This window comes from Glycine soja, chromosome 16 (assembly GCF_004193775.1).
Source record: "Glycine soja cultivar W05 chromosome 16, ASM419377v2, whole genome shotgun sequence".
Lineage (NCBI taxonomy): Eukaryota > Viridiplantae > Streptophyta > Magnoliopsida > Fabales > Fabaceae > Glycine > Glycine soja.
In genome coordinates this window covers 26748726-26820814 of record NC_041017.1, presented here as the reverse complement: position 1 = coordinate 26820814, position 72089 = coordinate 26748726, and the positions used below count along the sequence as shown (strand labels likewise).

Here is a 72089-nt window from a genome sequence, read left to right as displayed (position 1 = left end):
AATATAAATTAATTTTTAAAATAATTATTATAAGAATCAATAATCTTTTCTTTCTTTTGGCAGCTAATTTACAATAACTCAGTATCTATTAAACCAACTAAATTAAACTCACTTGATTATAAAAGTTAGTAATCATACAATACAGTATTATTTATGATTAAATAATAGTGTGAAAAAAAAACTTTTACAATATTAATGTACTTTGAGATAGTGGTTTGGGATAATATGTATGAAGTCTTGGTTAGAACCTTAATGGAACTATTGTACACAAAATTGTACTTTAATTAAATTCTTGTAAAATTAATAAAAGGTATAGATAAATTGAGAAGCATATAAAAAATAGGACATTTCCAACCTTAACTCCTGAGAGGTGAATTGCTCCAAAGCACATAGGGCAAGGTTCACAAGAAGCATATATTTCACAGTCTGAAAGTTCTATCTGGTTTAACTTTTCACAAGCCTGCAAAATGAAATCATTGAGTTTAAAATACAAATCCTAATAATTGCACAAATTATGTTTGCTGCACATAAAGCTGAAAAAAATGCAGAGTAATGTTCAATTAGTTCTGTTTTCATGGAATTTAAGATGTTATAAAGTTTGACTGAAACCATAGCTCCGAAGAGTAAGACAAAAAATTGATAAATTCTGGTGGTGAACTCGTCACAAAGATTAGATATTAAAATTTCAATTGGAGATTAAACTTAACATCATGATTTTACTATGGCAACTTATGCAGTGAATTAAATTAAGAACCTTGAGAAGGAAGTAAGCAGAGTTAAGGGTAAGATCGCTGCAATGATCAACATTTTCTGCAGAAAGATTGTCGGCAGAGCAAACCGTTCCGGACACAGAAACCACTGCAACATTGATTAGAAATGCCACAAACAGTGCGAATCCACTTTCCATGAGAAAGTATCTACATGCATCCTGCGTAATCAAGCAAATAAATCATCATATTAAGTTTATTTTATACTTTGTCAGTTATTAATGCTTTGTTTATCTTCTGAGTGGCTTACTTTGTCACTTATAATTTAGTCTAAAAATTAATGATGTATCGATTCTTTAAATAAAGACAGAAAAGTAATTAAGTTAAGGAAGAAGCATCCAGCCATTACAAAAACTAGCTCGTTTCCCCAAAGAAGCATCCAGCCATTACAAAAACTAGGATTGATATCAGCAGTTCTAACTTCCTTACCTGTGCAAACAGTAACACCCAAAAAATTATAAATTACTAAGGCTAAGAGAAACATATTTGAGGATAAGACAAAATTTAAATTCTCCTTTGCTAGTCCTTGACTGTTTAAAACTGACAAACATATCTTACCATAAAAAGAAAAATTGAAAGGAAATAAATGATTCAAAGAAAACTTAAACATTATCATGAGATTATAATATCTTAAATGAGATATATTATATATTCATAATTCTTAATCATTACAAAAAGCAAAATTACCCCAAATCTCTGCAGACCAAGAAATAAGAGGGTGCTGCAACCAGTTATTAGAACTCTTGCCCATACAGGGATGTGGAAGAGTATGTTCAAAGCAAAGGCTGTGCCAATCACTGTCACAATCAAGTTTAGATAAAATTAATGAGCATCAAAGTATATAGTCTGATTCAACTTATATATATAATCGTCAACCTTATGAAAAAGCCTTTAACAAAAAGTGTAATTATTTAAAAAAAAAAACAAGAAAGCAATTCCAAAGCTGCTAAGAATAGTACGTACTACCTTGTTATTTGCTTATGAATAATATTAGCAATTCCAAAGCTGCAGAATTCAAATCACAATAATTATTTCTCAATGAGAAAGTATATATCTCAATATGTCATAATCTTCACATATATTTTATATAACTATCCACTTCTCTCTCATTTTTCTACTCGCGTCAATGGCTCATTAGTTACATATCACAAGTACAATCTCAATTATCATACTAGGTGAGAACTTGTAAAACAATATATATGAATCATTCTGTTATATATATAATTAATTAATTATTAATCTGTGCTTTGGTCATTTATGTTCTCTGAAGCATCCAATCACACATGCATTTTGCAGTGTTCATTTAGGATCTTACCAGTGGTTACGCAGAGATTTGTAGCCAATGATTGAATTATAAGCACAAACACCAGTCCGATTAGTATTACCCACAGTAGCTGAATACAACACAACATATAATTTCAATTTTATAGCTTATATATATATATATATATATATATATATATATATATATATTATGTAAGCTAAGAAAACCTCATATCAATACATCTTTAATTTTGTGCCATAAAGGAAGACACATATATTACAGAGTGAGAGTTACTGTTTCTAGGATCAAGGTAAGCCAAGGAGACTAGAAAGCCAGGACCTACATGTGGAAGGAACCTTTTCCACCCAGGTTTCTGTATCATCATTAATGCATAAATGTTAAAAATGTACATATCAGATAGATGAAGCTAATTAATAAGAGTCACCCTATACATAAATGCACCAAAAGAATGTGACTCGAGAACTTATATCTAAACACAACTTAAATGAACTTCTTTAGAACAAAAGTTAATACATGAATAACTGATCTAAGTTTTGTATAAAAAAGTTAAAAATTAAGACAAAGAAGGAGAAGGACCTCATGATTTGAGGAGTCATCGTGATGAGATGGTGTAGGAAGGTTATTAGAGGGTGATCTACAACTTCTTTGGTGTTCAAACAAGTCAGTGTTCCATCTTCATGCCTCTTTCAAAGAGCTAGCTAACATCCACGTCAGTGTTCCAACTTCTTTGGCTTTCTCTTTTGGTTTTCACTTTCAGAACTGAAATTTATCAATCTCCAACACTGCCTTCATGCTCCAACCTTCTCTTTCAGAACTCAAAATCACTCTTGAAACATTAACACACTCAGGCAACCAGCACAATAAAGAACAAAAAATAATAACAGAACACATGAGCCTCAAAAACCTCAACTATAGCTGCCAACACAATCTCTGGCAAATAAAATCTGTAATGACAAAAAAATAGTGCAAAGAGAAAAGAAATAGAGGAAAAAAGAAAGAAAGATCATCAGTTTTTGGGAACCTTCATGAAGCGCCGCAGTCGCTATTTCCGACCTCCAAATGTGACGCTGCTGTGATTTCCAGCCTCCATATGCGACCCCACCATGATTTTTGGCCTCCATAGCGTCGTCGTTCACACTCTCAGAACGCTTCCCGTTACCCCCAAATGTGAAAGTGCAAACAACGCCATCTTTTGCCAGAGAGAGAAAGTGAGAGAGAGAAAAGTGAGATAGAAATTAAAGGTTTGTGCTGCCCGATAAAATAAGAGAGAGAGGGAGAGAAAAAAAACAAGAAAAAGTATAGCCATTCAAAGACGGTTGGGTAAAACCGTCTTTGTACCCGTCCTTAATCTTACAATATAATAACAATACTGCCATTTCATTATTTTCAAAGACGGGTTCTACCAACCGATGTTGTTAGCGCGTCGTAGTAAACAAGTTTTGTAGTAGTGTTATGTTAGTTGCATTTTTAGACAATTTCGGTTAGAGGTAAAAGCATATAGTCTTTGTCATGAAATAAATTTAAAGACATTAATTAATTATTTGATAGACTTCATGTGTGTGTGCAACTTCATTTCATTTAGATGTAAATGCATATAGTTTCCAGAAAAATAGAAATAACATTAAAAATTTAATATTAATTTTCATAAAATCGATGTTAGTAAAAATTTGATGACATTTTTATAAATAAAGTGTTTTTGTTAATTTCGATTTTATAAGAAATTTGTGTGTTTTCGTTAACATTAATTTTGATAAAACTGATCTTGTTATGATTTTCTTAACATTTATTTTTAATAAAGTCCATGTTATGAGAGTTAAGTTAACATGTTTTTTTTTAAAAAAACCTATGTTGTTCTTTTTATAATATTAAACCCAAATTCAGAATCCATTGTTCACATCTAAGAGAAAACCCAAAGGTCTAGCGAAAAATTGGAGCCCTAGTCAGTCTCCGTTGGCGGTATCTTGACATTTGAGTGTCGTCGCTGCTGTCTCCGTTGGCGGTATCTTGACATTTGAGTGTCGATGGTGTTGTTGCCAACGCCACCAGTATCTTCCCCAAACCTTTGGTTTGAAAACCTCTTTGTTGTCCTCTCCGGCATTTCCGCCGTCGCCGACGCTGATTTCTTCCCCAATCCCTCTCTTCTCTGTTATTGTTTGTCTCTCGACCTTGAGTTGCGTGAGCGTTAGCTGCAATCTTTGTCTAACAAGGTATGCAAAATTTTCTTTTGGCATTATGATTGCGAGCTTGTTTTTGACATTGTGATTTGTTGGATCGAGTGGCCTCATAATAATTAAGAAGGGGGGGTTGAATTAATTATTCATAAACCTTTACTAATTAAAAATTACTCTTCTAAGGTTTTTACTTATGTTGTTAAGAGAATATGGAGTAGAAGAGAAACTTAACAGAAAGTAAACAATCAGAGTAGGGAAGAAGAAAACAAACACACAAGAGTTTTTATACTGGTTCGGCAACAACCCGTGCCTACATCTAGTCCCCAAGCGACCTGCGGTCCTTGAAATTTCTTTCAACCTTGTAAAAATCATTTTACAAGCAAAGATCCACAAGGGATGTACCTTCCCTTGTTCTCTTTGAACCTAATGGATGTACCCTCCACTAGAACTGATCCACAAGAGATGTACCCTCTCTTGTTCTCAGTCAAACCCAAGTAGATGTACCCTCTACTTGTACCACAAAGGATGTACCCTCCAATGTGTTAAGACAAAGATCTCAGGCGGTTAAACCTTTGATACTTTGTAAATGGGGATACAAAAGAATTCTCAGACGGTTAGTCCTTTGAAGACTTTTGTATAAGGGAATGAGAAGAATCAAAAGAATTCTCAGACTGTGTCATTTTGAATTCTTTGACAAGGGAGAAGGGAGACACAAAAGAATTCAGGTGGTTAGTCTTTTGTTCTTTTGGAAAAGGGAGAAGAGAGACACAAAAAGAATTCAGGTGGTTAGTCCTTGGCGAATTCTTTTTGGCAAAGGGAGAAGAGAATGAAAAGATGAACAACACAAGTTTTCAAGGTTTGGAAAACCAGAAAACTTCAGAAAGCTTTTTGGTACAAAGAATAAGAAGAAGTTCAAAGAGATTCAAGGCTTGTAAAGGATTGATCAAATGAATGTGAAAAGTATTTTGAAAAGCAAATCAAAGCCTTGCTTTTATAGACTCTTCATGTCTGGCCAAGAAGACCATTTAGAAGAGTTATAACTTTTAGAAAAACTTAAAACCAATTTGAAAAAGTCAAAACCTTTTTGAAGAGTTACATCTTTTGATTTATTCAGAAACAAACACTGGTAATCGATTACCAAATTAGTGTAATCGATTACACAAAGCTTTTGTGTGAAAGGATGTGACTCTTCACATTTGAATTTGAATTTCAACGTTCAAAGGCACTGGTAATCGATTACCAAAACATTGTAATCGATTACAACTTTTTGAAATTAATTGGAACGTTGTAAATTCAATTTGAAAACTTTTTCAAAACAATTTTTCTATTGGTAATCGATTACAACAATCTGGTATCGATTATCAGAGAGTAAAAACTCTTTGGTAAAAGGTTTTGTCAAAAACTCATGTGCTGTTCAAAGTTTTGAAAAACTTTTTAATACTTATCTTGATTGAGTCTTCTCTTCATTCTTGAATCTTGAGTCTTGAACCTTGAATCTTGATTCTTGTCTTTAGACTTTCTTCTTGAGTCTTGAATTCTTCTTGATTCTTATCTTGAACTCTTGAATTGTTCTTGATTCACTTGAGTTGTTCTTTGATTGATCTTTGAGCTTTTTGTCATCACTTTTGTCATCATCTTTTGTTATCATCATTGTTATCATCAAAACACCTTTGAATCACCTTTGATTCACCATGAAGCTTTGCTTCTACATGATTCACAATACTTGTTTTTTGTTCACCATATAGCTCAAATTTATGTTTTTTTTCCTAGAAGAAGCCTTGTTTTGGCCTTATTGTTCGGTCCTTGGATTCTCCGAAGGGTATTATTGCATTAGAGTTTAGGGGCACTAACCTGATCAACAACAACCACTGAAGTAGTGCACTTGTACCAGTAAGATTCCTTCCTAAGAATCTTCACCTGTTAATTGATGGGGATTACATTGTTGTCTTATCTTTCTTTTTTAACCAAAGTCTGCTATGAGACCAATTGCATGCAACTTTCTGATCATTGGAGATTCTAGATGCTTAAATTGTATTACATAATGTTTCATTGCTATTCACCAAGAGACTTGGCAATGTTGTAGCTAATAAGTAATAAGTTATCATTTACTTATCAATTATTGCAATAGATATCGGATTGGGGATTTGCCGCATCAAGCATATTTGATTTCTTTAGCTGATGTACAGGCTTAGACATTGAATTTCGATATTTAAAAAAGCCATGCACTTTCCTCAAAAGAAGAAAAGAAAAGAAACTACTACAGTTGAGTAAATAGGCATTTTTGGTCCCTAACTTTTGGCCCCTTTTGCAAATTAGTCCCTATCTTTTTGAAACGTAAAAAATAGTCCCTATCTTTGCATAAGTTTTGTAAAATAGTCCTTGCCATTAAATTTAAAAGTAACACCATTAGTGAGGTGCATTGTTGGTAATTTTAGTGCCACATAGACTATCCAACGTGGCAAATTGTCCCAAATTGTGACACGTAGACTGAACTTTGATGCAAAATTTAAAAAGTTGTCAAATATTTTCTTCTTCACTTACTTCTTCTTCCTCAAATTAGGGTTTCTAAAGCTTCTCTCCTCTCAAATTACAGGGAATAAAGCAAGTAAGGAACCTTCAGTCCTTTAACAAAAAATAATAAATACCCAAACCTCGGCGATTGGGTCTTATAAACCACTCTTCCATCAACACAAAAATCAGACCCTCGAGGCACCCCATCATCAGGAAATTTTGTTCTTTTTTCTTTTTGGTTTTTCAAGCAAATCGGTTATAAAAATTATGACTTTTTTGTATTTTTTCCCTAAAAATAAGCAGCTTCCAACTTGAGGTGGAAGATTCAGGAGTTGGGGCAGCGCTTCTGGACATGCTCCTCCCTAAGGTTCTTTCCTATGTAATCTTTTGTTGTATTCTAGGAAAAAATATTAAATTTACTTGAAAAAATGTTTAGTTTCATACACAATCTTTGTATTTTTCCTCGTAAGTATTTTCATGAGAAACAACCATATTTATATGATTAAAAATGTTGATTTCTTGTGTGATAATCCACTAAATCAAGCCTGGAGATGTGTATGATCAAAGGTTATGCATCCGTTTCAATTTTTCTAGTACAAGAATTTCCCTAAAAAACATAACTTGTAAAAATAGTTGTTTTCTTGTGATACCTAAAAATTCTTGTGATACCTACAAGAATTTCCCTGAATTGGATGAATTGCCTAATATGCTACACTGTAGGCATATTTATCAAATTTTCAGTGAAATTGTTTTCTTTTCATGATTGTTAGATATTAAAATAAAAAGTAGAGATTTTGAAAGTAAGACACAAATGCTAGGTGATGAAATGTAAAGAAAGATGTTAAGTAAATTCTTGTAAGTTCTCCTTTCTTTTAATGTATATTAAAGCATTATGGTTGAAATTCAAAGCATAACAACATAAATTTGGGTTTTTTTTTATTACTTGGTTGGATAAGTTCTTAGTCGTTCTCCGTAGGGTATGACAATTTGGGTTTGATTCATTCATAATGGTATGGTTAAATTGTTGCCTAGGCTGGTCCCTGATGGTTCAGTAGCCCAATCCACGTTTCAACCTATGAGAATAATTGGTTAGGCTGAATGCCCCTAATTTTCACCATTTTTAAATGCCAATAATAACAAGCCAGTAGTTGTTACTTGTTAAGATATATCAGTTGTAATGTTGCTTAATGTTATTATTCATTTTTTTTAACGACATTGAATATAATATAATAAACCTTTAGGTTTTAAATGTATCATCTTAAATTTTTTAATTAAAAAAAAAAGATATTATTTGATAAACCTTTATGTTTTAAATGTATTATCTTAATAAGAATTTAGTTTGTATGAGGGTAATTGTCCAATAGTAAATTTTAGTTTCACGCTACCCATAAATAGGTAGCGCTGTTGTTTCCATAAGAATTTTCTTAAAAATGAATGTAAAAATTTATACGAGATAAAAAAGAGTACAATTATATCATGTAACAAGTTCAATGTTTAATATAATTTACAAGCACTTTTTCTTTTCTTGTTTGCATCGTCATCACGACATACATTATTGGAGATTGTTAGTGACCATCATAGGTACGAATGTCTTTCATACTCTTTTCGGACTTTTATTTGTTATGAATGCTTTATAACTTGTATTATGTGATTGATAATTGTTTCTTTATATACAAGTTTTGATTATTATGAGTGAACCTTAGTTTCCCGTTTGAGATTGGATACAATGATTCTTCCAGACAATTTTGGATTAATCGATGTATTGAATTTTGAATTGTCTATTTGGACAGTTTGGGAAAAGTCTTTTTTTATAGTAGATTTATATGTATATGTTAAGTCTTTTTTTCTTAAATTTGATAAAATTTTGGTATAATACATTTCACTTTGTTCTCTAAGTGCATACTTGATTGGTGTGGAATTCATGTCACCACTTTCATGTCATGTACTTGGAGATCAATGCGAAATGCCGCAGAAATTTTGTCAAACATAAGAAAAGAGACTTAACCTTTATGTATTAATCTACTATAAAAAATGTCTTCCTAAATGGGATAGAGCCACACCTTTAATGAAAAAAGTGAGGTTTTCACGCATGAAATAACTTTGTGAGTATCATAGAATTATTAGTTAGATGGATCGATGTTGGATGAATGCAAGTTGTATGAGCCCTACGTATGAGGAAGGCATTGAAGAGTTCTTGCAATTTGTCTCCGAAAGAAGTCGACCGGATGCGGATGAAAATTATTTTTGTCCTTGTATAAAATGTTTGAATGGGAGATGACAACTACTAGACGACATACGGGAATATCTTTTGTGGGATGGGATTGAGAGGAATTATACGACATGGATATGACATGGTGAATTGACAGGCATATAGAGGGGGTCCCAAACTGATCTAATTGATGTAGAAATAGGAGATAGATTAGAGGATATGATTCATGATCTTGGACAAGAGTCTTTTCAGCAAGCACATGCCCCTATGTATGATACATTGGAAAGAGATTCCAAGAAGCCTTTGTATTCGGAGTGCAATAAATCTTTGACCCTGTTGCCAGCGGTGTTAAGTATGGTTAATGTCAAGGTCAGATATGGGTGGAGTGACAAAAGCTTCACTTCACTACTTTAGGTAGTGTCGGATATGCTTCCAGAGGAAAACACGTTACCAAAAAGTTACTATCAGGCGAAGAAGATATTGTTTTTGATGGGTATGGAATATCAAAAAATACATGCATGCCCTAATGATTGTATACTGTGCAGACACGAGTCTGAAGAAATGCACAAATGCCCCAGGTGTGGGGTATCACGATACAAAGTGAAGGATGATGACGAATGTAGAAGTGATAAAAGCACAACGGAAGGCTCCCTAGCGAAGGTGTTATGGTATCTTCCAATCATTTTGAGGTTCAAGTGTTTGTCTGCTAATGCAAATGACGCAAAAGACCTCACATGGCATGCTGATGGGAGAAATTGTGATGGAATGCTTCTCCATCCGGGTGATTTCTCCCAGTGGAAGAAGATTAATTGTCTGTATCTGGATTTCGGGAAAGAGACAATAAATCTTAGACTTGGACTTGCTACTGATGGAATGAATCCCTATGACAGTTTAAGCACTTAGCACCGTTTATGGTCTATTTTTCTAGTAATTTACAACTTGCCTCCTTGGTCGTGCATGAAAAAAAAATACATAATGTTATTTATGATGATATCGGGCCCAAGACAATTAGGAAATGATATCGATGTTTATCTCAGCCTCTTGATTGAAGACTTGACCAAGTTATGGGACAAAGGAGTTGTCATGTTTGATGAGTATTGAAATGAGAAATTCAAGTTGCACGTAATACTATTTTGTACCATTAATTACTTTCCAACATATGAGAATTTGAGTGGATACAATGTTAAGGGCCATCATGCATGCTTGATCTGTGAAGAAGACACAAGCTACGTACAACTGAAACATGAAAGAAAAATAGTATATACTCGACATCGATGTTTTCTGAAAGCTTATCACCCTTATCGGTGATTAAAAAAAGCTTTTAATGGAAGTCAAGAGCATGAAAGTGCACTAATATCGTTAACTGTTCAGTAGGTTCTTGAGCGCGTTGGGGACATTAATAATATCTTTGGAAAGACCTAAAAGAAGGAAAAAAAATTAAAACTTGCATATGGAAGAAGAGGTTGATATTATTTGATCTTCCATATTGGTTTGATCTAGATGTCAAACATTGTATTGATGTTACACATGTGGAGAAAAATGTGTGTGATAGTGTCATTGACATGCTTCTTAACATTCAAGGCAAGACAAAAGATGATTTGAATACTTGTCAAGATCTAGTTGAGATTGGTATATGAGATCAATTATATCTAAGGTCTGATGGTAAGAAAGTATACTTGCTTCTAGCTTGTCATACTTTGTCCAGAAATGAGAAGATAAGTTTTTGTCAGTGTCTGTCATGTCAAAGTTCCACAGAGATACTCTTCAAATATTAAGAGCCTTATGCAATTCAAAGATCTAAATTTAGTTGGATTAAAGTCTCATGATTGTCACAACTTGATGCAACAATTGTTAGTCATGGAAATACGAGACATTTTGCCTAACAAAGTCAGGAATCCCGTAACTCGCCTGTGTTTTTTCTTCAATGTCATACATAACAAAGTCATTGATCTTGTCAAGTTAGATGAGATAGAGAAGGAGACTGCTATTATCTTGTGTTAGTTGGAGATGTATTTTCCTCCTTCATTTTTTTACATCATGGTTCACTTAATTGTTCATCTGGTGAGGGAAATTAAATGTTGTGGTTCCATTTATTTGCGATGGATGTACCCGGTTGAGCGATACATGAAGATCTTAAAAGGGTAGATAAAGAATCTACACCATCCTGAAGCATCTATTTTTGAAAGGTACATTACAGAAGAAACTATTAAGTTTTGTTTAGAATACATTGAAAAGGCAAAACTTGTTTGGCTTCTCGAGTCACGACATGAGGAAAAAGTTGAAGGTAAGGGTTCAAGAGGACTGCATGTTATCACTTCAAGTGTAGAAGAATTGCAACAAGTTCATTTGTATATACTGAATAACAATAATGAAATTTTGTCATACATAGTTCATCACGAAGCTTTAGTCAGGGAAAGTAACCAAAAAATGACCAAGAATGGGGTGTTGAAAGAGCATGACAAGACTTTCTTAAATTGATTTAAAGATACAAATTTTTGGTGACAGTAATGCTTCTGATACATTAAGGAAGTTAGTAGATGGGCCTAAAAGAAATGTAATAACTTGGCAAAGATACGATATCAACGGGTATTCGTTCTACACCAAATCACAAGACGACAAGAGTACAATGCAAAAACAGTTGGGGTTAGTATAAGGGCTGGATCTCAACACTTTTCTAATGTACATGATGACAATCCTCGTGTAGCTTTGTTAACTCGTTGATAAGTGCACTAATTTGTCACAAGTAGTAAAGTACTCGGAAGTCCGAGTGTCGAATCCATAGGGACTTTGTTTGTACTTAAATTGATGCAAATCCAATTTACAAGTAAGAAATAAGAAATTTAAATGTAAAATTTAAAGAAACTAAGAGAGAGGAAGGGTAAGAAATTTAAAATAAAAGATTAGGAGATAAGATAAAAATTAAAAAGATAAGAGATTAAAGTAAAAGATAAGAAATGTAGAAGATAAAATAGATAAGATAAGAAAAGTAAAAGAAAAAGATGTATTATTTGCCAAAGATGTATTATTTTAGATTTTTCTTTATCAATTAGGTGAATTTTTCCTACCCACACCTATTAGAATACTTGACCCTGATGTCTCACGATGACAGACCTATCTTACCTATCCATCTCCCAAATGTCTTTGTAAAGCATTTGATCTGGGAGGATATTCAGGTATTTCAATTAAATGTTGAATATTGTTGTAATTGGTTGTACTAAAAATCTTAAATTGTAATTGACTAACTATAAATACTTGTCTCATGTTGAATTTGATATTCCTAAAGCATCTGATTTGAGGATGAAGGAAAAAAATACTTCAGAAAGTAGGAGAGAGGTGGAGGCAATTTAAGTCAGATTTGACCTCCAAATGGGCTCTGGCAGGAGGTACGGAGGGTGAGGATGATAAAGTATAGGAAAAGTACGACATAAGCAAAAAGAAGTGGAACCAATTTTGTCAGAGCCGTAGAGACCCTTCATGCGAGGTTAGTTGATTTTTATTGTTTTTTTAAACGTTATATTTATGAATTATTATCAAGCGTATGAAGTTAGATGGCGCAGACCATTCAGAAACAAAACATTGTCCTTCATATGTTGTCTCATGGAGGAAGTAGCCCAATCCGGGAGCACTGACACAATTGTTGACCCTCGTTCTCCCATTAGATGACACCTTAAGTAGAATATGGCCTGCATGAAAAAATCTAGTCAAATAACATCTAAGGCAGCAAAGGAAATTGCAGATAGGATTGTAAGTAACTCTTATTTGTTAGTGGTTATTTTTAAAACAAATTCTTGGATCAGTAAACCAAATTTGTTTCATTTGTTGATTACTGGATTCCCTGGAAGAGCAGGCCTTATAGGGAAGCTTTGTTGCCCATGGACTTTAGGATGTACTGATTGCTGTCATCGGGCAACTAGAGCACCTATGTCGTGTTCGTGTTGCTGGAGTCGGTGTCACGATCAAATAATGCTTTGGACCCTTCATGGAGCTCCTGCACGTCTACGTCCATGCCTCATGAAGACCTGAAGCAGTTGACACAAAAAATCAGGAAGTAGCTAGAGGAGTCAATCACAGAAATAGTGACTCGACAACTAATGTTGTCCTTCAGCTAGATGCAGTCCCAAATGCAATCACAGATGCAATCAGAAGGACTTGCACTGCCTCTTGAACTTAAGGTTGGTCCTTCTGCTACTCGTGCCAGCACAAAGAAAAATTGTGTCGATCCCTCGGGACAGGACCCAGGCGCGAGTGACTCAGAGAAATATAGGGTATATGTCGATGAGAATCTTCCCCGCCTGGTTGCCCTTAGAAGAGTTTATGAGGGGTCGACTATTATCCATAACGTTCCTTTGGGAAATGATCAAGTCAAGGTCGGTGTTAAGGAAGCTTGAGATGCTAATGCTTGCATTCTTGTACCCATTCAAGAGGTTCAGTTAGTGGGGCAGACATTTAACACCTTTCTTGCTTGGTTGACACATCTTGTAAAGCCTTTTTCATAATAAATATTTCATTTTGTTGTTTTTAAGAGTTATTAAAAAAATTGTTACAAATAAAGTGTTGACCGTCATTCACTTATGTTTATTAACTATGTAGGATAAATAGGGAGCTTAAGAACCAGCAAAAGCTATAGATAGGCCAGATCTTGATGTCGATCCCCTATACCTGATGGCATTGACCATCTCATAACTTTTCCTCAAGCCTTTGTAGGTGTCGTGGGATACTACCGTGTTTGTGGTGTATAATGATAGTTTCCCCTTGTGCATAAAACATGAAGATCTTTTTGAAATAGCACATGATGGTCAATGTCTCAGCATCTTTGTTATACAATTGTGGATTCTGTAAGTCATTTTACATTATTGTAATTTAGCTAATTGATTATTTTAAATTCATACATAATTTACTTTATTTAACAACAATAGGTATATGAGTGAGACAAGTATGCAAGCAGGGAATGACTCTGTGTATGGATTTCTTGAGGCACAGTCCATACAGAGATCTGGACAATTATAATTTTAATCAAAAGATTATAATAAGAAATAGACGTATAATTCATAGAGAGATGTCTACCTAGGAGTCTACTTGAGTGAATAAGTTAAACTGAACAAATTAATTTAAATAGTGTACTCAGTATAATAACTTAATATGCTCCAATGTAGTGCACATTGGCAAATGGTTGTTATATGTCCTAAGGAATTATAACTTAATGTTGTTATCTGGTTTTGATCCTTGCACAATAGGCTCGACATCTACTTGAAAAGAATTATTAACATATCAGTCGTATTTTGTAATACATTTACCTTATGATTAGTATTTTAATTGTATAATACACATGCATGTTTATCTTAATTAGTGCTTTGAAGAGATTTAACGATAGCCAAAGAAGTAAATCCCAGGCTACGGCCGGATGAATTCTAGTTAAAGTAAGTCATTTAAACATTGTTTGATGCCGTAAAAATTACATTTTATTACTCTTGCACAATAATTTTTGGTTAACTTTGAATATCTGAATATCGTATTCAATTTAGTGTAATAGCAAAAAGAAAGCACTGAGCGTGGGTACTACGTAATGCATTAGACGTCACCGATAGTACAAGGAGGTTTTAAGGATAATTGGAATATGATAATTGTTTACTTGTAAACTAACTCAATTTGTTATAATTGTTATTATTTATACTTATTAGCTTATGTTTTATTATCTCATGCAGTATTTAACTGATCCAAAACCATTGAAACTAGAGAGCATGAAGGCAATTCATATTCAGTGGACAACATATTATCTTAAAGTTAAAAATGAAACAATAGTTGTTTAAGTAATTTTAGAATTGTAGAGTCATCTTCATTTAGATTAGATTACAAATGATTTTATGTATTGACTTTCATTACTTTAAATATTTCTTTTAATTGATAGTAAATATTCAATTTATGGACAAAATTTAAATTGTCCGATAAAAATTGTCTGGTTTGGTTCTGTTTTTCAATTTGCAGATTAATTTGAGATAATTAAAAAAATAGGATATTAAAAAAAATTCCTAAAAATATCATCGGTTTCTAGAAAAATAGATGTTTTCTAAAAATCGATGTTGTCAATTGACGACAACATTAGTTTTTTTTAAATCCAATGTTGGTGAGCCGAATACAACATCAGATTTTCTAGAAACTGATGTTGTCCTCAATTCACAATATCAATTTTTAGAAAAATCGACGTTGTCAGTGAACCACAACATTGATTTTTCTAAAAACCAATGTTGGTTTATACATATTTTTCTTTTTTGTGTAATTGCTTACTATACAACATTGATTATTTAGAAAATCGATGTTGAGTAGTTTAGTTTAACATCAATTTTTAAAAACTGATGTTAACGTTGATTTCCTTAATATCGGTAGTCTTAACATCGATTAATAACCGTTGTTAAAAGTCTTTAATAACTGATGTTAAAAACCTATTTTTCTAGTAGTGCGTTCAAAAGAAAATATTACAATCTTTCTCATAAAGTAAATATAAAGATAATTTGCAAGATATTAATTACTCATATGCTGACTTTTTATCAAACTTCATTTAGAGGTAAAAGCATATAGTCGTTAAAAAGAACATGGTGTAGTCTTTGGCATAAAATAAATTTAAACAAATTTAATAGATGGAACATAACAAACAATTAAGCAAGTTAGAAATGTTTTTTTTAAGTTTCAACTTAAATAACAACTTCTTAGAACATAATCAAATCCCCATGACCAAATATATGCTTACATTGTAAAATACATATTGGACACAAGAATTATAAATACATTATGAGGAAAGTTAATTAAATACAAATTGTCGATAACAACTTCTGATTTACCTTTTGTGGAGTGCTTACATTATCCTCCACTTGAACTCTATAATTATACTAGAGTCATCAAATATATGCTTAACTTTGCAAGACTCATCAAATCAAAATTCATATTCAAAATCCTTCTCCACCTTCAAAAGAACTTCACCTCCAATCAGGGTGCCAAATTTCTTCATCAATTCTTCCTTTCCTTTTTCCTGCATTACTGTAAAAAAAATGTTTCTACATCGGTTCTATGACACATTTAAAGACAATTTCAACCGTCTTTAAAGCCAACATCGTAGAAAGTTTTCTCCGATGGTTTTTAAAAAACCGTCTTAGAAAAGCTACACATTCTAAGATGGTTCTAAGGAAAATAACTATCTTAGAATGATAACATACTAAGACGGTTTTTGAAGGTTTTCAAATAATCATCTTAGAATATATTTTTCTTTTAAGAAAATTAAAATAAATTTAGGATTCTAAGATAATTTTTCAAAAAACTATTTTAGAATGTTATTTTTAAACAATAAAAATAATTTTTGAAAAAATCGTCTTAAAATGTATTTTTTTTTTTAAAATAAAATATTCTAAGTTATGAGGGGATGTTTCCTAACAACTTTTAAAGATATAGAGCCAAATTCTTATGCATTTTGAGGTTCCAAGAAATAGACAGAGAAACCTTCCACCTTTCCATGCCATACTTTTATTTCAGTCCTACCTCAAAAATAGTTTCTATGATATTGAACATCTTTTACCTGCATCAAAAGACATGTATTAAAAAAATATTACAAAAATAACACTACCTACAACACAAACACACAATATATGAATTTTAAACACTACAATAATGGTTGTTTCTAAGTATAAGAGGGCTACCAATGCATATGCTCAACAAATAAATGATAAGAAACATGCTCAAGAACAACCATACATTTTCATGAATGTCTCCACCAATTTCATAATATTTGCATTTTCCCCTTTTCATTACCAACCAGTTTCACATTGAACTCTAGTTACAACATTACTCTAATAATAATCATGACATCATGCCATTTCAATAGGAAACGCAAAAAAAACTCATGATTTAAGGAATAAACTCTAAATATCCAATGCAAAGTGATATAGCGTAAGTGCCAAAGTAGATAGGATCAAAGAACTATCTTTTAGTTTTACCTTGGGCTTGTTGTCTTTATCAATTAGCTTTGCTCTTGTCCCCTACATAGGAGTTTGAGTTGAATAAAGGGTTAAATTAAAGGGAGTTAGTAGTCCTTTTCAACGTTAAAAATGACTAATATATATGAATTTAAGGAATATACAATGTTACTATTAAAAAAACACATATTATCAATAAATTTAACAAACACGTGAATTTGTGATTGAGCAACGTGTATAAAATATTTTATCTAAATTTATATAGTATATGATATATCCCGACTTCACAACTATTTTATAAGACTAAAAATAAGCACTAGCTTGTAGAGAATTGTCTATTTTGTACAGAAAATCAAAAAAATGTTAAATATTATTTGCAGTTCATTTATTTTGCTTTGCATCATTAAATGGAGTTAGTCCAAAATAATTACCTTATAGAAATCATTGCTAATGGTTCTTCTGAGGAAGTGGGCAGCAATGGTGTAATCTGGGTAAAGGCATTGTTCACTTTTTTATCCACTATTCTGCTCCATTTTCTGATTCCTTTTCCAATAGATGATATAATTCAGATGATATTCCACACCATTTATATTCAGTATATATATATATAGGACCACACAAATTAGTACAAAATTAAAGAACAAAATGTTTTTTCACATCTTAATATATGTATACATCTTGCTAATGTAGCTTTATGTGGAGCTTGTAGGCTTTGGATCTTTTTCATCAATGGAGTCTTTTGCTTCTTGAAAATCAATGGCAACGGAATGAAGAAGGAAGAAAAATGATTAAAGATGTCACTTCAAGGAGAAGATAAGTCAAGAAGAAGCTCACCACCATAGGAAGTCATGGATAAGAGCTTGAAGGAAGGAAAGGATGAGTAGAGGGAGAGGGAGAGAAGGAACACGAAATTTTATGCCTCAAATGAGGTCTAAACTTTGAAGTCTAATTCTCAAATGATCAAAGTTGAAAAAATGCACACACAGCCTAAGTGTCACACAAAATTGGAGGAAAATTTGAATTTCTATTCAAATTTCACTTGAATTTGAAATTGAATTTGTGGAGCCAAATTTTGGAGCCAAAATTTCACAAATTATGATTAGTGAATTTTAGCTATGGTTCAACCCACTAATCCAAGATTAAGTCCAAGATTCTCCACTAAGTGTGCTTAGGTGTCATGAGGCATGTAAAACATGAAGGACATGCACAAAGTGTGACTATATGATGTGGCAATGGGGTGTAGCAAGCAAATGCTCACCTCCCCCTCTAAAATTAATTGGATTGGGCTTCTCCCAATTCAATTAAATTTATTTCCCAACACACACATCAAATATTCACTTAATGCATGCGAAATTACAAAATTACCTTAATACAAAAACTAGTCTAGGTGACCTAAAATACAAGGGTTGAAAATCCTACATTTCTAGGGTACCCTACCTACATTATGAAGCCCTAAATACAAGGCCCAGAAATAATGAAATCTTAATCTAATATGTACAAAGATAATGGGCTCATACTGAGCCCATGGGCCCAAAATATACCCTAAGGCCCATGAGAACCCTAGGGTCTTCTCCTGCATCTCTGGCCCAATCTTCTTGGAGTCTTTTATCCAATGCCCTTGGGCGGTAGGATTGCATCACTTACCAAGCATATAATAATTTCCTCCGGTGTCCCTATTCTTCACATTTGCTTTCTCTGTGAATGTTTCTATTGGATTTGATTAAATTACTTTGTATAGAATAAAGAATATTTGGAAGCTGAATAAAAATAATGAATATAATGAAACCAGAACTATTTGACGAATACAAAAATTGATCTTAGTCGTGACATTCTCGGGACGCGCTGGGATCTACCTCCTTATCAGAAGTCCTAAGGTGTTTCTTCCCACTCCTATCCTTGGAACTCGAATTCTCGACAAAATCCCCTTTGCTATGCTTACTGTTAGGAACAATAGGTGGCCTCAGCAAAGTCCTCTCCTTCTTGATGTCATTGGGGACATGTGATGGTATATCCTCGCTCTCAAACTTGTCCGTGTTTGTGTCCTTGCCCTTGCCATATCTCGTTTCAACCAAATCCCCAACAAGGGAAGAAGTGTTTAATAGTGGAGCATCAGAAGTAGTGTTATTACCCTCTTTGGACAAAGAAACAAGAGCCCTAACACTAGCCCCATTATCGTTACTACCACCTTTTGCTGGCCCGCCCTCGTTATTGTTATCATTATTCAAGAAGGTGCTTTGCCTTCCTAGGGTGTGAAAATCAAGGAGACACTTTGGTCAGTGGAAGGGCTTGGACATGGACTTGCTCCTCGATGGGCTTATCGGTCTAGAGCATGGGCTTGAAAGGGATGACTTTTTTTTATCCATGGAGATGGTTTTTACGGGGAGTTCCACAAGGAACTGGGGCACCTCGGTCTCCATGGGGTTGGTGTTGTTGTTGGTGGTGGTGGTGTTGTTGTGCATGGCCTTGCACTTGTCACATGCCATGTGCTCTTTAACGACCACAACCGCAACCTCGTAGTCCTTCTCTCTGACGAGCGTGTTGAAGCGAAGGTTTTTGAAGAAGATGAAAATGAAAGCGAGGTTAGTGTTGTAGGTGACGACGGATTGGTGGAGCACGGACTGGAGAGAGTGAATATGTTGGCGGCGTTGGGTGGTCACCTTGAGGAGGACGACTTTTCCTAGAGCGGTGCTGAGGTGGTGGCTTGGGAACCATAGAGAGAGCGTCGAAGGAGAAGTTGTGAGAGCGATAGAGTGGAAGGAGAACTAATATATATATATATATATATATATATATATATATATATATATATATATATTGCTAAATATTCTAAGACAGTTGTGAAAAAATTGTCTTAGAATGACAACTTTCTAAGACGATTTTTGCAAAACCATCGTAAATCTGTTGCATTTAATTTAAAAAATGCCACCAGTTTCTTTCGAAGTCGGTTTTTGATCAATCAACGTAAAAGCAATGTCCTAAAAAATGCTTTTTGTAGTAGTGTTGTGACATCAATTATATGTATTATATTTTATATTCATACAAAATTTCAATTAAAAACATATTAATTTCACTTTGGACTAAAATATATCCTCAGTAAATTTCATCAACAAACCCTGAAAGTTTCCACCATAGAGGCAAAAGACCAGCCAAGTAATTTTATCCTGTCGGAGTCAGCAAAAGCTAGCAACTGTGTTGAAACTATCAAACACTTCAAGCTTCAACTTATTCACGGGGTAACATCCACGACATTTGCTTCACATCCAAGACAATGAAATACCCCAGATTCAGCTGTAACCGCGCCCTATTACATTTGGAGGGATCATAGTACCACTAATCATGATTAAGACCATACAAGATAGTGGCCAAAACAATAAGAATGACATCCTATAAATTAAACACAGATTTCTCATCAGAAAAAGATAGAGTCGTTCAACTGAGAAGATGAAATTCAAAAGCTAATAAATTATACAAATCAACAATCTCTTCTTTAATCAATATTGATATTGATAGATGGATATGATAATTCTAGTGGTAACAAAAGATATTTAAGTCTAATTAATATATCAAAATATTAAAAGGAATAAAAAATATTCTTCCCTGTTTATAGTAATTTTAAATTTAAAAAAATTCTTTTGTGTGTATTATAATCCAAGTTTGCAACTGCCTTTTATATATATATATATAGCTAATGTACCATGATCAAACAAGGCTTCTTACTTTGCAAATATATGACGAATGGTCATTGGTAGCTAGCCTAACTAACCCTTACATATGCAAAGAGATTATTTCTGGACACTTACCTATATATAACAAGCCATTAATTAAACATTTCACCACAAAAGTAATGAAAATCATAAGACTAAACTAAATTAACATATGAAGCACACTACATCATAAGCCTGCTGCCCGAAACAGATTGTTTTTTCTGCCTTGCTCAGGAAATTAGCGTCCAACACTGACGAAGCTATTAGTGAAGGGTACTGAACATGAGGAATTGTAGGTGGGTTGCCCATGGGTAACTAGAGAAGGAGGATAAGCGTTATGCATATCAAGCGGAAGCACAGGCAATGGCGCTTCAAGCTGAAGAACTTTTATTACTTGTGCAGCCTTGGGCCTTTCTTTGTCGTTTGGGTTAGTACACCACAACCCCATAACAATCAATCTTGTTATTTCATCCACCTCAAACTCATTGTTCAATCTCTCATCAACAGCACCTAGAACATTCCCTTCCACATATAATTGCCACACCCAATTCACGAGAGGTACATGAAACTCCCCGTCTTGATAAATCCTTCTCCCACATGCAATTTCAAGAGCCACAACCCCAAAGCTATAAATGTCTGATTCCTTGCTTGCCCTACCTCCATTGATATATTCTGGTGCAAGGTACCCATAAGTCCCCACTACCCCTGTCCTCTGAGTTCTCAACCTTGGATCCACCAACTTTGCCATCCCAAAATCGCCAAGCTTGGTGCTAAAATCCATGTCCAATAACACATTAGCTGACTTAATATCCCTATGAAGAACACTTTGCTCTGCATCCTCATGAAGATAACGAAGGGCCAAAACCACCCCTAGTGCTACCTTGTACCTGTAAAGAGAAGAGAGAATTAAGAACAATGGTGACAAATGATTAATTTCAATAGCATAAGCTAATAGCTACATTCCAAGAGACAAAATAGAAATACATATACATCAAAGCAAAAAGACTAAGAAGAAAATAACGGTGACCCTATTCGGATATATAAGCTTTCTTATAAGCAATTAAATAAAAAAGAAGAAAGAAAAATAAAATAAGCTTTTCCCATATGATCAAATTAGGTTATGCATAAGTTCAAATCGTTTTTTTAGTTTCCATTGAGTTTGCATCTACCAGAAACATGCTGCCAAATACACAGTAAACAACCCTCAAGTGATAATAAACAATAAAATACATATAAAAAAATAAAGCTAAATCAAATTATCTAACGTACCTAATATCCCAGGCCAAAGTTTTTTTCTCCCCGAAGAGATGGGTGTCGAGGCTTCCATTAGGCATGAACTCAAAAACCAACAGAAACTCCCCTTGCTCGTGGCACCACCCGATGAACTGCACCAGGTTTCTGTGTATAAGACGGCTTATGATCCTAACTTCATTGATGAAAACTCTCTCTGAATTTTCAAAGCTAGTGAAAATCCTTTTCACAGCAATAACCCTTCCTAAATCACTCAGAACCCCTTTGTAAACCTGTCCCGAGCTACCTCGTCCAAGCCTTGCATCATCCGCGAACCCTTTGGTAGCTACAACTAGTTCTTTGTAATCAAATCTTCTAGGTAAAGTTGCCCTATCCAAATCAAACTTAACCGGGGTGGCTCCACGTTCACCATTATTATCATTGTCTACCTTACCCTTTCTCTTTTTTGTGATCATTACCCAAGCTGCAACACTCACGACAACGACCACGACCACCAAGACTGTTGAACAGGTTACCACAACAACCAGCAGAACATTATTGTGGTTTTTTGAAGCAGTGGATGAACTGAATTCCCACGAGTGAATAACGTTCCGTTGGGTATATTGTCCAGTGGCAGCGGAGAAGCCAACATCCACCCACTCAGGTAGAATGTCCATGAGGTCAATCTTGTAAGAAAGGGAAGAATTAGTGGAATTGGAATTGTTAAAGGACCAAGACACAAAGAGGATCTTGCTGGAAGCAGTATAGTTTATCAAAGCGTTACATTTGTTTCCGAGGTTTTTGTCAATGTCAAACTCAGCAGCAGCCACGGATTTGAGAGAGTTATCATCTACGCCAACGTGCTGAAAGGGAGGGTCAATTGTGCTATTAAATGTGTCAAACTCAACCGCAAACACATGGTTATGGGGAATATATGCATTGGTGGTGGCGTTGAAGAGGCCTAAAGTTCCACCGGCTGCGTTCGGAGGAATCCGGTAGCCACGAGGGGCTAAGTAGAAGGCGAAACCATCACCAATGGTGTCGTTGGTGGCTCTGGCAATAGTGAAAGTGAAGCGTGTGGAGAAGTCGTTTACAACACCAGAAGATGAGTCCCACAGGTGCAGAGGTTGTTTGTAAAAGGCTCTTCCAACCCGGAAAAGATAGGTCACTATGTTTAGCTCTATGGACCCGTTTTTGTTTACTTTGCCATCACCCTCGTATGCCATGCTTTTGGCCCCGTGGAAGTTTGTTATGTTGAAACTTAGTGATTCGGCTGTTTTGATAAGGGGAGAAGGAATGGCCAACACGAGAAGAAAAATTGTGATCACCATCTCTGCAGGTAGTGGTATTCTCAGTAGCTGTGAAAGGTTATATTTATTTGTTTTGACGGAGGAATTAATATTGTTGTTTAAATAAGAACTGAGTGATGTTTCACTGATTGACACTTTTTTTGGGTTTTCTTCGTAGTGTGTAGGTGAAGTTTCTATTGATATTAAGGCATTTTTCTTTCTCTTAATTTTTTCAACTTTTGGCTGCTAATACTCATTTAAATGATATGTTAGTCCAGCATAATTTAGAATCAGTTTCACGATTCCTGTAAAAACGAAAAAAAGCAGCAGCTTCACAATGAGATAAGTCAACTAATTTGGTTTTCGTGATAAACACGTTATTTATTTGATTTGATTATAATAATGCAGGCATATATGATCAACTTCATTGACAAAAACTGGTAATTGGGACCCCGGCAATTAGGTTTGTTTGATAAGTTAATTCGAAAGTTTATGAACCACAATTCAAGATAGAGGAATTAATGTACATCGAGAGCGTGGATCTATTGGAGTGTGTGATTGTTTCAATTAACCCATAATAATCTTATCTGAGAATAGAATTAGCTATAATAAGAAATACATATAATTTATAAAAAAAAAAAGAAAAAGAAATTAATGTAAGCAAGATACTTTCCCGCAACGAAATATTAACTAACTCACATTATTAATAATAATAACCAAATTTGATTTACGATGTCATCTCTCTAGCTAGACCTGGTCATGCCTTCTTGTGTGGGAAAGTATTGCTACCATTGATGTCTTGTCTACTGGTTACTCGTTTAATGGTATGCATGAGGTGCTTTGATACCTCTATTTGTTAGGTGATTTTATTTTAGGTATAAATAATTTTTTAAAATTTTCAATTTAGCATTTTTTACTTTTTGTTCTTGTAATTTTTTTTAATTGTTGTAAATTAGGTTTCTTTTATTTTTAATTCTTAAAATACTTTAAATAATACTAAACAGTAAAAAAAATAGTATTATAAAGATGAAAACAGAACAATCATAATATATAAGAATTATAAAAAATAATAATTTTACAAGAACAAAAAAAATATTAAATTACAAGAATAAAAAATATATTTAATTTTTTTTATTTATAAATAAATACTAGTCGTTAGTATTATTAAAATGTAGACAACGAGAAATTAGAAACAACCACCTCTCAATCCCTTTCTTTTTTTAATCACAATATCTTATAACTCCTTGTTCTTGTGTCAATATAACACCTGTAACATTTTTTTTATTTAAAAAAAAAAAAAAAAAACTGGTTTCATGTCTAGGAACAACTCCGAATCAGCTTAACTTCTGAAGCCTAACTCAGCCGTAAAAAATCATGTTGGCTACCTCGGAACATTTCCAATACTTCAAAACTTGTCTTCTTTTGCCAATAATCTTTATGATCCTTCCAATAGTTCAACCACTCTCCTTCAGCATAACTAACTTTAGCGACCCTGAAATCGCAAGCCGTATTCAATGCACAGGCATAGCCAAAATTGAGAACGGAAATATAGTGCTCAATCCACTCATCAACAATGGAGTTGAACGAGCCATCTATGGCCAACCTTTGCGCTTGAAAAACTCTTCTAACGGAAACGTCAGATTTTTCTACTCGTTTTTCATTCACAGTCGATGAACGGAATAAAACCAACTATGGTGATGGCCTTACTTTTTACATGACACCACTTGCCTTTGACTACCAGACTCCACCCAATTTTTCTGGTTTTAGTCTCGGCCTATACGGTGGCACCCTAGATAACATCGTTGCTGTCGAATTTGACACTTATATAAACGAGTATGACCAACCGATGCACCGCGTAGGGATCAATAATAACTCGGTTGCATCCCTCGAATATAAGAAGTTTCGTATTGAGAGCAACATAGGGAAGATGGGGCATGCGTTGATAACTTAGAATGCTTCTTCCAAACTCCTTGCTGTCTCGTAGTTCTTTGAGGGAACTAGTTCTGCCTTTACGCCTAATGATTCTCTCTCACACCAGATTGACCTCAGGGAAATTCTACCTAAATGGGTCACAGTTGAGTTTTCGGGTGCAACCAGGTCCTCCAAAGAGGAAAATGTTATTCATTCCTGGGAATTCAGTACAAATCTAGATCTAAATATTAACGATAATTAGCTGTTGAATGACAATCATGCATGCAGATAAAGGAAACAAAGAACCATTCGAAACAGATTCTTATGATTGTGCTACTGGTAATGAAAAGTTGTTGGAAGACTAATCTACTTTAAGTGACACAAATCAATCTGACAAATACATCAGATTGTAACTAATCATATTTAAGAAACTTATTCTATATTTAGAATTTTATAATTTATAATCAATTCATATTTAATTACTTTATGCAGAATCATTGTACACTACTATACATAATTATCTCTTGACTCTCCTACATTTGAGTTGAGCGTTCAAGTTTGAAAAAGTGTTTATACAATTTATCAGTTTTCTTCTTCATATCTAGAGTCTTTGTGAACACCTTACTCCACCATAACTTCCTTCTCTCTAAATATTGACAATTTCATCCCTCTCAGACTCATCCCTACATTCTTGGTATCTAGATTGAATATAAATATACTTTCAGTAAGTTATATTTGATATATGCTCCCGTATTATATATATCAAATAAAATTGTTGTCGTATGATTGTATATAATTAAATATATTTTCATGGAGCTATAAGCATCATATTATGGTTTTTTAATTTGTGGTATGCACTCACAATTACAGTGATATTTTAAATTTCTTCGCATTCACATCCCACGAGTCACATATTTGTAATTTTTTGATTCGCATCACAATCACAATATAGTACAAGCATGACTACAACAAGTGGCGAGTTTGACCGAAAAATTAGAAATGACCAAAATAATTAAATTTATAATGCATAAATTAAATATGATTTTTTTATAATATTATCTTTTATGGTCAATTTTAAACTTTAAATGATATTATGTAAATATTTGTCATTTTCTTAATAATTTTTATGATACTAGAATATCTCTTTTTTTTTTTTTACTTTGTTAATAATACACTTCAGTTTTTTAACAACGTCTATACCCTTGTTTGCTACTAAACAAAGAAAATAGAGAATTTATGTATAAATTAGTTTTCTGAAAAATCTGAAAAGTAAAATAAGTTATTTTATACAAAAAAAATTGTACGAGAATATGCAAAAATATTAAAAATTTAAATGGATTTTACAGAAAATTTAAGAAAAATAATCATATTTTTGTCAAAATCATAGAAAAATTTGGGAAAAAAGTTTTTAAAAGGGATTTGTATAAAAAATCTACAAGAAAAATCCACAAGCAAGAAAAATATACAAGTTTAAGTTATATTTATAAAAAAATTATACAAAAATAGAATACAAAAGTCATACAAAATAAGTTTGAAAATGAAAAAAACATTATATCACAAAAAATGATTAATTAATTAATTCATGAAATAGTCATGTACGAAAAGTATTACTAATGTTTTAAATACTAATTGAATAAGAAAATCTTATTGTGTAATATTAACATAATAATTAATAAGAAGAAAGAAATAAACTAAGATTTAAAAATAATTTTCATACACACACTTTCAATTAAAAAATCTTATTGAAAAAATTAAAAATATACATAAATTTTATTCATATACATTTATTTATATATATATATATATATATATATATATATATATATATATATATATATATATATATATATATATATATATATATATATATATGTGCGCGCGCGCGCGTGTATGTATATATATAATATTAGAAAGGGTCAAAATCCGCTACTTCAGAAATGGCTTTGAAGAAATTCAAAGTTATTCTATCACTACGTGTATTTATCATTGCTTCTATTTTTATTTTTAGCATTTCGCTGCCTAAATTTTAAATTCAACGATTGATGCCATTTCAATGTAGTCGTCACCGCTGATTTTTTTGTGAGGCGGCGCATACCTATACGGTTATACGTAGGGAAGGATTAGTGGTACCATGCCACTGCCTAAATTAAGGATGTCATTCTTGTCACTGTCAAAATAATTATTAATTTAATATGTACAAGAGTGATCGAAAATAATCAATGGAAGAGTGTATGCAAATGAGATTTTGAGCGAATGAAGAAATTAACATAAAAAAATTAAAGATAAAAATCAATATACAATTTTAATGGAAATTTATGGATTTGGTTTCTAAAGTTTGTGTTTATACAATTTTCGGATTTATTAACTTTGTAACGATATATACCCTCCGGTCATCCTTGGATGGAGTCTAATGATCCATTGATCCTTTTACTTTTATTCTCTACACACTATTATGCTTAAAATTGGGCCGGGGGAGTATGTATCCTTTGGTCATCCATGGATTGCATCTAATGGTTAAGAATTTTGTATCTTTTAGCCTCTTTGTGCTATTGGAATTGAGCTTATGGTATAGTGTACCTTTTAGTCTGTTATTATCGTATTATATATATATATATATATATATATATATATATATATATATATATATATATATATATAATTAATCATATCCTAATTTTATTATATCTTACATGATCATATTATATCTCTGAGAATTATGATGATAAAAAAGTGATTAGGTCTTATCATAATTAAGAGAACAATTATATAATCTACATTCATCCAAAGAATCAGGGAAAGAAACTTTTATGCTCTAGATAGAATGACTCAAACCTAGAGGAAACCTATACTAGAACAGTAAAAAATTAGTTGGGTATGCTTAAAGATTTTTATTTTCTTTGAAAAGCATAAAGTTGACCAAAATTTTAAAGATTAAATTAATCATGAAGTGTAGTGATTTACATATTAAATTAATCATGTCATGACATGCGCATGTTATGATCATTATTCCTATCGTTGTATAATAATTCCTATAGATATATTTGTTTGGATCTGTTATTTTTACAAGAAAGTCAACGTTTTTGCCTACAAAGACAGATTTTGGATGACGTGATAGTGGTTAATGAAGTGGACATTATATTTAAGAAAAGGGATAAACATTAGATTTTGGAGATCGCAACACTGCTTTTTTCCCCATAAAGTTGCTAGAATTAGAAATGTTTCAAAGAACATGACCATCCTTAAGAAATGCTCTCTTATTCTTGATAGTCAAATTCATATTGAGAAATGAGCAACATGTTTGTTGTCTTTGATTTTCAACCGATTTTTTCCTCAGATAATAACTGTTCCAATTATAAAATTATTTAAGAGGTGATCCCTTCCTTGGTTTCTAATTCGGAGAATGTTATATGCTGACCAACATCCTCTTCTTGTAATGAACTGACTCAAAGTTGTATTCTTTGTTACGAATCCTGATGGAGCCCCTGCTCCTGACGGGTTTGGCGCTTTATCGCATCTATTGGGATTTAAATTATCGAGCAAGATGTTTATAATTCTATGTTGCATTTCTTTTATTAAGATTGGATTCTTTGTTATATGAACTCAAGTTTTGTTGCTCTAATTCCAAAATTCAAGGTGCTGATAGGATTAAGAATACCATACCCATTACTAGGAATCAAATTGAACCGAACTGCAAAAGTAATTTGTTCAAATAGAAGTGAACTGTTAAGTAGCTTACACAAATTGAATTGAACTGTTTTAAAGGTAGATTGAGCTGAGTTGAACTAGTTCAACTGAATTGCTTTGAATTGTTCCAAATTTCTCAGAATTATTTCGAACTGTACTGAACTATTTTTAATGGGCCTTTTTTTTAGAATTTTTTTTAATTTTGTTTTAATTAAAAAATACCTAATTGTTTTAGTTTGTCTTTCTCACTTTTACATTGATTTGTGTTTGAATAAATAAGTAATGGTTTTTTTTATATAATTGCGACTTTTCAAATTGCTATGAACAAAATATTAAAGATAAGTTTGACCATTTTTTAAATTATAGGTTTTTAACTTTATGATCAACATATTTGAAAATTGCTGATGGAGGCCATACGTGACAGTATTTGCTTTTAAGTGTTGTATGTTATTTGGCCAACTATATGTAATATTTAGGTTGATCTACATGTGGCTAATTTATATTAAAAGGATGAAAAACACAAATGTGTGGCTCGATTTAATTCTCCTAATTGGTGTGATTCTTGCTTTTCTTCGTGTAATGGGAGGATACAGGTGAATATTGCATGTATGTTGGAGTGGAGCGGGAGTTACTAGCATGAGTGGATTAGGATTTATTTTTCCAACTCTGATAAGTATCAATTTGGGAGTGCATTGAATTGCTTTTTCTAGCAGTTCAGTTTAACTGAACTGAAAAAATGGTTCAGTTCAATTTTTATTTCAACAATTCAGTTATTTTCAGTTTATTTTGGTTCAGTTAATTATAATTCAGTGCAGTTTGTTTTGGCCACCCCTACCCATTACATTAGCAAATTTCTAATATAAAATCATCTCCAAAGTTATTGTGAACAAATTAGCTGCAGTAGCTCCAAACATTATCCATGAACAACAAAGGGGTTTTATTATAGAAAGTGTAAAATGATCCAATTTTTTCCATCTATGAATTTAAATTGTTTGATATATTTCAAAAAACTTAATTATTTCCTAAAATAAAAATTTGATCGATTTAAAAGAATTTGACATGCGATAAATTAGGTTAAGACTATGTTTGATAAAGCTTATAAGTTAGTTAACCGCTTATGAGCTAGCTAAAAGATTATGAACTATAAATTAGGACTTAAAAAGTTGGAAACTAGCTGAAAGCTTATAAGATATAGTTAATTTAATTGAAAGAATTTGATAAAACTAATTAATAAGTTAACTGATAGATATTAAATAGCAGGACATATTTAATATTTCAAATATTTAAAATTTATTTCTAATAAATTTTTTTACAGGAATAAGCTTATGGAATTTCATTAGGAATTAAATCATATCAACAATACAAGAGAAAGTATGATAATAAATTAAATTGAAGTCAAGAATGGGATGGTGTTACCCTAACCACGATTATGAGCAACAACTTATCATCTTAAAAAAAGTAAGATAATAGTTTTTCAAACTTTGTATTATAAAAACTGGTAAAATTAATTTTTTCATTTTTTTGGAAAAGTAAAATTAAATTGTAGAGTTGATATGATTCAAAGAATTTTTATCCTTAAGGAGTGTAATGATGACAACTGATGAGTTAATTATCGTGTGTTGTGTACATATAAGAACATAAAATTATATATATGAGTTTTCTAGAAAGCGAACAAAAAAAGATAAAATGATTTTTAAATTGAATAAAACAATATAATAGAATTCCAAATAAAATAGTAAGGATAAAATTGAGAAGTAAAAAGAAAAGGCTAGTAGCTTATGAACTGGTTTAATTTCCATAAACTACTAAAATATGCTTGTGCATAAAGCAAGCTTATTTTGGTCAAAGGAACATATATACTAGCTAGTCAAAGGAGCTTATAAACTCCTCAAAAGCCTTACTAAACACAGTCTTAATTCCTTGGGTAAATTAGTATATGGGTTTTCATTCTTTTGTCAAGAAAAATATTTCATTATATGTGATTAAATATTTCAAGTCTAGATTGCATGGAACACACTAGAAGAGAGGTTGAAGTAAAATCTTAAGACTTTTTCTCAAGTATAAGACCTTTTCACATATAGTTACAGAAAACCAGTCTATGCAAAAAGATTTAGATAATTAAAGATCGTCCAAAGATGAAAAAAATTGTTCACAAAGCAAGTTTTCAAAGATCTTTTGCGTCCTTAGAAAGTAGTGAGCATTTTGGCCCTTCGTGTTCTCTTAGATTTCACAATTCTTCTTCTCCAAAGCTTTAATCTTGTATTCATAGGCTTCAACGGATATGATTGTTTTGGGGATTTGTGCCTTCCAATTTTTTTGTTTACTAACTATTACCTTTGTTATGTAAAATTTGTCTAAGTTATGAAACTTATGTTTAGTTTCGATAGACTTGTGTCAAAAGAAACAAAGTGCATTAAAAAAGAATAAAAATGTGAACTAAAATTCAAGAAGTTGAATGAGTCATCGAAGGAAGTTATTTCGATCAGATTGATTGTTTCAATGACTTCATTAAGGCACGTGGAATTGGAAAGTGCTTAGAAGCAAAACCCTTTCGATATTCAAAATATCACTTGACGCGGTTACAAAGAAGTTATACAAAGAAGTGAAATAGCATTAGATCTATGTGTTTAGAAATATTGATGTACATGTGCCGAAAATTGTAGAATTTGACTGTTAGTATTAGACGTTTATAAATAAGACCTTTGACTGCCAATTTTTTGTGGATTGAATCATTATCACTTAACTTCTCAAACACCGACAACGCCTCACATCTAAACTAGCTATAGGCAAATAAGGTCAGCGTATATATATTCAATTCCAACCTTTTATGAATTCATGTCTCTTTATTTTACTACATCTTTCTAAACCCTTTACTTTTTCCAATCTCGATTTCTTCTCAAAACCTTTACTTTTCCAATCTCTACTTTTGGTTACTAGTGAAATTACTATTAAAGTATAATCATTATAGAATTTGACTTTTTAATCCAAAAAACTATCATAAAATCTACTTACAAATTGTCTTACGAACCGTTATACGATATTACTATAATTATCTTTAACGAAATTACTATTGTTATATGAATTAAGTATTAGACAATTTTTTTGATAAGTTGAAAACCATGAACTTGCTTGTTTGATTAAAAAAAACTTACAATTGAGAATAAATTTTATGTCTCATCTTTAAATATTTATTTGTTAATGCAATCATTTAGTGAAAATTACTCAATTATTATGAAAATATATTCCTTTGGAGGAGTAGGTGCAATTTTCATGATTAACAAATTGGCACATCCAGTATGACTACTTTGCCAAAAAAACTCGATCTTAAGAACAAGTCATAATGAGAATTGGATGTTGTTAAGAAGTGGTAGAATGATAATAAATAGTAAAAGAAACCATAACAATAACAATACTAGTAATAATGCTGCAAACACTTCTACTAATAACAGTGACAACAATGAACAAAATCAAACAAATTTACCTTTCGGGGTAAGTAATGAAATGGTTATAGGTGTTAGTCATGCAAACAACAACCCCATAAATATAAGAGAAGATGTGATGTGTCCGCAAGTCTAAACAACTGTCATCAAAACTTCTTTGCCACAAAATAATAGTGTCAACTACAAACACCCCCACCATTTTCTTCTACAAGACCATGGGGTATGTCACCATTGTCTAACGAAATGAACATGCCACAATTGAGTCTACCCCTGCCTCAAAGTCAAAATACAATACCACCTATTGTAGTTAGTAGAGAAACTAATAGGCTTCTAGAACTTGAGGGCAAAAGCCATTCTTATGATGTTGACCAGTTAAGAATATGAGAGTTTCAATCAAAGATAGGATAATAGGAGATAGCAACATGGTTTCCACAGGTGTTTTTAACAAAACATTAGTAGTCTTTAGACAACAAATAAACCATAATAATCATGAGATAGTTAATACTTTGACAAATCACATGGCCTCAATTTTAAATCCTTTGTTGAGAACTACCCATGAAAGTTATCAATAGATAAATGGCATCCTAACTCGAATAGGAGATGCTTTGGCCATTCCTAGAAACCAACCTAACAATAGACATATAATTAAGGAAATACCCGTGCAAGAAGGACCTATTATTAATAATAATAATTCTGAAAATGAAGTTAATGTCACAACACAGTTAGTGAATGATAGACAACAACCAAACAATGTTTTGGTGAATAGAAATTAGAATGCAGATGAAGTTATGGTTAATATGCAGCAAAATCAGACACTTCAATGACAAAATGGCCCCAATAGAGAGATTTAGGCCTTGTAGCAATTCAAAATCCTTACATTAATCATATGATTGAACAAGCCTTGAATAGACATGACTTTGAAACAGGAAATGCACAACTACCTTATTTTGTTTCTGCCTTCCCTAACTATATTTTACAATTTGAGTTGCCAATGGGTTATAAGGTGCCTAAATTTTTGAAATTTATGGGGGTATTAGAAGAGTCTCATGTAGAACATGTAGCCGATTTTCAAATAGAATATGGTGATTTAGCCATTTACAAATTTCTTAAATTGAAATATTTTCCTAGTTCTCTAACAAAAAATGCTTTTACTTGGTTCATCACATTACTACCAAATTCAATATATACTTGGACACAACTTGAAAAGGTGTTCCATGAACATTTCTTTAGAGGAGATACTAAGGTTAGTCTCATAGATTTGAAAACTGCTAAACATTTCAATAGTGAAACAATTGATTTTTTAAATAGATTTTGAAAAATGAAGTCTTGATGTTATACTCAATTTTCTGAATATGAATTAGTTAGAATGTTGTTGTAGGTTTAGATTTTTCAATTTGAAAGAAGTTGGTAAATCAACAAGTTAGAGATATGGAACAACTAGCAGATACAGTAAGAAGAATCGAAAATAAAATACAAGAAAGAAATGAACAAAATATTTGATAAAAGTTTAAGGGAAAAATAATATATATGGAAGAATATAAAGATAATGATAATTCTATAAATTATCAAGATTTAGATGTTAATCATGAAGAAGACGAAATATGTGTGGTAGAATTACTGCTTGAAACTCCTTATACCTATTCCAATGTTAAAATTGGAGGAAAAACATAAATTTCATAATTCAAAATATAGTTTCAATGTTACTAAGGCAAATAAAATATTTGATGTATCATCAAAAGATAAACAAATTACTCTTAGTGATGATCATAAAGTTTCTTCTTCTGAACAAAGGAAAGGAAAAAGATATTGCAAATTCCATAATGTTTTTGGACATTGGACTAATAGTTGTTTACATTTAAGAGATATGGTCTAGAAAGAAATTGACGTAAGAAGATTGAAATTCGAAGAGAAACCAATGAAGGTGGATTCTGATCCATTCCACATATAGGCTAATTGTATCGAACCCATACAGATCATGATGATGGGAGCTTCGATAGTAACACCAAGGGTAGGTACTCTTTTATCTAAAGAGGAGGTCAATCAACCCTTGGAAGAATTCAAAACGGAAGAGGAATCAATTTTCCCACCTACAAGGAATCAATGTTGTGTCCTCGCTGCAGTGCTGCATTAAACAAGTCAGATGCTAAGGCCTTTGAGGCTTTGGAGATCAAAAGAATTTTCAAAAGATTTAGGAAGTAAATGGTAAAGGAAAGGAGAAACATAACATACATATGACTATAAGTCAAGTTCAGAGTCCTTATAGTTTCTCTCTGAGGAAGTCTTATCTTCCTCATGCAAATGTTTTGCCAAACAAGTGGTTTTGATCGGAGAATGAAGGATCCAATTCATGTTTTAAAGAATTTGAAGTTAATAATTTTGCAATTCAAAGATGAGGAACTACCATAATTCTCCATGGATGAATAGGAACATGTCAAAAATCCAGTGGAGGAGACATCGAAGAATGAAGAGGGATGCAATATTGGCGATGCAACAAAAGAGTGGTGTTAGACCTTTAGTTTTTGACAGAATAACCGAAGGTTGACCATGTGGTTTCGAAAGGAGAATATCAAACAAGGAACAAGAAGATAAGGAAATGATAACTGATTCCTTTGAGTATGGTTTCTAAGATTCATTGGAAGCCATATGTGGATTAATTTCGATATCACTCATAGAGTATGCTGAAGACTATCAAAATAGGAACATACTGAACAATTATGCTAGGGAAAATTATTTCGATGATCCTTCACTAAGCTCGAAGGCCATTTGGGTTACTTATGTTTCCTATTTTACTCCTCATCGGAATGTTGCAGTTTTTAATCCTCTTACTGATGACATGAGGTGTCATATGAAGCCATTTCACTTGACAACTATGGTGGAAGGGCTGCTTTCAACATCTTACCAAGATCTATGTTACAGAGGTTTGGTAGAAGTATAGAAGATTTGATACCTCATAATATAGTGGTGTCAGATTTCTGTGGGAAGCCCTCAGATTCTGAAAGGGTAATCTATTTGGATGTTTCAGTGGGTAATAGAAGAAGACATACAGTGTTTCTAGTGATGATGAGTTTTTTATGATGAATAAGAAGAATTGGAATTTTGGACAAAGAAGGTACAAAGGCTTCTCAGAAAGAGAAAATGATCATGAAATTTTCTTCTAAGAAGGAATTTCAGCAAGGAGAAAGCTCAAAGGATCAAGTCATATGCTTCGAATGCAATAACTCTGGGCACTACAAAATAAAATTCCTCTTCTTAAGAAAGACTCTAAGAAGGGAGATCACAAAAGAATAACAATGATGGTCACGTGGGATGAAATAGATTCATCGTTGTCTAAGAAATAGTAGGAACAAGCTGCCAGCATATGTCTCATGGTAGATTTAGACAATGAGCATATATTTGACTCTTAAAGCACATTAGAATTTTCAAATTCTAAAGAGTTAGAACAAGATTTTGATATAACCTGTTTAATGACTCTCATACTTTAGCTCATAAATGTGTTCTTTTGAAGGAACAAATTTCTAATGCTTAGAAAGAAAATAAGAAGCTTAAATAATGAGAATTTGTATAAGAAAAACTACTACATGCAAGAGAATCTTATTTTAAGCTCTCTAAACAACTAAAATAGAGAAGAGAAACTACAAAAAAAAGTTATTTCTTTTGGTCAAACTCAACTTGAAAATGAAAACAAAGTTTTAAAAGAAAAGGTTGAGAAGTTGTCAAAGGATTTGGCCAACTTTGTAGAAGGAACAAAAAATATTGATAAAACGATTGGAGTTCATAAAAGATTTTTTTTATAGAACTAGTTTATGCTCTAATAAGAACCAAAAGAGATTTTTTTTCAAAAGCTTGTTAAAACTAGAAGATTGAAAGAAAATGTTCCAACTATAGCAAATAGGGATAACACACCTCAGAATGTTACAGAAAAAAAGAAGATTTCCTTTAGAAAGATAACTAACATGAAAGGATCCCAAAAGCTATGGGTATCTAACATGTAGGAATGTGTCCTCCAGAACAACAAGAGAGAGTTGTGGTACATGGAAAACAGATGCTTCAGGAACATGTCTAGAGGAAAAAGCAAATTCCTCAACCTTGAGAAAAAGGAGGTTGAAGGGTTTATCGCTTTTAGAGAAAATAAAAAGGCCCTCATTAAGAGAATTAGTAAAATTGGTAAACCTAACTCTGCTCAGATTGATAATGTTTACTATGTGCAAGGTTAAAACATAATCTTTTAAGCATTAGCCAGTTATATGACAATGGATGTGAAGTTACGTTTGAACCTAATGCTTGTCTGATCAAAGAAACATCTATTGGAAAAAAATCCTATTCTCAAGGATAAGAGAGAGAAATCTATATAGGATTTGCCTACTACCTAGTTGGTCTAGTCTAGCAGCCTTTGAGGGTGATAAATGGTTATTGCACCTAAAGGTATATAGGTCACCTTAACATGAAAACTTTATCCAAGCTTTTTGAACATGAGAAAGATAAAGTGTGTGATGCTTTCTTCAAAGGAAAACAAACCAAATCCAATTTTCAACTAAAGATGCTATTGATCATCAGTTCCTTTCTTGTAGTTATGCTTGTTCTATTTGGAGTTGGCTTGGCTGTATTATTTAGTTTATTCTTGATCTCTCATCTTTCAAATTTGTTCTATCTATTTGTGCAAGTAGTTGGAGTTCTCAAATGAAAGATGTTATATTGTTTGCTTGTCTTCAGGTTTGGTAGGGTAATTGGCACTCTAGAAACTAGCAAAGATTTTATAACACTAAATAGCACATTTAGAGTCCTATTACTATGGGTGTTTCTTTATCAAAGGTTCAATTTCCATTAGTGGATTCTAGGTGCTCAATTTTTTCTCCACAAAAGGCCATCCTAGCTAGAAAAGAGCCTTTTGTATACGAAGGTCTGCTAGAGTTCACTTGGTAACTCTAGTTGCAGGGTTATATTTTGGGACTCTTTTTGTTGTTTTCGTGGATGTTTTGCTAAAAATACGAGTTTGAATTTCTCCTTTCAAGAAGAGCTTATTGATGCTATGGAATTTATTTTGAAATTACCTTTCATGGAGGATGGAAGAACTTATGTCTTGAATGTAACTCCCAGCTAATGGTGTAGGCCTTTTCTTGTTTTTTTATTATACCTTGGAAACTCAAGAATAGATATACATTGTTTCTTTCTTATTAACCACATGAATTACCTCTTCCCATGCTCTTTGTATGTAGGGTTTTTTTTTTGTGGGATTGTACTTCTCAGTTTATTTTTCAGAACTTTCACGTAATAGGACAGACTTACCTAACTATAGGTTTATTTGATATAAATTTCAAATATATATATAAGACAAGTATGTGAGTTTTACAAACAAATTGCTCTTATTTATCTTTTTTTTACATTTTTTATCTTCTAAAACATGTAATATGCCATATACATTAATTTTTATAATTTCACTTTAATTTATTATTTATTATATTAAAAGTAACCCGAGCCATTGGACTAGTACCATCTACTTTGGGCCAAAAGGTGAAGGAATCCATTTTGTTGCGAGGAATGTTAAAGGTGTGACTATAGGTTGATTGTCTATTGCCAAAGGAGGCAATTCCACAAGTTCTGAAGAAGTTGGAGTTGGTTGAAAATATGGTTTAAGAATTGAACAATGGAACATAGGATGTATGCGAGATTGTTCTGGCAGTTTCAATTTGTAAGCAACATTTCCCATTCGATCTTTAACTTGGAATGGCCTATAATAACGTTTAGCTAATTTTGAATATGATGATCCAGTGGCCGATACCTGACGATGAGGTCGAAGTTTCACCATCACCCAATCACCAATGTTAAATTGATGTTCTCTTCGATGAGTGTCTGCAATGTGCTTCATATGAGCCTGGGATTTCAACAACTTACTTCGCAACAAGGCAAACACAACTTCCCTTTGACCCAACATTTCATTGACAACCTCAATCTTTGAGGTACCTACTATATATTGAGGAAAATTAGGTGGCTTCCTGCCAAAGGTAATTTCGAATGGAGACATTCCAGTAGCTGAATGAGAGGACGTGTTGTAGGACCACTCTGCCTATAACAGGAAGCACCCCCATGATGATGGTCTTTTATGGACAAAGGCTCGTAAGTATTGCTCAATAATACGATTAGCAACTTCAGTTTGGCCCTCTGATTGCGAATGATATGCAAAAATCATTTTGAGTTTGGTGCCACTCAAAGAAAATAATTCTTGCCAGAATTTGCTGATAAACAATGGGTCTCGATAAGAAATAATACTTTTGGGCATGCCATAAAGTTTGCCAACTATCTCCATAAAAAAGAGGGCAACTGAGTGTGCAGTATGGTGTGTAGGAAGCATACCAAAATGAAGTCCCTTCGAGAACTTGTCCACCACAACGAGGATGTTTGTGTGACCTCGATAAGTAGGAAGACCCACTATGATATCCATAGATAAATCCTCCCATGGTTGAGCAGGTATGGGCAGAGGACAAAGCAACCCCGAAAGTTTTTGAGTTTCATACTTGGTATGTTGACAATCTAGACAACTATCAATAAACTTGCGAGTATCCTCGCGAATGGTGCTCTAGGTGAAGTTATCTTCTAAACGAGCCAAAGTTTTATGGACTCCCATATGGCCTCCTATCGGGGAATGATGAAATTTGGTTAGTAAGGCCGCAATGAAAGAGACTCCAGGCGGTAACCAAATAAGACCTTTATACATGATGAAATCTTGAGTCAAGAAATAATCAGGATAAGCTACTGGGCTAGCTTGAATTGTATAACGAAGTTTGACGAAGTCACCATTGGAAGACAACTTTTGCTTGAGTTCTGTTAGAAATAAGAAGTTCGTCATAGATAGCAAAAATAGAGAACCAGGCAGGGTGTCAGACGATCGGGATAGAGCATCGGCTACCATATTAGATTTGCATGTTCTGTACTGAATCGAGTAATCATAGCCTAACAAGCACACCAAATACAGATGTTGTTCAGGGTTTGAATCACCAGTGCCATAAGTTCCTTGAGACTGCGGTGGTCTGTTAAGATTACAAAGTGGTGGCCCAACAAGTATTGGCACCACTTTTTGACAGTTGCTGTGATGGCGGCGAGTTCACGGACATAGGTGAAAGAACACATTAATTTAGGACAAAACTGCTTGCTAAAAAAAGCTATGGGGTGACCACCTTGAGATAACACCGCCCCCATTTTAGAACCTGAGGCGTCTGTCTCAACAACAAAAGGATGTTAAAGTTGGGTAAGACCAAAACAAGGTGATTGCTTATGGCATCTCTGAGTGATTGAAAGGCACGGGCAGCTTCAGGTGACCACACGAATTGGTTGCGAGTCAGTAGCTTTGTCATTTGAGCTATTAAGGTGGCATACCCATTGATGAACCTTTGATAAAATCCTGCTAGGCCAAGAAATCCTTGTAGTGCTTGAGTTGTTTGAGGTTGCGGTCATTGTTGAATAGCCTGCACTTTTTCTGGCACCAGTTCAACTCCCTTCTCCGACACTAGATGTCCAAGGTATTCAATCTGATTCTAGGCAAAACAACACTTAGGCAGTTTGAGAGAGAATTAGCCATGCAAGAGGACCTGAAAAACACTTTTGAAATGCACTAGATGATTAGAGAAAGTTTTACTATAAATTAAGATATCATCGAAAAACACAATGATGTATTTACGCAAATAAGGCTGAAAAGGTTGATTCATGGTAGCTTGATAGGAAGACGGTGCGTTGCACAACCCAAATGGCATCACTCGAAACTCGTAGTAGTCTTGCTAATGTTGAATGCGCGATCACCCATGGTGGGTACGAAAAGCAGTCTTGCTAATGTTGGCTTCGTTCATTAGAATCTGGTGATATCCCTGCATAAGGTCCAACTTTGAAAACCATTTGGCACCCCCCAATTCATCAAGCAACTCATCCATAGTAGGAATCGAAAATTGGTCTTTGACCGTGATGGTGTTGAATGCGCGATAGTCTATGCAAAACTGTTAAGAACCATCACGCTTCTTCACTAGTAACACCGAAGAAGGAAAGAGGCTGGTGCTAGGTTGAATGAGGCCATGTTTCAACATAGATGCAACCTGAGATTTGATTTCTTATTTCTGGTAATAGGGGTAGTAGTACGATTGCACATTAACCGAAGATGAGTCACGTAGAAGGGTGATAGTGTGGTTGGTTGGACGAGACGGAGGTAAAGTGGTAAGTGGCTGAAACAGAGAAGAATATTTGTGAGTTAATGTGTTGATGGAGGTCATGTGGTGTGGGGTAGGCAAAGTTTGGTTAGAAGGGGGCTCTAAGCGAATGTGAAAGAAGGCATTGGTTGTCTCCAATTGGATCATGCAGCGAAGTTGTGGCGGAGAAATCAACTCAAGACCAGTCTCTTGGTCACCTTTCAACTCAATCATCTCGCCTAGATAAATTTCGTGGTTAATGTATTATAATCAGTGAGAATAGGGCCTAAATATTTTAGCCACTGTACTCCCAGGACCACATCAACACTGCACAAGGAAAGAACATGAAAATCAACAGGGAAGGAATGACCCTGCATCTGCACCACTACATTGTTATAGAGTTGGTGACATTCGAGTTCATCACCATTTCTGACTGTTACACGCAACGGGGTTGTATTTGTTGTGGAAAAGCCCAAAGCTAGAAACAAACGGTGTTGAAGGAAATTATGAGTGCTACCCCCATCTATTAAGATGCGCACTCCCTTATTGGAAATTAGGCCCATCACTCATAGGGTCTCAGGGGCAATATGGCCAGATAATACGTGCAGGATGATTTGGGCTAGGGGCAGTTCGTCAATTGGTTTGGGTGGATCTGGGTTCAGGACCGTGAGAGAAGGTTCCAGAGAAGCACCATCCTCATCTGCTACCAACAAGAACAAGCTAGAAGCACACTTATGGCCACGTGTGAATTTTTCATCACAATTGAAACATAACCCTTTTTCTCGCCGCAGAGAAAGCTCATCAGGAGAAAGATGTTTGAAGGGGATGGACGGAGACGGTGGTTTAGAGGGTATGGAGAGTAGAGATGCGGAAGAGATGGGTAGGGGTGGTTGAGGGCCTAGTGGACCAGTAGTGGGCAGAGGGGGTTTGTAGTGGCCAGAACGTCGAGCATCAAGGAATTTTTCCTCCTATAAGCAGGCTAGAGAGATTGCCTGAATCAACGATAAAGGTTGCAAGGCTTATACCTCGCAGCGAATCTCCAGGCTGAGTCCAAAGATGGAGCAGCTAAGCAGAAATGGCACCGAAAGTCTGAGAATCCGATTTGCGAGGTATTCAAACTCAGATAAGTACTCATTAACATAAGCACGTTGAGTGAGCTTAAAAAGCAGCCTTATAGGATCCTCATAAGTTGAAGAAGCAAACTGAGTTTCGAGGGCGTGGAGAAAGGCAGACCAGGAAGTCAACTGAGCATTGCAGTGCATCCACTGGAACCAGGCTAAGGCTGGTCCGTCCATGTAAAAAGAGGCAATAGTGAGTCATTCATGGTCTGAGGTGGCATGATATTCAAAGAACTGAGTAATCTTGAATATCCACCCAGTTGGATTGGAGCCGTCGAAACATGGAACCTCGAGCTTCAGACGATGTGAAGATTCCGAAGGCGTAAAAGTAGAAGGGTTGGTGGCAGATGAAGCTAGTGAGTGTTGGCTATGTTGGGTGGTTTCTAACTGGGTCATATGGTGAATGAGGTCGTCAATTTTGGTTGACATGGAAAGATAGGAAGATGTGAGTTTCGCAATGGCATCTTTGATACAATCCATCGTGGACTTGGAGTGAGTGGCTTCAGCCATTGATCAATGAAAGCACCAATGTTAAGCCTTGGAATTCGAGGACCAAGACAACTCTCCAGAAGGTAAGAAAGAAGGGGAAATTTCAGATTTTATTTTTTGGCCTTCCAAAGGAAAGATCATTCCTACATATATAGAGCTAAGTGCTTGGGAACAAGCTCCCGACAACACTAACGAAAAGGATAAAAACAAATAGCAAATATCCTAACAAAATGATAACAATATTATTCTTTTTAACAACCTACTATCTTATTAGCACATTTTGCTCATGCTAGCCATTTTGCACATAGTCCTTCAAGTAAGCTGGTGGTACACTCTTCCTTTTGGGCCTTGTAGCCCTTGCTTCTTGCAGACCCCCAGTATTAGCTGTATCAATCATGGTCATGATATTTAGATCGAATTATGGTTGTGATCAATGTTATCAGACTCAGACCGGTAATCCACCGATAATTTATTATGTGCAAAATGCTTTCATTCATATAAAGGTCTAGAGTTTGAACCCTTGGATGTGCATTTGGTGAGTTATTTTTAAATTTCAATGCTTTTAAATGAATGTTGTGTTGTGGTTTTGATTTCAAAATTCAAAAAGTAACGTGGAGAAGAGAAAGAGGCATGTTGCACGGGTAAGGGTGAAAGCATGAGTCATGGAGTGATGTTTCAGGTATGAGGAAGCATGAAATATGGAGTGACGCGCCCAACAAGTATGGAGAAGTGTAGAACAAATGCAAGAAAGTGTGAAAAACTGGTTTAAACTTAACCTGTGAGTCACCAGTTTTGATAAAAATCGGTTAAGTCTTACCAAGTCGCACCGTGTTGTATGCACAACTGTTTTAACATTTGGCTTAGACTGGTGGGACTATCGAGTCTTGGGCCAATGGGTCGATCTGGTTGGATCAATTTGGGTCTTATAACTATGGTCGTGACCCATTTCAACCTGTAGTTTTGCACTCTAGTAGCAAAATGTTTTGGCCATGAAATTCCTGATCATGGTCATGACTTGCACCAGACTTAAGACAACATCTTTTGTGATTTAGAATGTAAATTAGGCCCAAATCCTTGTCTTTTCTTTAGCCCATAATTTTTAAATAGAGTGCTCTACTTAGGATTATTCATTATGATCTTGGTTAGCTTACAGTTTATAGAGAGAGTGGATGATAGTCTTCTTCAACTCTTTTTGGTTTGTTATGTCTTAATCGATTTATCTTTATATTCTTTTAGTTTCTCTTCTTGATTTGTCTTCTATTGATTCCATGTATGCCAAGCTTTTAACCATCATATTCATAATTCTAAATGCTTATGGAAGAACTAAGAGTTGAACAAAATAGGAGTACTAATAAGGAGGAACTTAGATACATCTCTAATTTTTGGGAGGAAACAAAGGTTATCTTATTGGAGTCAAGTAGTGTAGAAGCAAAGACTTTGCCTTTGATGTTTTGATGATGCCATATGATCATGATGTTTTGATGCCTTATGAAAATGCTTTCTCAAGTTTAATTCAAGACAAAAATCCAAGAATACAAGATACAACATCAAGAAGATCTCTAGTGTTTTAGGAAGGGAATTCCAAATTGAAACAACAAAAGGTTTGGCCAAGAAATTTAAGCAAAAATGTCTTTTTCAAGAGATTTACTCTCTGGTAATCGATTATTAGAGGATGTAATCGATTACCAGGGGCCAAAATGATTTATAACAGCTATTAGAAATTTGAATTCAAATTTTACATTGTGTAATCGATTACACATGGATGGTAATTGATTACCAGCAGTTACTAAACATTTTTTATTCAAATTTTAAAGCCTGCAATCGATTACACAAGTCTTGTAATCGATTACCAGAGGAGATTTTCAGAAAATTATTTCCAAGGGTCACAACTGTTCAAAAGGTTTTTACATGGACATCAAAAGGTCTATTTATATGTGACTTAGAATACGAATTTGCTTAGAGTTTTTCAGAACAAAAAGTCTTATTCTCTCAAAAAGAACAATCATCTTATCCTCTTAAGAATTCCTTGGCCAATACACTTGCAATTCAATAAGGAATTATTTGAGTGCTCAATTGTTCAATCTATCTTTTTCAAGAGAGATTTGTTCTTCTCTTCATTCTATTTCTCAAAAGGGATTAAGAGACCGAGGGTCTCTTGTTGTAAAGAAATCTGAACACAAAGGAAGGGTTGTCCTTGTGTGGTTCAGAACTTGTAAAAGGATTTTGCAAGATAGTAGAACTCTCAAGCGGGTTGCTTGGGGACTGGACATAGGCACAAGGGTGTGGCCGAACCAGTATAAATCTGAGTTTGCACTTTCTTTTCCCTTAAACTCCTTTATTGTTTATTGCTTATTGTTTCTTTTCAGTAACATTAATTTGAATTATTATTTAGGAGTTCATTTTTAAAAGGAATCTTGGGTTTTTGGGATAAAATCAAAATAGAATTTTTTTTATTAAGAAAAGATTGTGATATCTTAATTCAACCCCCCCTTCTTAAGATATCTGAGGTCACTTGTCCAACAAGTGGTATCAAAGCTTCATTCTTGTATAAAGTTTAGAAGCTTCAAGAATAACGGCCTCAGCAAACTTCTTATTCCCAGAAGGAAATTCAATAAATAGGCCTCCTATTTTTAATGGAGAGGGTTACCAGTACTGGAAAACCCGAATGCAAATTTTCATTGAGGCAATAGACTTAAACATTTGGGAAGCCATAGAAATTGGACCTTATATACCCACCATGGTGGCTGGAAATACAACAATAGAGAAACCTAGAGAAGAGTGGTCTGAAGATGAAAGAAGATTAGTGCAGTACAATTTAAAGGCTAAAAACATTATTACTTCTTCCCTAGGAATGGATGAATATTTTAGGGTTTCAAATTGTAAGAGTGCTAAGGATATGTGGAACACTTTACAAGTTACAAATGAGGGAACAACTGATGTCAAACGATCTAGGATAAATACTTTAACTCATGAGTATAAATTATTTAGGATGAAGACAAATGAAAGTATACAAGACATGCAGAAAAGATTCACACATATAGTTAATCATCTTGCATCATTAGGAAGAATTTTTCCAAACGAAGATCTCATAAATAAAGTGTTAAGATGTCTAAGTAGAGAGTGACAACCAAAAGTGACAGCCATCATAGAATCTAGAGATTTGTCTATTATGTCTCTTGCTACACTATTTGGAAAATTACAGGAACATGAGATAGAGTTGCATAGACTAAATCAACATGAAGAAAATGATAAGAAGAAGAAGGGAATTGCTCTTAAAGCCTTATCTTCAATCCAAGAGGAAAGTGACATAGAAGATTCAATTGACTTAGATGAAGATGAAGATCTTAGTCTCTTTGTCAAAAGATTCAACAAATTTATTAGAATGAGAGGAAGCCAAAGAAGACAAAACTTCAAACCTAAAAGAAGGACTTAAAAGTCATCTCAAATCCCAAAATGCTTTGAGTGCAATCAACCCGGACATATGAGGACTGATTGTGCAATCTTTAAGAGAAAGATAGAGAAGTCTGAAAAGAAGACTATTGGAGATAAGAAGGCAAAGAAGGCCTATATCACATGGGATGATAACAACTTAGAATCGTTTGATGATACTGAAAAAGAAATGGTTAATCTATGTCTAATGGGCAAAGATTATGAAAGCGACAAAGAGGTATCTTTGAAAAAGAAATGGTACATAGATAGCGGTTGTTCAAAGCATATGACGGGAGATTCATCAAAGTTCACACTTATCTCTCCCAAGAAAAGTGGGCATGTTACTTATGGTGATAACAACAAAGGTATAATTCTTGGAGTTGGAAAATTAGGATATTCTAGATGATATTGCAGAATCTTTAGAACAAATGCATATTTATGGAGAAGATTCTAAAGGAGAAGGGAAAGGAAGCAATGAAGATTTATGTAATCCTACCCCGCAAGGGCATTGGATAGAAGACTCCAAGTAGATTGGGCTAGAGATCCAAGGGAAGGCCCTAGGGTTCTCATGAGCCTTAGGGTAGATTTCGAGCCCATGGGCTAAGTATGAGCCCGCTTATCTTTGTAAATATTAGAATAGGTTTTTCCTTCGTTTGGGCCTTGTATTTTGGCTATTCTAGTAGTATAGGGTTTTAGCCTTGTATTTCGGGGCATTTTGAGTAGTCTTTGTAGTAGGGACTTTTTTTGTATTTTCATGTTTTTTGGCATATGGGTGAGCTTAGCTATTATAGGGGGATGTGTAGCTAAGCTCTAGCTTCTCATCTCAAGGAGGTGAACATAGCTATTAGAGAGGTGTGTGTAGCTAAGCTTTAGCTTTTTTAGGAATCTTCTTAAGGAAGCTTCTCAAGGAGGTGAGCTTAGTTATGAGAGGGGTATGTGTAGCTATGCTCTAGCTTCTCAAGGAAGTTTTCTCAAAGAAGCTTCTCAAGGAAGTTTTCTCAAGAAAGCTTCTCAAGGAAGCTACCTAGTCTATAAATAGAAGCATGTGTAACACTTATTGTAACTTTGATGAATGAAAGTCTTATGAGACACACTTCAAAGTTCCACTTCTCTCCCTCTTTTATTCCTTCAATTTCTTGCTCCCCCCTTCTCTCTTTCTTTTCCTCCATTAAAGCATCCTTTTCAAGCTTCTTATCCAAGGCAATTCTTGGTGGTGAAGCTCCTTCTTCCTTGGCTTATTCCCTAGTGGATGGTGCCTCCCCTCTCCTCTTCTCCTTTGCCTTTCGCTACATCTCTATGGTGTAAAATCACCATTGAAGGACCTCATTGAAGCTCAAAGATCCAGCCTCCATAGAAGCTCCACAAGCAAGCTTCCATCAAAGATCCTCCAGATGAAGCCAAATCAAATGATGAACTTCCAAGAGAATGGAAAACTTCAAGAGATCATCCCCTTGACAACATTATTGGTGATATCTCAAAAGGGGTAACAACTAGTCATTCTCTTAAAGATTTATGCAATAATATGGCTTTTGTGTCTATGGTTGAACCTGAAAATATAAATGAAGCCATAATAGATGATCATTGGATAGTTGCTATGCAAGAAGAACTAAATCAGTTTGAAAGAAACAATGTGTGGGAATTTGTAGAGAAACCTAAAAACTACCTCATCATAGGAACAAAATGGGTATTTAGGAATAAGTTAGATGAACATGGCATAATCATTAGGAATAAGGCTAGATTAGTTGCAAAAGGATACAATCAAGAAGAAGGTATAGATTATGAAGAAACATATGCTCCAGTTGCAAGATTAGAAGCCATTAGAATGCTTTTAGCCTATGCAACTATAATGAATTTTAAGCTTTATCAAATGGATGTTAAAAGTGCTTTTCTAAATGGCTTAATTCAAGAAGAAGTATATGTTGAACAACCTCCAGGTTTTGAAATATCAGATAAGCCAAATCATGTTTATAGATTGAAAAAGGCTTTATATGGTTTGAAACAAGCCCCTAGGGCATGGTATGAACGTCTAAGCAAATTTCTTTTAGAGAAAGATTTTTCTAGAGGAAAAGTGGATACCACACTGTTCATAAAGAGAAAACATGATGATATTCTGTTAGTTCAAATATATGTTGATGATATAATCTTTGGATCCACTAAGGATTCACTGTGCAAGGAGTTCTCTCTTGATATGCAAAGCGAATTTGAGATGTCAATGATGGGAGAACTAAATTACTTCCTGGGGTTACAAATCAAGCAAGCTAAATAAGGTATATTTGTCAACCAAGCAAAATACTGCAAAGAATTTATCAAAAGATTTGATATGGAAAATGCAAGGCACATGGCTACACCTATGAGTAGTGGCTGTTATTTAGATAAAGATGAATCCGGTCAGTCTATAGACATGAAACAATATCGAGGTATGATTGGATCTCTTCTCTATTTATCTGTTAGTATACCAGATATCATGTTTAGTGTATGCATGTGTGCTAGGTTCCAATCCAACCCCAAACAATCACATTTGAGTGCAGTAAAAAGGATCATAAGATACCTAGTAGGAACAATCAATTTAGGATTATGGTATCCTAACAACTCAACTTGTAACTTAATAGGATACTCTGATTCTGACTTTGCCGAATCCAAAACTGATAGAAAAGAGCACAAGTGGGACATGTCAATTTATTGGATCTGCTCTTGTATCATGGCATAGTAAGAAACAAAATAGTGTTGCTTTATCTACTGCTGAAGCGAAATATATTTCTGCTGGCAGTTGTTGTGCCCAAATTTTATGGATGAAGCAACAACTATCTGACTATGGAATCCTTCTTGATCATATACCAATTAGGTGTGACAATACCAGTGCAATCAATCTATCCAAAAATCCAGTTCAACATTCTAGAACCAAACATATAGAAATTAGGCATCATTTCATAAGAGATCATGTTTTGAAGGGAGATTGTGTGTTAGAGTTTGTTGATACAAAGAATCAGCTTGCTGATATTTTCACAAAACCTCTCCCCAAGGAAACATTATTTGCCATTAGAAGAGAATTAGGTATCTTAGATATTAGTGATTTGGATAACTAATGATTAATTGGTTGATTGAAATATTAATATTTCATGATTGATTGATTTTTTGATTCTATGATGTTGATTATGTTTGATTGGTGTGTGTTAATTGTGTGATTAATACTTGTTTGGTTGAAATAAAATAAGTATTAGTATTGATAATTTATATAGATAGATGTTTTTAGCATAGAAATAGATATTCTTTGATGAAACAACCTAGATATTGTTCTAGTAATCGATTACCATCACGTGTAATCGATTACACAAGAACATATAGCCTGTAATTGATTACAGTAGCCTGTAATCGATTACCAGAAGGCTAAATGCTCATGTAATCAATTACTAAACCTTGTAATCGATTACATAACGTCATCTTCTATAAATACTCACGTAAACCAGTCACGCTGCGCAGCCAAACTCCTCTCGACGTGTCTCTTCTTCCCTAATCTTCAAACCTTCATATCTGCCTCAATTCTTAACCAAATCACGTCCCACAAAGCCCAATCTTCATCATTTTCACTGCTCTTTCAATTCCACCGATTGAAATTCATTAAAACTTCATCAAATGGCAGAATCATTGAAGAAGCGAAAGGGAACATCCTCTACCACCGTTGCTGCTGGCCATTGCCGCCATGGACCATCTGAAGCACCCACAACACCAATTTATCCTTCCTTATCATCTTCACGATCATCTACTTTATCTTCTTCAGATGATCAATGTCTATGGTACAACTCTCAATTTTCTTCTAGGATCATCTTAGACCCTAAGTACCTAGACACAAATTTCTTTAATGATGAGACATTTGACTGTTATCAAGTGTTTCAAAACTCTGGATTGGTTGATTTTATGTCCTTAAAATTGCCTTACTATCCTGAACTTGTTAAAGTTTTTTATAGCAATTTAAAAATTCAGGATGGTATTATTTCTTCTGAGGTGCATGGTATTTCTATGATCATTGATCAATCTCTATTCTTTTCATTGACTAAGTTACCAAGTCAAGGTGCACCTTTTGAGGGCACCATTGTTGATGACTGGAAATTCGACTATTCTAGTCATGATGCTCGCCATATGGTTTGTAATGACCAGGCTGAAATGACCGGTAGATTGCTAGCCGGATCATTAACCTTTGATTATCGCATCATGCACTATATTATCGTTAGAATTTTGCTTCCCCATTCTTCTAATTTGGTTCAAGCCTCTGAGGAGGACTTGATTTTGATGTGGGCTTTCCTTACCAGTCGTCAGATCGACTCAGCTCACTTGGTTAGGTACCGAATGCATAAGGCATTACGGTCCAATGTACCTCTTCCATATCCTCAATTGGTCACCCTTTTTCTCTGTCATTTTCAAATTCCTCTTGATGATGGACCTTTTGTTCAAGTCAAGCGATCCTTTGCTATAGGTGTTGGTGCAGTCACTTCATTTGGTTATCGTAAGGATCATAATGGTCAATGGCTGTAGAAGGATGTGCTACCTCCGCAAGACGAGCGTACTCCCTCTCCTCCTCCTCAGCGAGATGATTCCTCAGCCCTTATGACTGAAGTTCTTTCAGAGTTACGGGGCCTCCACACCTATGTTGGTGAACGATTCGATTCCTTGGATAGTCGCTTTGAAGGCATGGATACCCGCATCACCCAACTTGAAGAGGATGTGACTTATCTTCGTCGGTGCCAAATGTGTGGGACATCTCAACATGGCATATACCCAAAAGGTGATTTCTCGCCATAGGGGTGACAAATGTGTGGAAGAGGTGTTGGATGGTTCAGTGAGAATTTTGGATATGTGTGGCCTCACAAAAGACACTATTTTACAAATTAAGGAAAATGTTCAAGCCCTACACTCTGGTCTTCGAAGAAGCAAAGGACACTTAAGCGTTGAAACAAGTGTGGCTAAGTACAAATTGTCACCAAGAAGATGAAGAAGAATGCCATTAAGTTGATCACATCTTTGAAGCAAATGGATGCTAAATTTGGGGTGTCCACACTTTTGGATCTTGATCACCACTTTGCTGTTGTGATTAGAGTACTTAGGGAAGTCATTCTAATCAATTTGTCAGTCTTCCAATTTATTTTGTCATTCTTGACCATGGCTTCATCAAATTCAAAGTCAACCAAATGGTTGCTGGTGGCAAAATTGACGCAGAAGGGGGTAAAACCATGTGAAGGCACTAATGTTGAGACACTACTAGAATTTATACATTTAGCATCGCATAGTTAACATTGGTTATTGAAAAAATCGATGTTATTAACATGATATCGTTAACATCGATTTTTTATAAAACCGATGTTAATCAGGTTAACATAAGTTTTCTTTAAAAAACCAATGTTGATATACAAACCGATGTTGGAGCATCCTCCGTTGGAGTCCAACATCAACGCAAGGTACGTGTTTTACTTCTTTTCTCATTTTTGTGAGATTTTGCAAACCCTTTTCACCTAAGTGCTCTGTCTCATCTCTGTCGTTCACGGGTGGCACCATGATAGGGACTATTGTTCGTGTTCCACAAACCCTTTTCACCTGAGTGCTCGTGGCCAGTCTCGCTCCCACTCACGGCTAGCCTTGCTCTAGGTGGCCACTCTCGAAAGGTTAGTGTTCGTTTTCAATCTAGATGCATGTTATGTTCATTGTGGTCCTATCTTTTGCTTGCTTAGTTGTAGAATGGATGGCTTAAATGTCTTTGAAATTGTTTTTGTAAGCATGTAGGTGTGACAAGCTGTTTTCAAGAATTCATTAAGTAGAACATGACACTGGTTTTTCTATTACTCGCACTGTCCACTGCTCTTCCTCTGGCTTTTATTTTTGTTCTCTGCATTTTATTAGCTATGATTGATCTGTTGTAAGTTGTAACCAATAGTTTACATCTTTCTTCTTCATTAGAAAAGAGAAAGAAAAGAAAGATGTATTTTTTTGCTCATTTGGTTCTTATATGTGTAATGAACACACTATCTGTTTGAACATGTTCTTTTTTTTAATGAATATTGATGTGTAAATATGCAGTTCCTCAAGTGAAATGGTTATATAAAATTCTGAGTTTTTGACACTTCCCTTAATGATTTTACTATAAATTGCTGCATGCATGACATTAAATGGTAGCAACCTATTTTTCTTAAGAGCTATGCTCAAAGGTACTTCGCGAAGGGTAATATTCACACGGGCATTGGTATTGTAAACTAGTATGATTTGCTGAGTTCTTCATTGCAACTTTCTTTGTGTGTATATACTATCACTGTGTTACTTTTTTTCCTTTAGGTCATAACTTACGCTCCTTTGAATGTACTGTTCTCACTGGTGCTTCCACTTTCATAATTGAAATCCTGGATAAATGGACTATAGGAGTCTTACGTAAAACCCCAACATCTAGGATTGGTATTGAAAGATAATGTGATTTGTTGAGTTCTTGATTGCTACTTGCTTTGTTTTTATACTGTTACTTTGTGCTGCTTTTCTTTTCTTATTTTTCCCTTTTCCCCGTCATAACTTACCCTTCTTCAAATATTACTGTTAAATCCTATCTTTCCTCCTCCATAATTGAAATCCTAATCGAGTGAGTTTCTCCCATGCACTTCATGCTAAATAATATTCGTGAAGCTTTAGTTTTTAACCGTGTTGAATGGTGTTGTGTGACCCATATAGGATACGTCACCTAGTAGGATGAAGCTTTTTGTTGTTGTTGTTGTATGATCAAATACTATATATCATTACAAGGTCCCAATTAGTAGGTTTTAGGAACTGGGGTATGTTATACGTGAATAAATATGTTCTATTGTAAGTAAAAAAATTCTTCATGTGCATGTGGGAGACTAATAATTATTAGGTACGTTGGCAGTGTAAATTTGAATTTGAAGGTATGAAGAAAATAAAGAATTAATTATTCAAACACATGTAGGGGCAGGATTTCTCATATCCACCTTTTTTGGTTCTTAGGTTTCGACAATTGTATGGGTCCAAAAGAAGAAGGAATTGATTACTATTTAACTCCTTTAATACATGACAGATAGACCAGTGGTCCACATCAATCCTGCGACTGGCAAGGCCGACAGTCCCTAAAAGAAGAAATTATGAACATATTTGGGGATTGTCGCCCGTGATAAGGTCGCCGTGACATACGAGACCTGGAAGGAAGTCCCTGTTGCTCAGAAGGATTTGATATGGGAGGATATTCAAGTATGTTAGTTTTCTTCTTTGATTTTCTTTAGTAGACAAAATTTATAATTTACTAAAAATAAAACCTAATTTATTGTTTGTCAGGCGAAATTTGAAATCCCTGAAGCTTCTGGCAGTAGGACAAAGAAGAAAGTTCTTCTGACGGTGGGCGAGCATTCGAGGCAGTTTTAATATGATTTGACCAGGAAATGGACACTTGCAGCCGACAAGGATGGTATGGACGACACTGTCTGTGAAAAATACGGCATTAGCAAGGAGAAATGGGTCCAGTTTTGTTAGACCCGCCGAGATCCCTCATGGGAGGTATGTACTTTCTAATTTGAATTTTTTCCACTAAAAATTCAGTTCTTATAATAGATTGTAGAAATCATTTTCATTAATGTTTAAATTTTACAGGATGTGCGGAAAAAAGCACAGGCCATCCAGAAGCAAAACACCGCCCCCCACATGTTGTCTTGTGGGGGTTATGATTATTTAGAACAGAAGCTGATGGATGAGAAGACAAAGAAAAAACTAGAGGAAGTTGCTCAGTCTGGAAGCACTGAGGGCGTCATTAACCCTCCATCTCCCATCAGACGACACGTGAAGTGGAAGATGACTCGCACCAAGAAAACTGGGCAACTGACGTCTGTGGCCGCAAAGGAAATCGCTAAGAAGATTGTAAGTCAAATGTAAATTAAGAATTGTAATTATGTTTGTTTATTCTGTGAATGCCTTGGACAAATATATGTGTTTTGTACAGGATTCTTTAGAGGAGCAGGCGTCACAGGGCTCATTTGTTCCCCATGGACGTCAGGATGTCCTAACTGCTACCATTGGGCGACTAGAACACCCTAGTCGTGTGCGTGCTGCTGGAGCTGGTGTCACCATCAAGCAATACTTCGGCTCGGCTCCATGAAGCTCCCGCAGTTCCTCCTCCATCCTTCCCGAAGAACTTGTGTAGCTCACTCAACAAATCAGGGACCAGCTGGAGGAGTTGATCATAGAAAAAGTGACTTGGCAACTGATGGCATCCTTTAGCCAGATGCAGTCCTAACTTCAGTCACAGATACAATCACAGGGACTTGCACTGCCTCTGGAGCCTAAGGTTGGTCCTTCAGCTACTCGTGTTAGCACAAAGGGGAGTTGCGTTGATCCCTCACCGATCGATCCAGAGACAGGTGACTCAGACAAATGCGGGTTGTACATCGAAGAAAATCATTCCCGCTTGGTTGCCCTAGGAAGAGTTTATGAGGGATCCACAGCTGTTCACAACATCCCTTTGTTGCATGGCCAGGTGAAGGTTGGTGTTGATGAGGTTAAAGATGCAGAGGCTCCTATTCCTGTACCCACTGATGAGGTTCAACTAGTGGGGCAGACACTAAACACCTTCATTGCTTGGCCAACACATCTCGTGAAGCGTGTATTAGAACATGTATTTTACTCTAATTATATGCTTCTTTTTTTCAATTGATTTGTTCACTGTAATTAAATTATGTTATTTCACCATGTTTGATAAACAGGTAGTTGTGTCTCCAGCAAAGCCTCCAAATAGGCCGGATCCTGAGGTCGATGATCCCCTGTATCTGATGACATTGACCATCCCACAGCTTTTCTTGAAGCATCTGTAGGTTATGTGGGATGCTACTGTGTTCGGGGTGTTTAATCCAGACTTCCCATTGTACATCAAGCACGAAGATCTCTCTGAAATTGCACACGATGGTCAATGTCTTAGCATATCTGTTATACAGTTGTGGATTCTGTAAGTCAATTTAGATTATTGTTAATTACCTAAGTTTTTGTTTTAAATTCATACATAATTAACTTTGTCTTAACAACAACAGGCATCTGACTGAGACAAGTATGCGAGTGGGGAATTCCGATGTGTATGGATTCCTCGAGCCACAGTCCATTCAGAGATTTGGGCAATTGCAGTTTGAATCGAAAAGTTACATCAAGAGTTAGATGCAGACTTCAAAACGCAATGTCTACCTTGGAGCCTACCTGAATGGATAAGTCAAACAAAATAACTAAATTTAAATAATGTATAATACTACAATAACCCATATTCGTCTCCACTGTAGCGGGCACTGGCAAATGGTCGTCATTCTGCCTAAGGAAAACCTTGTTGTCTGGTTTTGTTCCTTGCATAACAGGCCAGACAACTACCTTAAGGGAATAATTGATAGGTCAATATTGTTTTCAATACATTTGCATTAGCATAACTGGACAACATCAATATTTTAATGTTCCTCGTATTCAACAGTGCTTTGAAAGGACTTGATGATACTCCACAACCTAAATCCAAGGCTGGTGCTAGGTGGATTGTTGTTAAGGTACGCAATTTAAATAAAACTTCTACTTATATATACTGCTTATGTGTGTGTACACTAATTGTAGTTAACGTTTAATTAATATCCAATTTTCATTATGTATTTAGTGTAATAGACAAAAAGGAAGCACTGAGTGCGGCTATTACGTCATGCACTGGATGTCCACGATAATCTTAGGAACTTTCAGGAATAATTGGGAAACAATAATTATTTATTTCAAACAAGGTTTATTTTCTTGTCATTGGTATTACATTATTAACCTATGTTTTATTTGATCATGCAGTATTTTAACGACGTTAAACCATTGGAAGCAGAGAGATTGAAGGCACTTCGCATCCAGTAGGCACAATTTTATCTCAAAGTTAGAAATCAAAGTTAGGATGCTAGGGAACTTAGGATGTTAGGGAACCATTTCATTTTAGGTTACTTAATTAATTTACTACCTTGTTTTACATTTTTGTCAATTGCTATGTCATTTGAACATTGAATATTCTTTATTGATAGTTATTAATAAATCAGTTATTCATAGTTATCAATTGATAGTTTACTATAGCTTGTATTTAAAAAAAAAACTAAAAACAACGTCGTTTTTTTTTTACAAAAACCGATATTAATATACACAAACAATATCGGTTTCTGAAAAAAACCGATGTTAACATACAACTTAACATCGGTTCCTCAAAAAACCGATGTTGTTTGTGTATATTAACATCGGTTTTTGTAAAAAACTGATGTTAATATCCAAAACGTTAACATCGATTTTTTTTATAAAAATCGATGTTAACTTATAGATTAACATTAGCTTTTGTTTAAAAACCGATGTTAACCTATAAAAATTTAACATCGGTTTTGTATAAAAATCGATGTTAACGTTTCTAACTTAACATCGAGTTTTATAGAAAACCGATGTTAATATATGAGTTAACATTGGTTTTTACACAAAACCGATGTTAATCTATAAGTTAACATCGGTTTTGTATAAAAACTGATGTCAACTGTCAACATTCATACATTTGTTTTGTGTAATTCTTATTATATAACATCGATTATTTAGATAACTGATGTTGTAAATTTTACAAAACCAATGTTAATGATAATACTTTCAACATCGGTTATATATCAATGTAGAAAGTCATAAATAACCGATGTAAACAGTTTATTTTCTAATAATGAGATACATTGTGTGAAAGCAAGCACCCTACTAAATGAAGGCACAAATGATGACAAGTTTCAGGTGGCACATGAAAGATTGGAGGCTTTGGAGAATGCCATTGAAAGTGTTGAGAATGGTTTGGAGAGTGTGTTTAGGCTTTTGATTAAGACTAGAGCTTCCTTCTGAACATAATATCTTAGTAAAGTATTTTCAATAGCAATTTTTCTCCAAATCTTGCAAATTGCAATGCATCCAAATTTTAGGGACCTGAAAATATTTACTAACGATTTGTAGTACAATTCAAGAGTAATAAATACATTGAAATGTAAAGAAAATGTTCATTTCCTTTATTGCTTTTTACTTAATGTATGTTTAGCATTACCTAAAAATTCGCTTAGGATTAAATACTTTATAAGTGGTGGTTATATTTAATGTTATTATTTATAATTTATTGTTTTGTAAATGGTGTTGATAATAAATTAAGAATATAAAAAAATTTAATATTAAATAAGTATAAAAATTAGTCAATATTTCTTATAAATGGGATCAAAAGAAAAGCACCAATTTATTTTTTCTACGTAGAACTAGAGGTAGTATTATTTTAAATTTAAGGAGGTTTTTAATCAAACAAAAGCTCATATATTTTAAACCCTCTATTTTGGGTAGTGTGAGTATAAGTTAAAACAAAATTAGTGTTTCTTTGTTCCTTATTTAAGTCTCTCTTTGGGGAGAGTTTCAGTTAACCAAGGCTTGTATATGTCTATTCCAATCGTCGTCAGTCAGCTCCCTTGGCATCGTTTGAAACTTTTTCATTCAGTGATGTCATCCTCAATGTCACATTTGGCAGGCTCAACTACTCATTGAACCATTAAAACTGGCTACCATCAAATCCCAAATTATTTCCCTCATCTTGAATCTCCCGTCTAAGCTCACTGTTCCAAATTGCCTTGTCGGGATAAAATGACATATATAGTTGAGGTTGAACGAAAAGAAGAAAAGAACAGAGTAATAAAAAATTATGGGGCAAATTACCCAATTTGGGGCACTTTTATAAACTATTTCCCCATATGAGATCGTTTGCAAAGATTTTCCGCTATGGGTCTCTTTTATACATTAATTGCATGCATGCACCAAGCAAACCGCCAGTGGAACTGGCGAGTTTGCTGTTTGCGAAGGAGTCGCCAGTGGTAATGGCGATATCGCCATGCAGGGGGAATCGCCAGTCAAACTGGCGAGTTCCAACAGGTACGTGCAGCAGGCTCAGCAGGGCTAGGTGCAGGTTCAGCAGGAGGCCATGCAGGAGGGTGCAGGTTCAGCGTCAGGCCATGCAGGAGGGAATCGCTATCCCTATTGGAGGTTTGCTTTGGGTGAGGGAATCGCCAGCCTAGCTGGGTGCAGGTTCAGTAGGAGGCCATGCAGGAGGGTGCAGGTTCAGCGTCAGGCCATGCAGGAGGGAATCGCCATCCCTATTGGCAGTTTGCTTTGGGTGAGGGAATCGCTAGCCTGGCTGGCGGTTTGTGGGCAGAGTGGACTCGCCAATTGCACTGGCGAGTTGCTTTAATTCAAAATTCTGGCGTTATAAAAGAAGAAGCTCCATGACTCCACAACTGCGTTCCTTGCATTGCTTTCTTCTTCTTCATATGTTCCTCCACTACATTGTGTTCTTCTTTTTTTGTTCCTATTAGGTGCTTTTTCTTTTTGGTAAGTATTTTTTAATGGTGACTTTAAATATTTGTTGTGCTATGTATGTGTGTGTGTGTGTTAACTTAATTTTAGTTGATATATGAAAATTATTTACGTTAGGTTTGTTTATGCTCTCTGTAGGACAGTGCTTCCTTCCTCTTCCTATTACGTGGTTTCTCTATTCTTGGTAAGTGTTTTTTAACTTGATAACTTTAGTTGATATATTAATATTATTTTATTTAGGTTTTTTAAATTGTATGTTATTAGTTGTGTTATATATATATATATGCTAGGTTAGTTTTAGTTAATTTGATAATATTATTTTCTTTAAATTTTGTAAATTAGTATGATATTAATTGTTTTATATATATGCTACGGTTTGTTGATGTTAGGTGGTACTTTTAAATTTTAAGTAGTACGTTGAAATATTAATATTATTTGTGTTATATGTATATGTTAAAATTTTAGTTGGTATTTATTATTTGTACGTTAGTTTTAGTTGATTTATTAATATGATTTTGTTAAGATTTTTTAAATTTGTATGTTATTATTTGTGATATATATATATATATATATATATATATATATATATATATATATATATATGTTTACGTTAATTTTAGTTGTTATATTATTATTATTTGGTTTAGATTTATTAGGTTTGTATGATATTATTTGTATTATATATATGGTATTTTAGGTTTAGTTAGAATGTGAATATTATTCAGTTTACTTATTTATAGTTTTTATTGAAATATATGATACTTCATTAATTTTATATATACATTGTTTAAATTTTTTATTCCATAGTAATTTTTTGCTTTATTTTAATTTTTTTGGGTATAATATATGTTATTTAATTTAAATTTTATTGATTGGAAAAACAATTTGATCATTTACTTAAATTTATGTAGGTATTTTAATATTTGATTTTGTTATTTGTAGAGTATTTTAGTTGGTAAATTAAGTTTTGTTGTGTTAAATTTATGTATGTGTTTTATTTTTTTATTTTGTTATGTACGTATCTTAATTTGGTCATTTATTTAAATTTATGTTGATATTTTAATTTTTAATTTTGTTATTTGTAGAGTATTTTAGTTAGTATTTTAAGTTTTGTTGTGTTAAATTTATGTATGTGTTTTAATTTTTAATTTTGTTATGTATTTTAATTTGGTCATTTATTTAAATTTATGTAGGTATTTAATTTTTAATTTTATTATTTGTAGAGTATTTTAGTTAGTATTTTAAGTTTTGTTGTGTTAAATTTATGTACATGTTTTAATTTTTAATTTTGTTATGTATTTTAATTTGGTCATTTATTTAAATTTATGTAGGTATTTAATTTTTAATTTTGTTATTTGTAGAGTATTTTAGTTAATACTTTAAGTTTTGTTGTGTTAAATTTATGTGCGTGTTTTAATTTTTAATTTTGTTATGTATTTTAATTTGGTCATTTATTTAAATTTATGTAGGTATTTAATTTTTAATTTTGTTATTTGTAGAGTATTTTAGTTAGTATTTTAAGTTTTATTGTGTTAAATTTATGTACGTGTTTTAATTTTTAATTTTGTTATGTATTTTAATTTGGTCATTTATTTAAATTTATGTAGGTATTTAATTTTTAATTTTGTTATTTGTAGAGTATTTTAATTAGTATTTTAATTTTTGTTGTGTTAAATTTATGTATGTGTTTTAATTTTTAATTTTGTTATGTATTTTAATTTGATCATTTATTTAAATTTATGTTGGAATTTAATTTTTAATTTTGTTATTTGTAGAGTATTTTAGTTAGTATTTTAAGTTTTGTTGTGTTAAATTTATATACGTGTTTTAATTTTTAATTTTGTTATGTATTTTAATTTGGTCATTTATTTAAATTTATGTTGGTATTTAATTTTTAATTTTGTTATTTGTAGAGTATTTTAATTAGTATTTTAATTTTTGTTGTGTTAAACTTATGTATGTGTTTTAATTTTTAATTTTGTTATGTATTTTAATTTGGTCATCTATTTAAATTTATGTTGGTATTTAATTTTTAATTTTGTTATTTGTAGAGTATTTTAGTTAGTATTTTAAGTTTTGTTGTGTTAAATTTATGTACGTGTTTTAATTTTTAATTTTGTTATGTATTTTAATTTGGTCATTTATTTAAATTTATGTAGGTATTGTCGTGTTATATATATATATATATATATATATATATATATATATATATATATATATATATATTGTTATTTGTTCAAATTGATGTATTTTGTTATTTATCCAGATTTTAATTATGTGATATGTATATTTAATTGATTTTTTGTAAGTGTAGTTAATTTTTTTAATGTAAAATTTTTGTTGTCAATTTTTTGTATTATATTTTATTTTACAGTATCAATGGCATTCTCGTCGTCATGCTCATCTAGTATACAAATTAACCGTGCATTCTTATTTATATAGAGAGATGTGCAGTGCCACCGATTACAAAATTAAATTAATCGGAGGTATGTGCATCTTAATCCAAATGTAGGCATGAGAACGATGCACGACTTTGGCTCCAAAGATGACTCCTCCCGTAATAGAAAATAAACCACTCGGACAAAGGTTAGTTGTTTTAAAAATAAGATTTCATTTAAAAATAATTAATAATGTAACGCGTCACTACTAATTATTTCATATTTTTTTTGTAAGTGGTTGCGATGTGGAAACCAGCATATTAGCAATGATGATCTGTCGTTGCAAATTGGATATCATAAAACGACATGAGGTAAGAAGATCGTTATGTATTCGTTAAATAATAAATAAAATGTCATGTTTAAGTGAAAATTAACAACTGTGTTATTGTATGCAGTTTCTGTGGGAGCCTTACACAACAACTGTTATGTCGGCGTTGCCTCAAATTTGTTTGGTTGGTAGTGTAGCGTGGTGCGCAGTGGTGCCACTCATTTGTTTCCATGTTGTTGAGTGGCACCAACCCGATAGAGTGTTGCGGCAATTTGGAATGCAACAACCTATTCCCGAGTGTCCTTCGCAACCACTGAATATCCATGGGCTAACGCTGAAAGGCAAACAAGATGAAAATTGGTTCCAGCTATTGGCCCCAATGATCAATCAATGGAACAATCAAGCTGAGTTTAGGGTCGACGTTTATCCTCGACAGGAGGACCTATTGAGTTTTAACTCCGATTACATGGTCTGGTATAGGCGAAAAACAAAAATGTTTGTCGACCCAAAGAATGCAAACACAGCTACATTGGTATTTATTTCTTTTATAATATTTAACTTCAATTTAATTTTTAAAGCATCAACATTAATTTCCTGAACCTAATTATTGCAGGCTGAAGTTGCGGAGACATTACAATATATGGTGTCACCACAAGAGAGGAACACATGGACAGTTGATGATCTCGTGCCTTATATGGAGAAGATAACGATTTTATCCGAAGAGCAAGAGAGGATCACTGAGCCTGTGGCACATGGTCCAGCATCAGAGCGTCGATTTCCACCACAACAGTTTCACATGCTTCAGTCAAGTGTTGAAACTCGGGGTTTTGACAGACGAAGGGAGGTTGTTGAATCGGAAGAATTTTCCCAACAAATGGAGCAGCATGGCCATGGAATGTATTACACGCCACCAACATTTTATAAGTATACTTCACTGATGTATCAGTATCCTTTCGAAGGTCATGACACTGATATGTCTGCAAGCGAACATTCGTTTGGTGGTGTTGCGAAAACACATCCTCATTTTTTATGGCCGACTAGGACCCCTTCACAGCAACATGATGCCCCAATGGCAACACCTAACGCCCCATTAGCTCCGCAATGGAATATACCCGGAGCAATACCTGATATGGGTGACTTATTAGGTGTTGATTTGCGTCACGAGTTCTCTGCTGAGGCTGAACAAGTAGAAGCGGGGAGACAGCACGATAGAAGAAATCCTGATCGTCAAGCCCGAAGATGGGATTGATCATGTGGCACTTCTTCACGGCATCACGGACACCATAATGAATGATTTTGATGTCTCTGTTTAAATTTGTTGTCGTATGTTTGTAATTTGAATTCGACACTTAATTTATCGTATCTCATTTGTTAAGCCTTACTAATGGATACAATTTATGTCGCGCATCAAACTAGAATAATAAATAAAGTTTTTTTAAAAAACTAAACTAGACAAATGAAAATAAGTAATGGTACTAACTAATGGCGAACACCAATTTATCGTATCTCATTTATTTAGGGTTATGGTTTATGGTTAGGGTTTAGGGTTATGGTGTAGGGTTTCCGATTTAGGGTTATGATTTAGGGTATAGGGTTTGAGGTTTAGGGTTTATGGTTTACGGTTTAGGGTTTATGGTTTAGGATTTAGGGTTTATGGTTTAGGGTTTAGGGTTTAGGGTTTAAGGTTTGAGGTTTAGGGTTTATGGTTTTGTGTTTAGGGTTTACAGTTTCAGGTTTAGGGTTTGAGGTTTACGCTTTAGGGTTTAGGGTTTATGGTTTAGGGTATATGGTTTGAGGTTTAGTGTTTAGGGTTTATGGTTTAGGATTTAGGGTTTATGATTTAGGTTTTAGGGTTTATGGTGTAGGGTTTTAGGTTTAGGGTTTAGGGTTTAGGGTTTGAGGTGTAGAGTTTAGGGTGAAACTACAAAAGGCATTAAGAGACTGCTACATTCGAAAATAAGTAATGTTAAAGATATAACTAAACTACACAAACCAAAATATGTAATGTTTCTAACTAACGATTTCATTGAAGACCACAAAGTTAATACATTGAAGACAACTTCAACCAATACAAGTCACTCGTGTGGCATACATAAATCAATTAAATAAGCAACTCGCATGGTCAGATTGCATTAGACATCAACACCTGTTGTGCCCTTCTACTCCACATCTACTACATTTTTGTCGGTGCTCAGATGGTTCGAGCCAATCCATCTCATTCCTTATCCTTGTTGATTTTGGCCGACCTTTCACACGAATTGTAGTTGGGTCAGTGATTAGTGTCCATGCGTCATCAGAAGGAGGAATAGCCGCTTCATTCCCAAGAGGCCACCATTGTGCGGAGTAAGCTTTTAAGATGTGCTTATTTGTGTAAACAACATCTATATATTGGTAGTAGTTCATGCTCACGTAACCACAAGCTTCAATAATGTGTGAACATGGATAGTAAAGCGCAGAATACCTTCCGCATTGACAATGATGACCATTCAAGTTAACTGCCCACTTTTGTCCACCATGTTGCGTTATAGGGTTGAAGGTCTCCTCTACTTCAAACCTTATGGAGTGGATATCATACACACGAGCGATGTGCGAACAAGCTTGTTCTTGATTTTTTCTAAGTTCTTTAACAAGCTTTGAATAATATACTTGTCCTTCATTTAACTGTCTTTGGGCTTGGTGGCCACGATCATCAAAGTACTTTCGACACCTATTGTATGTTGATTTGACCAACGCTGTTATGGGAATGTTGCGACAATCCTTCAAAACCTTACTGATACATTCTGAGAGGTTGGTTGTCATGTGACCATATCGACGTCCTTCTCTATCAAAAGCCATCGTCCATTTTTCCTTTGAAATGCGATCAATCCATGTTGCTATGGCTGGACTCAGCTGACAAAATATTTCTAAATTTTGATAAAAAAATGTGTTGGCAAGGAGTGTAGGCTGCATAAAATTAGTTATGAATAACAATTTTAAGTATATATGAAACTTAAATTAACGTGACCATCAAATATGAAATCTTACCCAATTTCTTCAACATTTCTTTTTGTTTGGCATTATTGAATTTGCGATTGAAATTGTTTGCTATGTGTCGGATGCAGTAAACATGATAACCGTGGAGAGGTTGCCAACCAAGTGCTTCGTTAGCCACAACAGACTTTATACTTGCGTGACGATCAGATATGAGACAAATACCATTTTTATCTGTGACGTGTTCACGCAAGTGTGCCAAAAACCATGACCACGTTGTCAACGTCTCACCTTTGACCACGACGAATGCTAAAGGAAGGACACCACCATTTCCATCTTGTGATGTGGCCATTAAGAGGGTCCCACGGTATTTTTCATACAAGTGTGTGCCGTCAACTTGTATGATTGGCTTACAATACTGGAAAACCTCTTTACATTGACCAAAAGTCCAAAACACTCTATGAAACCAACGGTGTTTGCGACTAACCGTATTCCCAATAATAAAATCATCATGTAGTATTTCCAGAAGAATGATTTTGCATGTGTATTAGTCACGACGACAGTTTCACATATGACTCTTCCCAATCGCCATATTCTATTGCAATGGCTTTTTGTTTCCCCAACCAAGCTTTTTTGTACGACACCTTGTACGCAAATTCACTGTTAATCCTCTCTTGAATCAAAGAAACTTTTATTGATGGATTTTCTCTGATCATGCCTGTCAATAGAATAACAAAATTTAAATGACAATTAATGCTAAAGAATAACATAATATGAACATAAAATACGTACCTACTACACAAGTGACAATTAAATATGAATCAAGCTTCTCGTGATCTTGGGTCATGGTCATATTGAGACATGTGTGTGGTCCACCCCATTGAGTGACTTTCCATGAATCAATTTTTTTAGATAAAATTGCCCTCATATAGAAAGGACAAGGACAATCTGCATTTTTATTCAAGCAACAAATGACATACTTGTTCGATTTGTTTTCAACCACTTTGAAACTTTGATGCACCTTCATCACATATTGTTTGACTGGATTCTTGACCGCATCTTTACTACCAAAATTCATGCCAACATATAATTCTTGGCCAACATTAAAACTCGATGGCATCTCCAAACCACAAATGTCCTCCTCATCAAGATGACTCCAGTTGAGATTATTATAATGCAAAGCATCATTCCAAAATGGATTTTGAATTCCTTGTACACCTATTAGTCCAAAAGAAATTCAAATCATACTTATTTAGCATTAAATACAATTGTCGTCAAATAATAAATGTATTGACGTATTTTTTTAGAGGAAATTATACCTTCTGCTGGGTGAACAATTCTTACTGGTTGAATCATGTCGGTGACTTCATCGTCTGTATCAGATATACCATCAATACTATCATCTTCGTCTAAAGACTCTTCCATGTATGAGTTAGACACAAGATAATCATCATCATCATCACCATGTAAATTGCTCACGTTTCTTGGCGGTTGCGCCTCATTATTAGATAAATTATTTCCACATGATGTAAGAGAATTTGCAGAATTAAACATAGAATCACCAGCCACATCATTTTCTATGTACAATTCCAGAACTGACATTTGATCTTGTTGTTGAAAACTTTCTATAGAACCACCAAGTGTCTCCCCTTGTACACCTTGCATCCCCACTTTGAACCAACATACTTGTACCCTTGTGATGTCATCTCCCCATAGAAATCATACTGACAACAACAGAAGGTACAAACCTCACATTTGAGAATGTTCTGATAGCACCATCATGGAGCTTCATCTTCACGCTTCCTATGCCTTCAACCTATATTTTTCCACCATTCTCTAACTTGAAATAACCAAATTCTCCACTAGTTTTCAAAGTATCAAACATTTTTCGATCTCTGCAAATATGCTTTGAGGCAACAGAATCCATCACCCCTTTTGTTTTAGCAACCTCATCATTTGTTGCCAAAAATACATCATCTTCATCTTCAACACTTTTTACTACGTTAGCTTAGGAGTTGGCGCCATTTTTGTTCATATCTCTTAATTTCTTCAAGTCCTCCTTCATTTGTTTGCACCTCACTTACACATGACCATTCTCACTGCAATAGAAACATTGTATGTACTCATATCTTGTTGCAAAAGTGGTTGTGCTTTTGATCTTCCTCTTGACCCTTCATGTCTTCTTGAATGATTGCTCCCTCACTCAGACTCCACCACAGCTATTGCATTATATTCATCATCAACATTTTCAGTTCTCATCATTTTCTCATTTTCTCTAAGAGCGACAGTCACCTCATCCAAATTCAAAGTTGATCTTCCTACAAGCAACGTTTGAACCAAAGCTTTGAATGACCTTGGTAGTGAGGCCAACAATAACAGCGCCTGCTCCTCATTGGAGAGTTTATTATCTGCATTCAACAATTGACTTACTAGCTGATTGAACTTGTTGATGTAGTCATGGAGATCTCCTCCTATCTCCATTTTGAGTTGATACAACTCTATCTTCATACAAAGGCAATTGGTTAGAGACTTTGACGCATAGATATTCTCGAGCTTCTCCCACAAGGCCTTCAGTGTTGTCTCCTTCAACATGTTGTGTTTTATCTCGGGAGCAAGGGCTAACCGAATCATGCTCACAGCTCTCCTTTGGATCTTAGTCCACTTGGTTTCATTTATAGAAGCCAACCTTTCATCTTCTAATGCGTGATCAAGACCTCACTGCACCAAAAGGTGTTGAATAATACTCTGCCAAATCATAAAATTTATTTTTCCATCAAACAACAGTATCTGACACCTTTGTATGCTCCTGGCCATAGCTCTGATACCACTGTTGGGTAATCAACGCTCTCACAAATAAAATTACTCACACACATAAAGGATCGTGAGAACACAACAAAAATTACGCTATAGAAAAATAATAACAAACACAAGAATTTAACATGGTTCGACACCTCTTGCTTACGTCCACAGACTCGTCTCAAAAAGTATTTCACTATCACAAAAATGATTACAAGATTGTAACCCACCCCAAATAATGTATCATTCTATAAACCCGAGTACCTCACTGAATGATAACAAAGTAAAAAAAATATAAAATGCAGCAAGAAATATTCAAAGTGTCCTTACAATCTATGAAATAAATGTGTATGGCATTGTTCCAACACAAAGGATAACATTGAGAAGTATTTTTTGCTTCTTAGCATAAATAAAATAAAAAACAAATAGATCAAGATTAAGAGAGTTAAAAAATATTGTAATCTTTTATCCAAAAGCTCACACATATATTACCTGAGAAGGATCAATTTCAAATAAATGGGCTTCTTTCTCTTTCGCTATCATCCGACTATAATTTATGTTATTCATTTGGTTTTTGTCATTTTATCTTGTTCAGGAAATCTATACACATAGAATTTATGATGTACTTGAGGCAAGGGTATCAATTAGTCTCACCATGCTTCAAAACCCAGGGTTATAAACACCAACACCATCAGCTGAGCAGATGTTGTCACCTTCGTTGTCACATAACACCTCCAATCATAGTGCAACCTTATTATGGTCAAAGAAAGAGGTGCGATCAGTTACAACATTTGTGAATAATTCATATCTAATAATTGACCAAGGACCAATATTTGAAGGAGTGTTAGGGCCACCAGCTTCAACTCCTAAAACAAGAATTCATAATATTTCAGTTATACTTAAAATTAAAAACAGTGAACTCCCTAAAACAAAACAAGTTTAACAACAAATCATCCATTTTTTTTTACATTTGAACATTGATAAAGTGCAATATAACAAATTTAAGGAATTCTATGCTTGTGAATCTAAACATGTAAGTTGCATAAAAAATCATAGTAAAAAAAGTCCTAGAGAAAACTTCTAGTGCTAGTTTTGTTATTTAAAGCTTAGAGAATATGAAAATGATCTATGTTTCTCCCAAGCTCAGTTCACAATCCCCCAGCTCCAGCATGATTAATTTCCTGTAGATGAAATTCCATAAACTGGTCATTTTCTGATGTTTGGATAAGAGCCATCATCAAATTGAATACAAAATTAAATGCACATTTCCATAATCCCAAATTCCATGTAGTTTATTCAATCACTCATAACCCGTGTTACAATAGATGATACATTACATACACAATATTGATAAAAATAAATTATTTCATATTTTATCTTCATACTTATCTTTTTCATAAACCATGCATAGCACGTTATCTATTGTTGATGCTGGTGATGGTGCTACTGTTGTTGCAAACCAACACAAATCACTACCACCACAACACTCGAAGGAGTTCCTTTGGCTTTAACTAATCTCCACATATACCATGAAGTAATAGACTCATAAGGCCTACACTTGTCCCATAACTAGTCCATCTACGAGGGACATGACAAGTCCTCGAGGTTGTAGAGAAGCTAAACCCCCTTCCTGACCCCAAGGTAATGGGGAGAACATTAGGTCTGTGGAGTGAGAAAATCATGAACATGTGAACAAAACAAGACCCAATGCCATTGACTATGGTAAGCATGATGAAGAGCAACTTGCCATCCATGTTCAGAATGGTAGAATCAAAGAGTATCTTGTTCTGGCACTTCCTGGGCAAATCGTGAAGGTATCTGGCCTTCCGCCCTGAAACTCCAATCTGTCGAAGTTGTTGGGGAGTTAGGGCAAGAACTATTTTGGGAACGATGTCATTTTCACCGCCACAGAGGGCAATGAAGCGCGTCTAGATGGAGGTGTCGACTTTGTGCATGAGTTGCCGGTACAAGATGTTGCAAGTTAGGGCAAGGAAGGGACGGTGAGGCTTTATGGTGGGTGGCCTATGACGATGATAGTGAGGCTTTGGGTTTGGCAACAAGGGTATCAGAGGGAGCTTGATCATGAAATGTGGAGAGATTCAAACCAAATTAGGGTTCACAACATTAAGAGAAAAATGAGGCAGCAAGTGGGCAAAAGATCATGTGTTTTAGAAAAATTGACTATCGATTTTTTAATAACCGGTGTCGAATAGTCAACTTAGAACTGACATGGACAAGGGGAATCAAATTGTTTAATTAAAACAAGGCATTGCGATGGTCCCTGCGGATGCTAACGCAATGTGATTTCTGCCCAGTGCTCTAAATGTCAAAGTGAAAAAATTCAACCAAGTGCGATTAAACGGCGAGAGTAACTATGACTCTCTTAAGGTAGCCAAATGCCTCGTCATCTAATTAGTGACGTGCATGAATGGATCAACAAGATTTCCACTGTCCCTGCCTACTATCCAGTGAAACCATAGCCAAGGGAACGGGCTTGGCAGAATCAGTGGGAAAAGAAGATCCTGTTGAGCTTGACTCTAGTTCGACTTTGTGAAATGACTTGAGAAGTTTAGGATATGTAGGAGCTGGAAACAACGAAAGTGAAATACCACTACTTTTAATGTTATTTTACTTATTCCGTGAATCGGAAGCGAGGCACTGCCCCTCTTTTTGGACCCAGGGTCTTCTTCACTCGATTGATCCGGGCGGAAGACATTGTCATGTAGGGAGTTTAGCTGGGGTGGTACCTCTGTTAAAAGATAATGCAAGTATCCTAAGATGAGCTCAACGAGAACAAAAATCTCGTGTGGAACAAAAGGATAAAAGCTCGTTTGATTATGATTTCCAATATGAATGTGAATTGTGAAAGCATGGCCTATCGATCCTTTAGTCCTTCGAAATTTGAAGTTAGACGTGTCAAGTTACCACAGGGATAAATGGCTTGTGGCATCCAAGTGTTCATAGTGACATTGCTTTTTGATCCTTCGGTGTTGGCTCTTCCTATCATTGTGAAGCAGAATTTTCCAAGTGTTGGATTGTTCACCCACTAATCAATTTTAATCAAAATCGATGTTAAGAGATATACACAACATCGATTTTTACAAAACTGATGTTAACAAAGTCCTTTTATTTACAAAAATGTCATCGTACTTTTCTTAGCATCAATTTTCATAGAACCGATGTTAAAAGAATATTTTAGTAGTGACTGTAACCTATCATTAGTCGATATGGATCAACACATACCCCTCATGCTAAGGATTGGACATCTCAAATGTGAAGTTTGCAGGATTAGACATTTGGGGTGGTTGGATAACAATTTGATAGCATGTGACCAATAGGCCCAACAACAATCACTAGGATACACTCTTATATCATCTTATAATTTGGATTTGGATCTAACTTAACCTTACAAAATCAACTTGTAAGGTGAGAGTTGTTCCCATTTATATATTTAAATTTGACCATCTCACTAGTCGTTATTAGATCTTCAACAATAGTGACTCTTAGTTTCAATCAATATAATGACTAACATGACATCACTTATGTTGAACTAATGGCCATTCTTAAAAGGGCTTTAGTTTTTGAATTCAAGCTATAGGCAACTAACAACCTATTTGGACTCTGTCTACCATTCTTACACAATAAGATCAACGTCCTCCATAAGTATGTTGCTCTAATTAGAAAAACACAAGACATTCTCAATGCACATCTTCTTTTTTCACTGTGAGAAGGTAACTATGTCATTATCCTTCTAGCCAAGAAAGGTGTCACTTATATTCACTATTTGAAACTCTCATACAAACCTCCTCCCTATTTTTCAGGTTAATGTTATGGTGTTCTCTTCCGTGTGTTCAAAAGGTTTTTTGTTCTCTTTCTATTGGGTTTTCTTCCTCATTGTACCAAAAAAAGGAAAAGAAAAGAAAACACAGGTACACAAACATAAATTCAGTTCCATAGATTGTAGTTTTGCTTGGTTTTTGTGTTTTTTTTTTCAAACTCTACCAAAAACAAAATAAAGGAGAGAAAAAGTAATCTACATATTTTAGGAATAAGTCTTGTTTAACATCACCTATTAACTATTTATAGACTTGAATTTTTATTAATATAATCATTGACTTGAGAGTCTTTATTAAATATAGATAACACAAATTTTACTCCCTTTGTTCCATAATAATTGTCGTGTAAAAAATATATATTTATTCTAAAATAACTATCATTTTATTTTTTCAATGTAACATTAATTATTCTTTTCTACTTATGTCCCTGGTATTAATCATATGGACTACATATATGGTTAATTTTGTAAAATTATTTTTTTATCTATTTATTGATTTTTCTTGTGTGTAAAACAACCTAGGATGACAATTATAATGGGACAAAGGGAGTATATGATTTAAAATTTATTTAATATTTCAATAATTAACTTTATTGTAATATATAATATTTTCAAAATATAAATAAATGTTGAATATAAATAAACATCAAGGTTTAGTTCAGGAAATTAATTTTTTTATTAATTGATCATCACATGTGTTTTATATGATGTCAACATTCTTTGTTTTATATGATCACCCCTTTGTTTTCCTTCTATCTATATAGTTAGAGAATAATACTTTTGAAACATAGAGATTAGAGATTGTTTAAGTAAATTTTGTTTCTCTCTTAAAACAAAATATTTTTCATATACATGACTTATAATTGAATTTCTATCAATATACTTAATGGACTCCACTGTCTATAAACATTAACCAATACATATTAGCTTTACAATCCACATTAACCTCATGATGTTTTGTTTCATGCTAAAGCTTTCAAGCACTTTGGCTGAAAGCCTGCATTTTGTAGCATATCTTTAATTGCATTATCTTTTGTAAATTGTTGTGTAAGTCTAATTAATTGTATGTTTGAAGATTAGATAGCAGTATATAATAGAGTTTTATTTTGGCTTTAAAACATCTTTTTTAATGATAAAAAGTTACTTTTTTATTCTATTTTTTCTTCCAAAAATTTATATAAGAATAATTAAAATGACCTTTTATTGTCTTCATTATTTTTTACGTAAACATGTGAAAATATATAAAAGTAAAATTGAAAATAATGTAACTTATTTGTAATTAAAATTAAAAATAGAAACATTTTCTAATACTAAATATCATTTAGTTTTAGCTTCCTCTTAAATCCCAAAAGTTCAATATATGAAATTGTAATTTTGTTCAGAGTTATATAACTTATAATTTAGTAAGGTTATAAACTAGTCAAAGATTAATGTAACAAACATGTTGGACTACAATTGGGGGTGATAATAAACTCAATCAACTCAAAAATAGTTCAAAACTCGATTTGGTAATCAGCTCGTTAAATAAATGAGTTGAACTTAGAGTTGTTTTATAATTTGACTCATTTGTTTTATGAATCGGTTGGATATATATATATATATATATATATATATATATATATATATATATATAATTGATTGGATTTTTTATTATTTTATATATGTAGGATGAGATAGTTTTATTTAAGCATACTTTAGTTGTAACTATACTTTTTTGTGTCATACCTTGTGGTCCTATAAATCTAATAGAATTAGTTCAGTTTTGCTTTTATCAAAAAATGAAAAATAATTATATCTAAGATCTTACTACTAAAAAAAACATATTTTACGACGCACATTTTAAGACGGTTATGCAGAACCGTCTTAGATTCTTGCCATTTTATGGCGTCTTTATACAAAACTTTTCTTAGATATGTTTTTTTTATTAATAATATTTAATCTAGCTCTTTACTTGTCGTTGTTTGATTCTCCCTCTTCGACTCTTTAGCTCCTCTAGGGTTTTCACTTACACCCACAAGCAACACTACTTACACCCGACGAC

General features: G+C 34.0%; 2 protein-coding genes and 2 pseudogenes across 2 annotated transcripts in view; 1 reads left to right on the top strand and 3 right to left on the bottom strand.

The window, feature by feature from the left end:
- The window catches only part of LOC114389910 (guanosine deaminase-like), a 3563-nt gene extending 305 nt beyond the window's left edge, over nucleotides 1-3258 (bottom strand). The window contains exons 1-6 of the mRNA XM_028350614.1: nucleotides 2629-3258; nucleotides 1734-1772; nucleotides 1455-1564; nucleotides 1117-1196; nucleotides 755-928; nucleotides 356-460 (exon numbers count right to left, since the gene is read on the bottom strand). Coding sequence (XP_028206415.1) covers nucleotides 356-460; nucleotides 755-928; nucleotides 1117-1196; nucleotides 1455-1564; nucleotides 1734-1772; nucleotides 2629-2648 — 528 coding nt within the window. The 5' untranslated portion in view covers nucleotides 2649-3258. The remainder of the gene's footprint in view (nucleotides 1-355; nucleotides 461-754; nucleotides 929-1116; nucleotides 1197-1454; nucleotides 1565-1733; nucleotides 1773-2628) is intronic.
- A 17334-nt stretch (nucleotides 3259-20592) lies between these two features.
- LOC114390345 (L-type lectin-domain containing receptor kinase IX.1-like) lies at nucleotides 20593-23342 on the bottom strand. Its single transcript, XM_028351050.1, has 2 exons — nucleotides 21875-23342; nucleotides 20593-21492 (listed from the first exon to the last, which is right to left on the bottom strand). The coding sequence occupies exons 1-2, from the start codon at nucleotides 23164-23166 to the stop codon at nucleotides 20844-20846; spliced, it is 1941 nt and encodes a 646-aa protein (XP_028206851.1). The 5' UTR covers nucleotides 23167-23342; the 3' UTR covers nucleotides 20593-20843.
- Nucleotides 23343-45412: 22070 nt separating this feature from the next.
- LOC114389909 lies at nucleotides 45413-56241 on the top strand (annotated as a pseudogene).
- An 11391-nt stretch (nucleotides 56242-67632) lies between these two features.
- Nucleotides 67633-68297, bottom strand: LOC114389907 (annotated as a pseudogene).
- Between the last annotated feature and the right edge of the window lie 3792 nt (nucleotides 68298-72089).

What these genes read in the sequence shown, in the direction of transcription:
- LOC114390345 (XM_028351050.1), bottom strand. Translation starts at nt 23,166, where the DNA reads ATGGTGATCACAATTTTTCTTCTCGTGTTGGCCATTCCTTCTCCCCTT. An exon ending in ACTTTGGCCTGGGATATTAG is followed by an intron (nt 21,493 to 21,874) that starts GTACGTTAGATA and finishes TTCTCTTTACAG; the next exon opens with GTACAAGGTAGCACTAGGGG.